General features: G+C 33.6%; 3 protein-coding genes and 1 non-coding gene across 4 annotated transcripts; 2 read left to right on the forward strand and 2 right to left on the reverse strand.

Moving 5' to 3' along the window:
• The first annotated feature begins 20,323 nt into the window (after window positions 1-20,323).
• Window positions 20,324-25,616, forward strand: LOC142619340 (uncharacterized). The gene is made up of 6 exons (XM_075792407.1): window positions 20,324-20,664; window positions 20,753-20,845; window positions 23,226-23,475; window positions 23,571-23,667; window positions 25,025-25,090; window positions 25,204-25,616. Exons 1-6 carry the CDS (start codon window positions 20,505-20,507, stop codon window positions 25,399-25,401), a joined length of 864 nt encoding a protein of 287 aa, XP_075648522.1. The 5' UTR covers window positions 20,324-20,504; the 3' UTR covers window positions 25,402-25,616.
• A 687-nt stretch (window positions 25,617-26,303) lies between these two features.
• Window positions 26,304-34,296, reverse strand: LOC142619339 (protein ORANGE-GREEN, chloroplastic). Its single transcript, XM_075792406.1, has 8 exons — window positions 33,884-34,296; window positions 33,673-33,787; window positions 32,807-32,923; window positions 32,579-32,665; window positions 30,263-30,339; window positions 28,900-29,027; window positions 27,113-27,249; window positions 26,304-26,662 (listed from the first exon to the last, which is right to left on the reverse strand). Exons 1-8 carry the CDS (start codon window positions 34,105-34,107, stop codon window positions 26,585-26,587), a joined length of 963 nt encoding a protein of 320 aa, XP_075648521.1. The 5' UTR covers window positions 34,108-34,296; the 3' UTR covers window positions 26,304-26,584.
• Window positions 34,297-44,175: 9,879 nt separating this feature from the next.
• On the reverse strand, window positions 44,176-46,000 carry LOC142620402 (uncharacterized). Its single transcript, XM_075793775.1, has 4 exons — window positions 45,934-46,000; window positions 45,292-45,825; window positions 44,830-45,198; window positions 44,176-44,705 (listed from the first exon to the last, which is right to left on the reverse strand). Exons 1-4 carry the CDS (start codon window positions 45,998-46,000, stop codon window positions 44,176-44,178), a joined length of 1,500 nt encoding a protein of 499 aa, XP_075649890.1.
• Window positions 46,001-64,846: 18,846 nt separating this feature from the next.
• On the forward strand, window positions 64,847-64,936 carry LOC142621402 (small nucleolar RNA SNORD34). The gene has a single exon (XR_012841782.1). It is a non-coding gene; the product is annotated as a small nucleolar RNA SNORD34 (small nucleolar RNA).
• The last annotated feature ends 7,153 nt before the right edge of the window (window positions 64,937-72,089 follow it).

A 72,089-nucleotide genomic window follows, 5' to 3' on the forward strand; every position in this document is an offset into this window, starting at 1 on the left:
TATATCCCAAGACTTTATTATACACGTAACCCCTTCATAAAATATTCGTAGTAACACAAAGTCATAAATGTAGACTGCCACTTTGTAAATTACTACATCTTATCCTTGAGTACCTGGTTTAATTCTTTAAAGTTATTCATTATATATTTATGAAATCCAATTTCATAAATATATACTTTAGTAATTTCTTACTAAAGTGGTTAGGCCTAACTCTCTGAATAACTGAACCCATTAAACTTATCTCAAGGGAATATTTTATATCTCCATCAAGAGACTATGAATTCCATCTTGAGAATATATGTTCCATCAACACTAAATGTGGCTGCCCAACATACTGAGATTTTGACCGTCATTTCAGATCTCACTCCTGATATATCAAAGCAACCTACACTTCATGATCATGTCCATTATTCTCTCAGGATTAAGAGTTCATGCAAATAGAAGTCGTGAGATTTATTATTCATTTGACAGTCATTAGGAGAACAATAAATCTCACAGTGGTCCTGTTTAATATGTTTTAACTCTTAAAACATATCAACATATCAACTAGAAGTCTTCACTTCCATGATCAAGACAAATCATCTTAGTTGACACGTTATAGTCTTCGCAGATGAAATGCCCAATTTCATCACCGACTACGAACTATAAATTCTGAGTTTACAATGAACTTGTAATTTACATCTTCTGTGACTTTTCACATAAATCACATACAATGCATCTCATGGACTATATGATAATGTCTCATATTCATGTTACCATTATTTTAGATAATAATAAAATAACTTTATCAAACACAATATTAAGTCATACATCATGTCGTACATAATGTCATACATAATATCATACATAGCATCATACAATAGGATTTAAGGGCACAAATCCTAACAAAATATTCATGGAGGCTCAAAATAATTTATGGGTGATGTTTTGGTATTTTTTGGTGAATAAATAATTGTGATTATATAGGATTGGGGCATGTGGCATAAGTGAAATTTTTTTACCTCTCAACACTCCCTTTTGGTTGAGTTTCAGAGTAATAACCAGGCTCGTGGTCCTTATCCAATTCGAAGAAATATAAAGGAAACCTCCAACAACTGATGATTTGAAGACCAACTTTGATGGGGCAATGTTTGCATACTCTAATGAAGTCGGAATTGGAGTTATAATCTGAAACAGCTCAAGAGAAGTCATGGCTACGTTGTTGGAAAAAGTTACAAAACCTCCTTTAGTAGAAATTTTGGAGATGTTGGCAGCGCGTAAGGTAATCCAATTTATTGTGGAGCTCGGTTTTGTGCACTTTGTGTTTGAAGTCGATTTCGAGGTCATTATAAAATCTCTAGTAGATGGTAATTCATCTCTTGCTAGCATAGGACACCTTGTAAAAGACTTTATGTCTATATCTAGTTTTTTACAAACCTACTCCTTCTCTCATGTTAGAAGGCAGGGCAATGTTGTAGCCCATGCCTTAACACAGAGAGCTAGGCTTTTTTTTTGGGGGTTTTTTTTTTTCCTTTGGTTGTCTATAAAGCATGTTCCAACAGACATTTCTCATTTTGTGATTGCAGATTTTCCAGTTAATTAATAAATTGCCACTAAGTTAATTTGGCTTCTCAAAAAAAAAAAGTCTATTATTGTACGTACATAATACTAATTTACTAATTGTAATGTCCCAATTATCCCTCATCAATCTATGCATAAAATAAAGGATAAAATACTATTTTTGTCCATAAATTTTACAAAAGTTTGTTTTTCATTCCTAAAATTTAATTTTTTTTTTTCATTCTTAAACTTTGTAAAGAGTTTTTTCCCCAATAGTTTAGAGATAAAAGTAGGGATGAAAAAATAATTTTTTTCAATAGTTTGAAAGTGAAACATTTTCAATAGTTTATGATCGAAAAAATAATTTTTTATAGTTTAGAGACCAAAAAAAAATTATTTGGTAAAATGTTAAGACCAAAATTATATTTTATACTAAAATGAATAAAGAGAGTTCAGTAAATGAACATTATAAGCAAATACGTGTATAAATTCCCACTAAATTGGATAGAAATAAATTTACACTTGAGATTTTATAGTTCATGATTAATGAATATATAGAGTTTAAATTCCGTTATTTGTAAATTCATTTGTTATTCAGGGAGGGAAAAAAATCAGTAGTTGATTCAAATTGCAATACCAGAGCATTTCTAATATGTCTCATTACTTTCATGAACTAGCCATTCAAGATTGCAACTTTTACATGATGAATTTTTATAAGTTTAAACGGAATGTGAAGTAATTTCTATATTTTTGCTTGCTTTTGTCATTACAATCACATTCATTATCTCCTTGGATGGCTATAAAATTACCTAAGAATATTTTCCTATAGAAAAGAAAAAACATGGGATAACTACACTTTACCCACCTGTGGTTTGCTTCTAATTTGATGTGTCTACCCATGGTTTAAATTTTGACACTTTGCCCACCTGTAATTACCACCGTTAGTCTCCTGTTATCCACCTTTGTTAAAAAGAAGGGTAAATATGTATTTTTGCACTATTTTTATGTCTCTCTCCTCCCAAAACATAAAAAACATAAAAATTCAAGAGAAAACAAGATCAAAACGTGCTATTGGTAAAAAAAATTATGCAATTTCTTAGAACTTCAACTTGTATTTGAACCTATCATCTCAACCACAAGCAAACAACTAATTATAAATCTGAAAGCATGATAAAGCCGTATGAGAAAAGAAAAATAACAACTTAATATAAATTCAATTTTAGATCCAATTTTAACAGAGCAATGAACTATTCAGATACAATTGCTCTAGCGAAAATATGAAAAAAAAAAAGAAAAAAAAAAGGAGTCAGTGATAGTTATGAACTCCCCAAGAGTGTATCAATTCCAGGAGAGACCCACGAAAAAAGATTCAATGATAGACTCTTTTTTGTTCCTTTCTAGTACACTCTTGGAGTTTTAATTTTTATCCAATTGATACACTCCTAGATAAAAATTAAAATTCCTAATCTAACTCAACAACATTCAAATAAATCAAATCAAATCTCCTACTCCTCGTGTCCCTGCCAACAAAAATTAAAAACCCAGAAAAGTTCAAAAAATCCCAAAAAAATTAACAAACCCCAGTTTTGCCGTAAAAATAAAATATAAAATAAAAACCTAATATTGTTTTGGAGTCCATTGCAATCAAAAAACCCAAATAAAACCAACACAATTTTCAAACCCACTCTTCACTCTCTTCCACCTCAAACCAAAACCCAAAAAAGAAAAAATCAACGACAATCACAATGCCCATTCTTCTTCATATTCCTTTGTCACACCATCGCCCATACCCACCACCATCTAACCGCAACTTAGCCAACCCAACAATGGAATTGACCACAATCAACATTTACCAAACCAAATCATATCAAAATCCAATCAAAACTACCAAATCTGAAATAAATCTCAAAACGCCAAAGAAAAAATATCCAAAAATTGCTTGCCTTTGATCCGAGTCATTTTTGTGTTAGGATTAGTGCCCTTAAATCCTATTGTATAATGCTATGTATGACATTGTTTATGACTTAATGTTGTGTTTAATAAAGTTGTTTTATTATTATCTAAAAATAATGGTAACATGAATATTGAGACCTTATCATATAGTCCATGAGATACATTGTATGTGATTTATGTGATTTAGTCACAGAAGATGTAAATCACAAATTCCTTGTAAACTCAAAATGTAGTTCGTAGTCGGTGATGAAAATTGGGCATTTCATCTGCGAAGACTATAACATATTAACTAAGATAATTTGTCTTGATCATGGAAATAGAGATTTCTAGTTGGTATGTTGATATGTTTTAAGGGTTAAGACATATTGAACTGGACCGCTGTGAGTTTTATTATTCTCATAACGGCTGTCAATTGAATAATAAACTCACGACTTGTATTTGCATGAACTCTTAATCCTGAGAGAATAATGGACTTGATCATGAGGTATAAGTTGTTTTAATATATCAGGAGTGAGATCTAGAGTAATAATCAAAACCTCAGTATGTTGGGCAACCACATTTAGTGTTGATGGAACATATATTCTCAAGATGGAATTCATAATCTCTAAACAAAGATATAAAATATTCCCTTGAGATAAATTTAATAGGTTTGTTATTCAGAGAGTTAGGCCTAACCACTTTAGTAAGGAGTTACTAAAGTATATGTTTATGGAATTGGATTTCATAAATATATAATGAATAACTTAAAAGATTAAATCGGGTACTCAAGGAATTAAAATGTAGTAATCTACAAAGTGACAGTCTTCTTTCATGACTTTGTATTATTACGAATATTTTATGAAGGGGTGACATGTACAATAAAGTCTTGGGATATAATTTATAAATAAGGCCTAGAGTGCAACTATATTTATATAGTAGTATTAAATATAGTTAATGGTAACTTTGAACTTATCAAGAGTTGACAGAAAAGCCCAAGGCCCATTGGAGCTAGTGTCTTATTGGTCCCTTTTGGTCCCACTCCAAGCCACACACTTAAGCTCAATTGGAAAGGCCCAAAAGGTCAGCCCAATTAGATAATTAGTTAGATACAAAGGGAGAAACATACAGATTTTTCTGTAGAGAATTTTGTAAGAACTATTACGAAGTGGTGCAAAAGTGTTAGACATTTTTTGACATTCTCCATTTGGAACTGATTGAGAGACCACACATCTTGGGCGTTAGTAAAATTGGAGTGAAGATTGAAAGTGTTCCCAAGTGCTTCTGATCTTCGGTTTTGAAATTCACTGCTTCAAGGTATACTTTCTTGTTCTCAAATTCTGAAATTTACATAGTACATGTTAACATTTATGAATGAAGTAGATCCATTATTTTTCTGCTGCGTACATGCATTTTTCCTTCATGTTGCGCCTAAAGAAGAGCCTCACCATCAAGACATCTTAGTTGTTCTCGTGGGTCTCTGTCTTGCGCCAACATGCATGTTCGATCTAATGGCTTTTCAATCCAAGAAAGGGTGGCTTGTTGCTTAAGTGTTGCAACAAGCAGAGAGAGAGAGAGAGAGAGAGAGAGAGAGAGAGAGAGAGAGAGAGAGAGAGAGAGAGAGAGAGAGAGAGAGAGAGAGAGAGAGAGAGAGAGAGAGAGAGAGAAATTTATTTGAGTAGAGTTGTAAATATAACCATTTTTAATCTTGTGTTAGTGTTCTCATTGAAGCTCTTAAAGCCTTCAAATATTTTTACAAAAATCACTTTTTGATCTTGTTTTTTCTAATTTTGTTATATTTTTGTGTTTATAAAGTTTTAAGTGATAGGGTAGGTAACAACAGACTAACGATGGTAATCACAGGTGGACAAAGTGTCAAAATTTAAACCACGGGTAGGCACATCAAATTAGAGGCAAACCACAGGTAGGTAAAATGTAATTATCCCAAAAAACATTATTTGCAGAAGAACTCTATAGGTTTTTATCTCTATTTTAACATACCATCAAAATATTGGAGGAAATTAAATTTTAATTTTAAAAAAAATCAAAATTACAATGGAAATTAAACATAGCTGAAATTGGGTGAAAAAAAAAGAGATTTAGTTGAACTGAAAAAAAGAAAATGATAAAAGAAGAAAATAGCTTGTTTGAGTTAGAAATTGGTGAAAGAAAAAAAGAGATTGAGTTCAATTTAGTGTAGATAAAATGAGGACACAATCCATCTGTTAAAGGAAGTAACTCAGATTGCACAGGATTCAAACCTGATGAAGACGATGCGTAACGGCTAGTTTATCAACGGTCATTTGTCAAAGGCCAAAACGATGTTGTTCTACTTAAGTGAAGTATGTTTAATGAAGTAGTGAAACGGTGGCGTTTTACATTAATCAGAACTATGTCGTTTTGGACTCTGGGTTTCTTCTTTCTTCAGACTCTTCTCAGCAGTGCTCTATTTCTTGCTCAGTTATGGTATGACTTCAGAGCTGTTCCTCAAGCTCTCAACTGTCAGTCTGGGAATTATGGATAGTTGGTTATAGGAGTAGTTATAAGTTTATTAGATCAGAACCTTCTAAAAGGTTCTAGATTAATCTATTTTGGTGTATATATATAGAGTGTGTTGTAATGTATTACCCTGAGCTTGCTTAATCAATTCATTTTTCAATACATAATTTTTCTCTCTCTCACACTTTTCTTTCATTTTTTGTTCTTTAAGTTTCCGCCATTGTTAACCACCTTAAGCTCAAAATCTCACACCATCTACATTTGATCCTATCGTTGCTTTGTAGTATTGCCTGAATATTAATTTTCATTATTAAAGTTATTGGCTACTAAAAAAAGATTTGAAAGAGAATTGTTATTTCAGTTAAGAGTAATCCAGTTAATAGTCAGTGTCTGTTTGGATATCGCTTATTGCTGAAAATTGAAAACTGAAAATACTGTAGAAAAATAATTTTTACATGTGTGAATAGTGTCGTGGGTAGGGGTGTCCAACCAGACCCGGTACCCGACCCACCCACCCAACCCGGCCGATTTGGCCCGAGAACCAGCCGACCCGACAGTCGGCGACGGTCGGCGGTGGATCTCCACTCCCAAAACTCGATACCGGCAAGTCGGTTAACGGGTTAGAGCATGAAAATTGATTTTCAACCGACCCGACCGGAAAAACACCAGAAATAGGTTTCTTCGCTGATTGAAGTTGTTCGCCGGCGATGATTTTGTTCGATCTCTCTAGATCTGGCCTGATCTCTTTGAGATCCACCGAGATCTCATCGAGATCTACTGAGATCTCACCAGATCTCTTCGAGATCGAGCCTGATCTTGTTGAGATTTGCCAAGATCTCTTCGAAATCCAGACAATCTAGCAAAAATAAGTAGATTTAGGCAAAATTTGGCGATGATTCACATAGTCCGAGCCCGACCGGAAACCGACGACGTTCAACCACCCGAACCGTTGCCTTCAGCGGGTCGGCGGTGAGTTCAGTTATAGGAGACCTGAATTGTTCTGGTCGATTCTGAGTTGGGCACAAACCTGACCTGGATCGACCCGTGGACAGGCCTAGTCCTGGGACCCAATTTTAAATAAAAATTTACTGAAATTCGTACTTGCAGGTCTTGTGAACAGTGCACGGGACCCGCACGAAAAACGCCAGGCGCAATTTTTTTTCTTTTTCAGTGCAATCCAAAGAAGGCTTAATGGCTAGTGTATTATTTTGTCACAAATTTGACAAATTAGTTTACAATAATCATTTTGGGTATATTTTAGGCGTAAATGCATTTTTAGTCCCTACATTTTGGCTTGTTTTCATTTTAGTCCCTACATTTTCATTTTACTACTTTTAGTCCCTAAACCAATTAACGCGTGTCATTTAAGTCCTTACCGTCATCCAACTAACAGAAAATGCTGACGTAGCTAATGGCATAGTAAAATAATAATTAAAAAATCTATTTTGGCATTAAAAAATTGCAACGTCAGCATCTAAATTAAAAAAAAAATTAATTTATTAATTTTAACTAAATGAAAAAATTAAAAACAAAAAATCACATTAATTGAGATCTAAGAGTGCCTTGAACAAGAACATCATCCCAGATCTAAGAACACAAACTCAGAAATCAAAAAAAAAAAAAAAAACAACAAACAACCATTCAAGACCGAATTCTCTAGAAAATCACTAATCCACATGATCAAGAATGTAATGACATTCACATTCTCATTCTCATTATCTGACTCTAAGATCCCAATCAAATACGAGTAAAAAAAAATGTCAGCTTCCCAAACCCTAGGCGATCCATCCCAGAACGGGCGTGTGATAGGGCCGTCGTTAGACAAGATCATCAAAAACGCGACGTGGCGCAAGCACTCCTATCTCGTCTCTATTTGCAAATCTGTCTTGGATTTTTCTTTCTGATTTGGGTAGTCTCGGATCCGAGCGATTACTTCAACAAAACCAGCAACAACCCAATTCACTTACCTCCATCTACATAAACTCCTAGTACAAACAAGTTCAAAGATTCAAGATATTTATCGATTACCCAACAGCCACTTATTGCGTTTGCCTCTAGATCTGCTCCGCATCAACTAGAAGAAGCTCTGGCTCCTACAAGTTTTTGTATCAAAAATTTCTCACACAACAAAACAAAAGCAGAGAGAGAGAGAATACCAAAACCTTTTGGAGACGATTGAGATTGAAGGAGAGGAGCTTGGAGAAGTAAGGTTGTTGAGTGGAGGAGGAGGCGGAAGCGAAGGCAAGAGAGATGAGGCTCGATAGTGACGACGGCGTCGTTTCCTCTACTATATTTTCCGAGTCCATTTCCAAAGAAGATCTGCTCCGATAGATGAGCTTTGAGGATTGGATCTGCCTTTTATTCTTGTGTTACAGAATTGTTTTAGTTTGACTAAGAATGTCCTGGACCTCCTGGTTTTTCCATTTGATAATTCTAGGGATTGTGTCGTGGACCTCTTTGGATTTGTGTTTGTGTTTTTTGGGTTGTTGCTGGTTTTGCTAAAGATGGATTGATGGGTTTGTGTTTGTATTCTTGCTGGATTTGTGTTTATGTTCTTGCTGGATTTGTCAGCATTTGTGTTTGTGTTTGTGTTTGAGTTCGTGTTCTTACTGGATTTGTATTTGTGTTTGTGTTCTTGCTTAATCTTGTGTTTGTTTTCTAAGAAAAAAAAAAGAAGAGAAAATGTCAAATAAAGGAAAATGTTATTGTTCTTAAATCTGGATTTGTGTTCTTACTGTTCTTGTTCAAGGCACTCTTAGATTTCAATTAATGTGATTTTTTATTTTTAATTTTTTTTCATTTAGTTAAAATTAATAAATTAATTTTTTTTTAATTTAGATGCTGACGTGGCAATTTTTTAATGCCAAAATAGATTTTGAATTATTATTTTACTGTGCTGTCAGCCACGTCAGCATTTTTTGTTAGTTGGGTGACGGTAAGAACTTAAATGTCACGCGTTAATTGGTTTAGGGACTAAAAGTGGCAAAATGAAAATGTAGGGATTAAAATGAAAAAAAGCCAAAATATATGGACTAAAAGTGCATTTACGCCTATCTTTTAAAATAACTATTTGAAAGAAATCTTCCACTATTTCAAATAGAATATTGAGTTGGTCAAAATTCCAAGTTTCATTCTTGTTCCAATTGATGGGCAAAAACGTTCATATTTAGAACAATATGCAGCATATATTCATCATCAATTTCATTGACAATAATTTTTAATCATTTGTATATAAATATTAACGCAAATATTTTTTTATGAAAAATGCGAATATTAAGGTATACTTGTTCTCAAGAATTAATAAATATCATGATTGAACTTTAAAAAAAATTATGGTGAAAAACTCATTTTCGTTCCTACACTTTCACGCGATTTCCACTTTGGTTCCTAACTTTTTTTTTTTTCACCGCTTTTACTCCCTATCTTGGAAAACGCGTCTCCTTTTAGTCCTTTCCGTCAGTGCCCTAACAGCAAAGTCCTACATGGTAGACGAAACTATTAAAATAATAATAAAAATTTATTTTGGCATTAAAAAATGCCACGTCAACATCTATATTTTAAAAAAAAAAATTATTAATTTTAACTAAATGAAAAAAAATTAAAAACAGAATTAAAAACCAAAAATTACATGAATTGAGATCTAAGTGTGTCTTGAACAAGAACAACAAGAACACAAACCCATATCTAAGAATACAAACCCAGAAATTAAAAATCTCAAAATCACCATTTTCTCAAACCCAGAAAATAAAACCCAAAAATCACAAACCCAGAAAATAAGAACAGAAAATTAAACTATAGATCCACATCACATTACGCATGAACAAGAAGTTAAACATGAAAACAAAGCTATCCCAGCCATGGCCGACTTTTATTCACTCTCATTTTATACTTCTTTTTCTTCGTTCTTTCCAAATCTATTACTTGCTCTATTTGTGTTTGTATCTTTGTTTTTCTTCTTTCTTTTCAGATCCATGACTCTCTCTTTCTCTCTCTCGGTGCTTGTTTCAAATTTTGAAATTTTGAAATTTTGATCTTGTGTTTATGTTCAAATATCAACAACTGATGGGTGTGGCCATGGGTCTCGGCCATGGGGTGGTGTGATTGCCGATCTGCTTCTGGGGCTGGTTGAGAGCCTTCCGGGCGCCACTTCAGTGCTTGAAGAGAATAAAGGCGTAGCCTTTGGACTTACCGGAGACGCGGTCGGTGACCACCTTGCAATCCTCGATCTTGCCGTACTTGCCAAAGATGGAGGTGAGGGTTTCAGCGGTGGTGTCCTAGCCGAGGCCATGGATGAAGATCTTATGGTGGGCGGGGTCTGCATTGGCGAGCTCACGCACGATTTCAATCAAGTCCGGGTGCTTGCTCACTCCTTTCTTGATTAGAGCCACATGATGGTCCTTCGTGAACAGCTCTAGAAGCTTCTCCACGTCTTTGTTCTCATTGTCGTCAATTGCTGGGTTTGTGTTTGTTGGTTTTGTGTTTGGTTGACAAGGAAGATCTAATGCTGGGTTTGTGTTTATGTTTTTCTTCTTGCTGGAAATCAGTTTGTGTTTGTGTTTGGTTGACAAGAAAGGGCAAGAAAATGCTAGAAAATCTGGGCATGTGCTTTCATGTTTAAATCTGAATTTGTGTTCTTTAGAGTTCTTGTTGAAGATGAATTGGATTTTAATATTGTTTTTTTTTGTTGTTTTAATTTTGATTTCATGTTTAATTTATTGTTCATGTTTAATTTGATGTAAATCTATAGTTTAATTTTCTGTTCTTATTTTTTGGATTTGTGATTTTTGGATTTTATTTTCTGGGTTTGAGAAAATGGTGATTTTGAGATTTTTAATTTTTGGAATTTAATTTCTGGGTTTGTGTTCTTGGATTTGGATTTTTGTTTTTGTTCAAGACACACTTAGGTTTCAATTCATGTGATTTTTGGTTTTTAATTTTTTTATTTAGTTAAAATTAATAAATTAATTTTTTTTAATTTAGATGCTGACGTGGCATTTTAATGCCAAAATAAATTTATTATTATTATTTTAATAGTTCTGTCTGCCATGTAGGACTTTTCCATTAGGGCACTAATGGAAAGGACTAAAACGAGACGCGTTTTTCCAGGATAGGAAGAAAAAGCGGCGAGAAAAAAAGTTAGGGATTAAAGTGGGAATTGTGTGAAAATGTAGGGACGAAAATAAGTTTTTCGCCAAAAATCATTTATTGTAAAGATTTACTTTATTTTGGAAATAAGGCGATTATAATTATTTAATTTTTTTGAATAATTCGAAAGTTACAATAATTAAGGAAAGTGAATTTGTAACCATGGTTCCATGACTAAAGAAGATCATGCTATGCCACTCAATTGCAAGGCTCCTGGTAAAGCAATGCATGGTTAAGTAAAGTTGTAACTTGTAATCAAATTTTCAATTTTAACTTTAGTTGTTAAGGGAGAAATAGAGATTGTTTGGTGTACATGTTGGAACTTATGAGTTTGTAATCTTGATTACAAGAATTAAAGACTCAAGCTAATATCAGTGATCATATTTAAAATTTTTTTTGTCAAACGGATTTAAAATTCCAATTGAGATTTTTGCTCATTTAGTAATACTTTAGAACCTTGTTAGATGTAAGAAAATCATGGTAACTTTTAAGGGAGGATTGGGTTGGTTTGGATTTTATGAAAAGGATGCGCACCTTTTTTTATATTTTTTTATTTATACAAAACCCAATTATTTGGGATGATTTTAAACGTAAAATAAAATCATGAGGTGCACCAGAGCACTCGCATCAGTGATTATATAATAGAAAATGTACTACATTTTAGTCAATAAAATCCAAAATTCGCTCACATCGGACCATGCAAACTTGTGTAAAAAAAAAAAAACTACTAGAAAGTAAAAATACATGGATTCTACGGCCAAAATGGCCCAATACCACAATTTTCAGAAATTTTTAGCAAAAACACACTGTTTCGGAACTAAATAGGGAAATACCACTTTTATGGTACTCGAGTTTAGCAAACTCGAGTACCATTTGGAACTCGAGTTTAAGACACTCGAGTTCCTAGAAGTTTTGCCACCGTGGCACTGCTGAAGTGGAAATTTGGCGAATAAAAAAAATAATGTGATACTCGAGCTTGGTATACTCGAGTACCACGCAACACAATACTCGAGTATAAAATGCTCGAGTACCTTTTATAAATAAAATGTTGTTTATTTTATTTCTACAATACTCGAGCTCACCAAGCTCGAGTACCTTGTAACTTTTTTTTTTTTTTTGGATTATCGACAAATAAACATAAACATAAAATGTTGTTTATTTTATTTCTACAGTACTCGAGCTCACCAAGCTCGAGTACCTTGTAACTTTTTTTTTTGGATTATCGACAAATAAACATAAACATAAAATGTTATTTATTTTATTTCTACAGTACTCGAGCTCACCAAGCTCGAGTACCTTGTAACTTTATTTTATTTTGTTTTGGGATTATCGACAAATAAACATAAACATAAAATGCTGTTTATTTTATTTCTACAGTACTCCAGCTCACTAAGCTCGAGTACCTTGTAACTTTTCTTTTCTTTTCTTTCTTTTGGGACTATCGACAAATAAACATAAACATAAAAATAAGTAGCTTTTTTATGTATTTATTTATTTAAATAGAAGCATTGTAAAATACAGAGATTTTAATTTCAAAATATGAATTTAATTTCTACATTAAGTAAAACGGTTCATTGTTTTCTCATAAAAATTGTTCACTCTCTTTTTTGCGTAAATTATTTTTTGTTCACTATTTAAAAAATTGTTCGCTGTTTTCTCATAAAACACCTAGTGAAATCGTGTTTTCTAAATTTAAACGCCAAATCTGAATGCTTTTTCATGTTTGAATTTCACAATAATCGAATCTATTTTTCTGCATTGATAAAATCTACTTCTACATTAATAAAATTTTTGTCCCTGCACATCATGTTTACTGCATATTCGAATCTGCTTACTGCATTCATAAAATTTGATTTTTGCATTAAGTAAAACTGTTCACTGTTTTCTCATAAAAATTGTTCATTTTTTTCTGCATAAACTATTTCTAGCATTCTACGTAAAATTATTTTCTGTTCAGCATTATTTAAAAAATTGTTCACTCACTTTTATGTGTAAATTATTTTTTGTTCACTATTTAAAAAATTGTTCGCTGTTTTCTCATAAAACACCTAGTGAAATCGTGTTATCTAAATTTAAACGCCAAATCTGAATGCTTTTTCATGTTTGAATTTCACAATAATCGAATCTATTTTTCTACATTGATAAAATCTACTTTTACATTAATAAAATTTTCTCTCTGCACATCATGTTTACTGTATATTCGAATCTGCTTATTGCATTCATCAAATTTGATTTTTGCATTAAGTAAAACTGTTCACTGTTTTCTCATAAAAATTGTTCACTGTTTTCTGCATAAACTATTTCTAGCATTCTGCGTAAAATTATTTTCTGTTCAGCATTATTTAAAAAATTGTTCACACACTTTTCTGCGTAAATTATTTTTTGTTCACTTTTTAAAAAATTGTTCGCTGTTTTCTCATAAAACACCTAGTGAAATCGTGTTTTCTAAATTTAAACGCCAAATCTGAATACTTTTTCATGTTTGAATTTCACAATAATCGAATCTATTTTTCTAATTTGGGTGATAGGTGTTATGTGTGTAACATTTCAAATTACACAAACAGAATATTGGAAACATCAACATATCTAACTGGAGGCATTTCACTTCCTAAGGTGTTTCCTACATTACAAAGCAGAGGACATTGTCCAACCAAAGCACAAGAATCATATGTAGCAACAAAGAACAGCAGGGAAAAAATGAGCAAGTGATTCCATATAAACTTAGCCAAAACTAATGAACAGTTAATCTTTAGATTTGCAAAAGTTGAATGTACATAATCATCAGTTGTCAGACATTAACAACAACATTTTGTATTGCACATAACGTGTAGACATTAACAACAACATTTTGTATTGCACATTACGTGTAGACATTAACAACAACGTTTAATGTTCATAGGTAGAAATTTTTGGAAATCATCATTACTTAAATCTGAGAAGTCTGAAATATCTCTTTCATCGTCTAACGCAGTAACTTCATTAATAGACTTGATGGCTCGCTCTTGCGCCTTCCCCTTTAGACGCTTCCTAGCTTTTTGGATTGCATGAAAATGGTCTAATCGCCTTTGCATTTGATTGTTCTCTTGTTCAAGACAAGCAAGTATGTTGGCAGGTTCATCTCTAGGTAACTCAGCTGAGCGTGCCTTAGGAACTCGTAACCCATGCCATCGACAATACACCTCCAACTCACACCTCTTCTCGTATATGATTGACCATGGTGGTTCTGCTACGGTGAACTCTATTGCGGTGGTATCTGTACTTAGTTTTGTAGGTTTGCCGACCATGATGTGCCCGACACTTCCAAGACTCTCGTACGTGTATATTGGCATATTAAGGAAATCTCTCTTCTTTCCAACCCATTTCCCTCCATAGTGGTCTGTGTATGTCTGTAGTTGTTGATTCGCTAGAACTTGTAATAATCCATTTGTTGAAGTAGATCTAAACTTGTTTCGCATTGTACGATTTGATGTTGAGGTGTTGCGACTCATAGCTTAGTCAATCTATGAAATTATTGGGGGTAGAAATAAGATCATTATTATGGTGCATTTATAACCTCATTTCATATTCCAAGCATTATAATTTCAGTAATTAGGGCTTGTCATGTCAATACAGGCTGGAAAAACACTACATGAACAGGATTTAAAATGTTCCAGTGTCACAATGAGATTTGAAAATATGGGCGATAGTTGCAGTGTTCTTGAACAGAGAATCATATTTAATTGACACAGTGCTATGTCCCTGGCACCAGGGTACGATTATTCATATATTTAAGTATTCTCATGAATGTGGATGATATGGCTGAATAGTGTGTGAAATCGTGCCGAGCTGTTGAGCAGCATGTGTGAAACAGTGGCGTCTGTTGGCACATGTGGTTCGTATGACTACAATTGGTGCTATAGCAGCGGGCTAGTGACGTGTTTTCAAAAAACTACTCATGTCACAGTTGGTGCTACATCATGTTTTCTGCATAAATTATTCACTGTTCATTAGGTGTTTTATGATCCACATGCTCTAATACCAATGACTACCCAAGAGAGAGCATAACAGTAATTTGGAAGCAGAAACAATGATAAAATAGATAATAAACAAGTAAATAGCAAAATAGATATATTCAAAATAAGGTTAAAATGAAGTATGGAATATGAAAACAAAAACTAGTAAAATCTTACTTGAATAAAAACTTCAATCTTTGATAGACTTGAAAACAAACTATTGTCTTTGATACAAGCTTGAAAATAAAATTGTCTGAAGAGAAAGGTTACAAGATTACAAGATAGGGAGAGAGTTCAAAAGTCTTTCTGAGGGAGAGGAAAGGCTATCACAAAAGGCTTTCTAAAACTTGGAACTTAAAAGCTTAGAATCTTAGAAACTTGTCTTCTGTCTTCGTAGTGCGTCTCTTTTATAGGTGAAATGAACCATGGTAAAGTAATCTGAGTAAGTAAATTTAACTCAAGTTAATCTGTCGGTGGTATGGAAATTAGTACTAATGAGTAATAGTCTGTTTGCGTATGTCTGGGAATCTGTCAGATCTCGGGAATCTATCAAATCTCTTTTTACCCATGCTAGTAAATAGTAGTAACTTTTGAACATCTGTCTGTATCTGTTTGGACTGTCTTGATTTCTCCAAAAGCTATTCACTCGTGCTGGTGAATAGTGATCAGTCACCGGTGAATAGTGATCTATCTGTCTGTCTTTCAATCTGTATCATTCTAGGATCCTTAACAATCTTTCTTTTCCCAAATAGCCTCCTTGCTGAAGGTATTGGACCATATACGGTTATCCTATTTGTGTAACTATATAAGTAGAAGCCTCTGTCTAATTCTTTCTATATCTCATAAATCTTATTACTCATGAAATTAGACCATCTTGAGCCAAAGCATCTGGATCATCAAGTGGTAAATAAGTATCTCATGTATACCAGTTATATTCAAGGATACAACCCCAATCATGAATAACAGCCAAAATGTGTACTGGCCAAGCTTCCATATAATAACTACTATCCCAAGTAGGAAGAGTACTCCAAATAGTGATCTTCATATAATTAAGTCCTCCAATCTGTGCGGCTACTTCTTGGATGACTTTGGGAAATAAACTAATCTGAATGCCAGCTTGTCATGCAGACTTTATTGTGAAATTTTTGAAAAAATATTTTGTCCATAACTTGCATTAAGAGAGGTAATTAAAACATATATATATATATATATATATATATATATATATATATATATATATATATCTTGTCTTTTTTGGTAATTTACAACTCAAACCGCCACTTTTATAAGTATTAGCCAAACGCTCAACTTTGTCAAAGCATTTTTTGATAGTTTTTACCAAACATACTGCTTAAAGAACTGTTTGAAAAAGCTGAACCAAACTCACCTTAGTAAAACTAATAGATTGTGGTTTTTTAGTCCTTTGAACCCACTCTTTTTTTTCTTTTTCTTTTTTTGGGAATTACACTTTACCCACCTATGATTTGTCTCAAATTTAACTTACCCACCCATGGTTTCATTTTTGACACTTAACCCATTTTTGACATTTAGCTAGAAAATAATTCTAAAATTATGTAATAATAACTCATTTAGTTATAATTTCTCAAAAATATATATAAAGAAAATTCAGGATTAAAGCCATGCAACGCATGGAATTTTCACTAGTATCTTTTATAAATTTAAGCATTATAAAACATTTCATCCACACTTTAAGGGTATCATTTGATTCATTTCTTTCAATTTAAATTTTGAACGAATCCTTCTATAGATATATATATATATATATATATATATATATATATATATATATATATACGAATCCTTCTATATATATATATATATATAATCATTCTATTACACTCCTTCCAAAATGGCAAAATGATAGATAGTTTGATAGCCATCCAAACGCATCACAAAACAAATATCTTTTTTTTTTTTAATGAAAAACAAAAATCTTTTTAAAAAAAATCTTTTAAATATCGTAGGACATTTCACTTTTGTTATGTTTTTAGTTGATACCACTTCTATTTCTTGCAAAGTGACATTGTCTAGAAGTTCTTGTTCCACGTGTAATAGATAGTTTATTTAATTCAGTGTTAATTGTAGCTATGTATCTTATTAGACTTTGTTTCATAAAATTGCTAAAGAAACATGACTTTTTCTATACCTCTTCTTTCAAATTTATTTGACTTTCCTCTACTAATGGTTACGTTCTAATGTCAACTCGTACTTTTGATTGGAAGATTATTGCATATATTAAGCCTATGTGAGCGGACTCTGATTGGACCAGATATTGTGTATTGTTCCCCATTCAGCAATCAGCTAAAAAATCTTTTGGTTTCTAAAGCATGGAAGCAATAGGCAGTAGAAATCTAAAAGAGACATTTAGCACTTGTATTGCATTAAATTTTGTAGAAATACAATGTAGCTTAGTATGAAAATAATACACATGAAAAATACTTTAAAAAAATTATGAGAATGGCATTATAATGTAATTAAAAATGTGCAATTCCTAGTGTTTGTACAATGCAGTTGTTCAATACTAATGATTAGGTACCCAGGCCATGAGTATGAAAGAAGTTGCAGTACAATCTGCAAGCTAGCCAGCTTTAAAAGACTACAATGGGAGGTGTATGCATCCCTGTAAAAGTAGATTTGTACTTTCTCAACAAGTCTAGACTATTTGTACATCTTATGTACACCTTCACGATTTGGTACGTTCATTGATTTTCCATCGATTTTTCCCGAATTTCTACATTCAACTAATTCGAACTTTTTTACAAATTCGAATTATTTGAGGCACTTACCATTAGGTGATTTATATGAATCACTCATTTTTCATTCATGGAGTTTGTCCATTATTCATATGGTTACATATTTAAAAAAACACAAAAAACATTTAAGAGCAATAACCGCGCCAAATTAAAAACAGTTTATGCAGAAACAGTGAACAATTTTTATGAGAAAATAGTGAACAGTTTTACTTAATGCAAAAAAAAAAAAAAAGATTTTATGAATGCAATAAGCAGATTTGAATATACAGTAAACTTGATGTGCAGAGAGAAAATTATATTAATGTAGAAACATATTTATAAATGCAGAAAAATAGATTCGATTATTGTGAAATTCAAACATGAAAAAGCATTCAGATTTGGTGTTTAAATTTAGAAAACACGATTTTACTAGGTGTTTTATGAGAAAACAGTGAACAATATTTTAAATAGTGAACAAAAAATAATTTACGCAGAAAAGATAGTGAATAATTTTTTAAATAATGCTGAACAGAAAATAATTTTAAGCAAAATGTTAGAAATAGTTTATGCAGAAAACAGTGAAATTTTTTTATGAGAAAACAGTGAACAATTTTACTTAAGGCAAAAAACAGATTTTATGAATGCAGTAAGCAGATTCGAATATACAGTAAACATGATGTGCAGAGTGCAAATTTTATTAATGTAGAAACAGATTTTATCAATGCAGAAAAATAGATTCGATTATTGTGAAATTCAAACATGAAAAAGCATTCAGATTTGACGTTTAAATTTAGAAAACACGATTTCACTAGGTGTTTTATGAGAAAACAGCGAACAATTTTTTAAATAGTGAACAAAAAATAATTTACGGAGAAAAGTGAGTGAACAATTTTTTAAATAATGCTGAATAGAAAATAATTTTATGCAGAATGCTAGAAATAGTTTATGCAAAAAACAGTAAACAATTTTTATGAGAAAATAGTGAACAGTTTTACTTAATGCAAAAAAAAAAATTTATGAATGCAGTAAGCAGATTCGAATATACAATCAACATGATGTGCAGAGAGAAAATTTTATTAATGTAGAAGTAGATTTTATCAATGCAGAAAAATAGATTCAATTATTGTGAAATTCAAACATGAAAAAGCATTCAGATTTGGCGTTTAAATTTAGAAAACACGATTTTACTAGGTGTTTTATGAGAAAACAGCGAACAATTTTTTAAATAGTGAATAGAAAATAATTTACGCAAAAAAGAGAGCGAACAATTTTTATGAGAAAATAATGAACAGTTTTACTTAATGTTGAAATTAAATTCATATTTTGAAATTAAAATCTCTGTATTTTACAATGCTTCTATTTAAATAAATAAATACATAAAAAAGCTACTTATTTTTATGTTTATGTTTATTTGTCGATAATCCCAAAAAAAAAAGAAAAAAAAAAAGTTACAAGGTACTCGAGCTTGGTGAGCTCGAGTACTATAGAAATAAAATAAACAACATTTTATGTTTATGTTTATTTGTCGATAATCCAAAAAAAAAAAAAAAAGGTTACAAGGTACTCGGGCTGGGTGAGCTCGAGTACTGTAGAAATAAAATAATTGACTTTTTATTTATAAAAGATACTCGATCATGTTATACTCGAGTATTGTGTTGCATGGTACTCGAGTATACCAAGCTCGAGTATCACATTATTTTTTTATTCGCCAAATTTCCACCTCAGCAATGCCACAGTGGCAAAACTTCTAGAAACTCGAGTGTCTTAAACTCGAGTTCTAAATGGTACTCGAGTTTGCCAAACTCGAGTACCATAAAAGTAGTATTTCCCTATTTAGTTTTGAAACAGTGTTTTTTTGCTAAAAATTTCTGAAAATTGTGGTATTGGGCCATTTTGGCCTGGATTCTACACTTGCACTATTTACTTGGCATTTAATTTTTTATTATTTCTTTATATATTCTGATTTATGAGAATGAAGGAAATGAGTAGATGATGGTTGATGTGGGTGAAGAAAGATAAATAATTAAAAAAAATTGATAATTTAATAAAACATTGTATAAAATAGATAATAAGAGTATTTTGAAAAAAGAGTATGTAAAATAGAAAATATAGGGGCTGTTGCTAGCGCTGTTTTAGTAACATTGTTTATATTTTTTGAAAATACATATAAATAAAAAATGTATATAAAAAAATGTATAATATTATTTAAAAATTGAAAATATACGTTTAAAATCCCATACAAAAGGCACATATATTTTTATGCCAAAATATCCGAAACATACGAAAGGCACATATATTTTTATGCCAAAATATCCGAAAATTTTGAATGAAATGTCCGAACAGGTATGAACTCACAATTGTAAAAGTAAAAAGGTGCACGCTTGATTTGATTTGAATTGAAAACGAGAGGGAGAGAGAGAGGGCTCTTTAGCGAATTGAAGAAGATCAGTTGAGAGTGATAGACATACCGTCGTATTCTCCAGTCGGTAAAAGAGAGAGCAAAGAGGGGTCTCAAGGACAAAAGATTCCATCTTTTCTCTTTTAGTGCTCAACAACGTGGCATTACTTTGTTGGAAAAAGCAGCTCAGAAATAGCTAAAAAAAGCCAAAAGGGTCTTTGTTGTGAGTGTGAAAGAAAGAAAGAAAGAATGGATGCCCTGATAGCCTCGTACGGAGACGCATCCTCTGATGACTCAGACACTGACACCCCAAATCCACCACCGCCTCAAACATCAAACTCTCAAGCCTCCTCAACGACCCTTTTGCCCCCACCTCCTCTCTTCCTTCTCGAACCCCCAAATTCCCTAGGTACCATTCTTCTCTCTCTCGTAATTACCCACTTCCATTTTTGTATAAATTGTGCTCACCAAGTGTTTGACGTTTTGTTTGTGAGAAGGGAATATGGAGTACCTGCAAATTGGTCAGGCTGCTAGAGTTAGGACCTTTCCCCATGTTGAAGGAAACTATGCTTTGCATGTCTACATCCCTGGTAATTCATTATTTCACTCATCTTACTTAACAAGCTCATTTCTTTACGTTAATTAAAAAAATATAAAGAAGATAAAAGTTGAACTTGATGTTTGGTTTGGTCCTTAGTGTATATGATAGCTAAATTTGGCTGTTAATCATAACAGCACCACGTGCCAGTACTTAATTTACAATAGAATTTTAATTTCTGGCATCTACTCCATAATGATTGCTCTTATCATTAGGCTAAGACACTAATCGGTATTTGGTAAAGTCTCATTCAACAATAAGAGATTTTACCAGCTAAGTTAACTGAAACCCATGTCAGTACTTAATTTATATCCATGAACTTGGCTATCCAAAATCTGGATGCTTAAAAAAATGATGGGATAGTGAAACTAGAATGAGTTGGATGCTAAAAGAGGGCTTTTGAGAGTATTTCCTCTGGGTTCCAAGTTGAGTTTTAGTAGAGTTCACTCATTATCTTTGGTCATTTGGTGATATGACCAACAAAGAAGCTCAGCTAGTAATTATCATTGTCTCTTAAAGATTTGGAACTCGGGAAAAGGAAATGAAAACAACTCTTATGCTTACACACACACACAAACCCGCATGCCAGCCCTCTTAATGGTCCAGAGAATTCTCGCAACTAGTAATGAGTCTAATGACAATAATGATGCTAGTGCATTTTTCCTCTCTGTTTTCTTTTTCAAAATGGTGATTTTGAAATGGCTGCGTACTTGTGTTCAACAATATAGGATATTGGTGAAACTCATGAACCAGATAAGGCTGTTACTGGCTGTAAGAGCCTATGGTTTTTTTGCTTGTTTTGTGTGTGATTTGTATGAGTTTTGGGAGGCTGTATGAAATTGAAAGGGAAAGACAAGTTTACTACTTATGTTTGGATATGCGATACAAGAGCTTCCAATTAATTCATTCATGTTTTGCTCATTAATCAACATTCAAAAATCCTATATAATAAATTCAAACATTTCAATTTCCCTAAAGTTCCTTTACGAGTGGGTGTCAACTACCACTTATGTTTCTGTCCAAAATCTCATTAATTTTCTATCTTACATGAATTTCAAATAATATTTTGTATTTTTCCCTTGTTCTTTTGGTTTTTCCTTTGTATTCTCCCGGGTACTAAGGTTGTGCCCTATGAAGCACGGGTACGGGTGCGGGTACGGGTACGGGTGCGGGACTCGGCAATTTTTGAAAAAGGTGGGTGCGGGTGCGGTGAGACTCGGCAATTAAAAAATTATTAAAAATATTTTTATTTATATTTTCTATATATTTTTACTATTAAAATATTCTTAAAAAACATATTACTAATTTACTATGCCTTGATTCACAAAACAAAGAAAGAAAAAAAGCAAGAAACACAAAACACAACACAAAACCAAAAAGAAAACACAAAAGAAGCAACAAATATTCAAAATAAAAGGAAGGATAGATTTAGGGTTTTTGGGTCTCATTTAGAGCCGATTTCGGCTGTTGCAGCATGATTCGAGGCCTGTTTCGGCCGTTTCGGGCCTGTTTCTGCCGTTTCGGTCGCCGGCCGATACGGCCGAAACAGCCCGATTCTGGCCGAATCGGCCCGAATCTGCTCGAATCGGCGCCGCGTCGGCGCGAGTCGGCTGGAAAAAAAACGAAAACACGTGGCCGACGCGGCACCGACGCGCGAGCAGCGGCGTCCCTCGCGCGTCGCGCTGCGTCGGACGTGGGTGCAGCACCTCCGGTGCCGCGTCCGTGCTTCCTAGGTTGTGCCCCTCTTTGTGCCCTTTAAAGAAAGGAAAAAAAAAACTTATAAAATAAAGTTTCAAAACATTTGAATAAAAACTATATTCAATAGCTTAGAAAGTTTCAAAACATTTGTGGGCTTGTATTTGGGGTCTTACCCAATGTATTTCAATTCCTGCTTTCTAGAATTTGTTAGCTGTAAGCTTTAGCTCTTGAGCTTTTTGTATTTTCTTCATGTCCAGAGTGTTCATCACCATGAACATGATGTTCATTTTTTCAATAAAAATTCTATTACCTATATAAAAAAAGAAGCTTAAAAAATGAATGAATAGAGTTAGTTTCTTTTCCAAATTCTATTCTATAAAATTTATCCTGATTGAAGGCTCAATGGAATGATCAATGCCTCTTGAAATGCTTCTAGTCTATGACTCGTTTTTGAGTGCCTGCATTAGTGAGAATGATTTGTGAGGACAAAGAGTCAACATTCTGCTCTAATTGTGTGCGTGAGGAACATATTATAATGAAGTTCTGACTTCTCTTTCTTGCCTGTGTGTTTCAATTTCTGGTGGGCTTGAATGCAATGATTAGACTAAGTTTAAAATTTCTTTATCAAGTGATGTGTTCGGATTGAGACCATTGTTTAAACAATGTCCTTTCAGTTTACATACCATCTACACCAAAGAAGGATCTGGCCTTGTTTCTGAAGAAGGTCGCATCTCTTGTACCCAGTCTTCATGTTGTTGATGTTGATGTTCCACTTAATAGTCTTTGCAAAGATGATCAAAAACTTGCTCAAGTTGCTTTAGGAAGGGAATTCCACATAAGTTTGGGAAGAACTGTCCCAATCCGGGTACACCAAATCGATTCAGTGGTGGCAATGCTTCGGCAGAAGCTTCAATTTCAGAGGCGGTCAGATTATCTATTCTCATATACGAATTTTACTGTAATTGTTGAGTTTGATATTACGAGTTTCCACATTAACACATAATTTTCTTGGGAGGCAGGTATTTGATTGATTTTAGTAAGTGGGAAGTTTTTGTTAATGATGATCATACACGGACATTTTTATCCATGGAAGTCAATACGGGAGGATTGGCTGAGGTGTGCTAGACATCCTTCTCTTTTCTCTTCGCCCCCCTCCCCCTTTCTCTCTCCTATTTTACTTCCTTTTTTCCCCTGTTTTTTTGTCCTTGTCAACGCAGAACTTCCAAGTTTTGGATTTGTCATTGGTGCCTCAGTTTTTTTTTTGGCTAAAATGCCTTTTGGTCTCTTTTGGGTCGTTGCCATTTTGGTTCCTTGAGTATTAAAAGCTGCAATCTAAATGTTCAAACTTTAGAATTGTTGTCAATTTGGCTGATGTTAAAATCTTTTAACATCTCAAAGTTGGTGGATCTTGACGAAGGGCCACATTGATTACGATTCTAAATTTGAAGGTTTAAATTACAACTTGTGATACTTGAGAGACTCAAATGACAGCAATCAAAATGTTAGTGGGACCAAAAGGTATTTTAGCCTCTTTATTTTTTGGGTCATTTTGAATGGAATTAGTACAGTTATATGCAATATTGATGACTAGTTGGGAACGGGGTTTTTTTTTTTTTTGCCGTGGTGTGGAACATCTCTTGTTGCAATCCAATTTGATAGAGTTATCATTATTGCAGAAGAACAGAGTGCTGGTCCTGGTAGATATACATGTAAAAGTGTAAATCCGAGACATCAAATATGCAGTTTAACTTTGTATCTATCTTTATGCCAAATTATTTATTAATATTTTGAAATTCCCCAAATTTAATGGGAATCAAGTTAAGTTTGATATTATACAAAACATACAAATACAACCATTCATGTCATATGCAAGAGGAGTGTTACACATTTTGAAATGAGGTGAACTCATAAAGAACCTAGCAAACTCATCTAGAAGTTATAGAATTTAAATAAGACGTTTACAGTTAGGTTTGCGGTTGCATGTCCATGGAAATTGAATCAGTCTGTTTGTTTCATAGAGGAATAGACATGATTGGCTAATGGTCAATACATGAAGTCTCTTCATTTACTCCCTTAAGTTTTTCTTCTTTTTGATATTTAGCTGCATGTAAGGTCATGCCCTAATTGGCTCTGGATCTGTTTTAGCATATTTTAGAAATATAGATTCTTAAGAAGCATGCATATTTCATATATTTCTACATGGGTAAACTTAGGTACAATAAATTAGGTTCCCCTATTGAATTCAAACACTTGGTTGCATAAATTTATTTGTCTTTGTAAAAGATAACATTATTTATTTTTTATTGGTTAATGCAACAAGGTATTTGAATTTAATTGGGGTACCTAATGTACTACACCTTGGTACCAAACCTAAGTTTTACCATTCTACATTACAACAAATCTTTTCTCTAGAATCTCCTCCGCTATTATGTTCATATAATTGTGAGACTGATTTGGCTTCAATTTATTTCAGATAACCAAGCAAATTCAAGTTGTTAACGAGGTTTATAGGCTTCACAATCTTCCTGAATTCTATAAGGTTTGGTTTATTACCACTCTTTCATTTATCTAAGATTATTATGCAGCAAAATATTATGCATATATATTATTATATTTCAGAAGAGTAGTTTACCATACCAATTTTGACTACAGGATCCACGCCCCCATATATCCTTAACTTGGGCATTGGGTGACATCAGTGATTCCCTAAAGAGAATAGTTGAAGAAGAAATGAAAAGAGTAAATGTCAGGGGCTCATTGCAGAAATGCATTTTCACCAGTAAATTCAGCGGTATTGAGTGTAAGATTGGTCAGAAAACATATAAGATAGGCAAAGTTCAAGATGATTAATTGAACCCCATAATTAATTGCGTCTTCAGTGAAGAATTTCACTTGTGGTGTACCGTGTATATGATGACTTATATTTGTTACTCCCGTGTTGTATTGTATGAAGGAAATCATGTAAGATGGACATTTAAAGGATCAGACTGAAATGTAAATTATTCAGTATGTAATTCTACTGGCCTTTCTAGTTGAAAGTAAAAACTAAATATGGCTTTCTAGTAGACTAGAGGTAAGTTTATAGTCATTAGTCTTTAGTTTCCATTTTGTAAGTCAGGGAAAAGACTGATGAAGTAAAACTGACTAAAAGGATTTGGTGAGGTTAGACTATAATTATTGGTGGAAAGTAGACTGGGAAATGGTTTTTGATTTAAATAGTTTATTTTTCGAACATTCGTGAGCCTCAAAGTGGTGGTGAGAAAGTGGATTGAAAATTTATGTGAAGGTGATTCCAGTTTGCTAGTGAATCATTGTATGGACCCCCAAAATTATAAGGATCCAATCAATTGTTGTTAAGCTACTCCCTTACATGCTAATTAGCACCCCACTTGATGAAAACTGGAATGACTAATCTCTTTTCCAGACTGACTTACATATTGATCTGTACTGACTGTATAGGAATAGAACTTGTACTAATCCGAAACAGTCTGGCTTGTACTTTCCCATACTGTTTTAAAACCATCCTGAATTACAAAATAAAAAATAATAGGTGTTTTTTTAAATTTGGCCATAATGAGGCAGAGAGAATTAACTGAAAAAATAAACGTGTGGAAATATGAAATTATATATTGGAGGAAATTAAACAAAATATTCAGAAATCTTAAAATTTAATATTATGGAATTTTCAAAACCAGACAAGTGCTGTAGTTAAATTTTGAATTTTCTAATGAAAACATAATTTAGAATGAAAATTGAAGCGGAGTGGCAAGGATGCCAATGTTAGATAATTTATTTATTTGGTTACTTTAATTTTTTTATAAAGAAAGAGGAAGAGAAGAACTATGCCAAGTCCTCAATAGTTACAGTTATTGGCATTTAGATATCCACAATTTCTTGAACTTTTTGTACATACAAATATTACTGTGTTGTCACAAAGACAACTTTGGAACAAAATTGTACATTCAAATAGTAATAGAGAGACCCTCAAAAAAAAAAAAAAAAGTAAAAGAGAGGCAGCAATGATGGCGCAACTCTAGTCGAAGGGATCAATCCGAGGGTCGTGTTCACTTGCCATTGCCATTCCAGTACAAAGACATGTGGGGCACATAACCTGCCAAATTAAAAATGGGACATTAAATCTGAGGTTGGTTATTGTATTAATATATAACTTCAAAGAGAAAATAGTGGGAAGTAGTAAAGTATACCTGGATTGCAATTTCATAAGAATTAGACTAATGGCTGATGAAGGTTTTCTTTTGATTCTCTTCATTAGTGGGGCAACAAATAATCCGCCCCCGTTTAGACTATCATTTAAGTTTTACATGATCCTACTTCTGCCAATTAATGGAGGTAATGATGATTTTCCCCAAAAAAGCATCACTACTTTCTATTTTCCAATCTAATGAAAATCTACATCATGTGTTCATGAATCAACTGTTTCCCTATATGCATATGAGCCTTGTACATTGAAGTGTCTGGGAGAACCAGCAATTCAAGCATGCACCAAACTCATTAATATAAGCAAAAAGAAATATAAAAACCAAAATTTTAGATGTCCAACCTTTCCAGATCCTGAACAATTTGAACATCTTTCTGTTTTAGGTGGTGACAGAGGTTGATCTCCGCCACTTATCGTTGATATTGGTTCAATAAGAACCAATGCCCCTGTGCTTGAACAGCGAGCACAAGCAAGATATCCTGCACCATTCAATTAGAAGAGTGGATATAAGTAGACTGAGTACGTATTCTCTACTCGGGTATGAAATTCTCAAGTACTGAACAAGTAATTACATGCTTTCACTTATTCATTTAAACGAAAACTCAAATTGGATTGGATATATACATCTAACGCAATTGTTAACAACATAAATCAGAGGTTTATTTATAATATGAATTTTGAAGAAAGAGTCATTTCATGGGATAATACCATGCACCAGAGAAAATTACAGAAGCATAAACCACAAAGTATGGGAGGAGTGAACATGTTTTAGCATGTAGGAGATTAAAAAAAAAACTAAGAGTCATTACATTTTCCAAGAAATGAGAGAAGTAAAGGAGAGGCTGGGGTGAAGAAGCTTCTAATTACTCAAAACCATTACAATCTTATATGTTCTAAGGTTTCAAAGTTTCTTTGACTTTCTTTTATGGGGTATCTATGCTTCTTCCCCGCTGTTTTTTGTCCTAAGATTCAATGTTTCCTCTTCACCCAGTTTCAATGTCACCCTTTCACTTTTAATTGCATCAATGTCAGGTCTGTACTTCAACAAAATGTAAAATTGTTCTCTCCATTAAACTCATCATCAAATCCAAAAGAAATTCATCGGATGTATTTTGGATTTGAAATTTTTATTTTGGCAGAAATTAATATTCAAGTAACAACAATATTATGATTTTCTCCACCTAATCCCTTCTACTTTGCCTCTATGCTACCCCAACCTGAGCTATCCCAGTTCATTTCTGGTCTCATCTCTCCACTGTCAAAAACAACATCACTAACAACCAAATTCAATCCACCAACAGAAAATAAAAATTCAACCCAGCACCATTACACCAGAGAGCCCAACATTTTCACAAGAGCATTTTGTTTACATGGCCATTGGCCATGGCAGAACATTTTTGAAAATCGTAAAATTTTCAGTGACACAAGAATGAAAAATAAGAATTAGATGTCACAACTCCAAAAAGCACTCCCATAGAAATAGTTGGGGGATCTTGATACTTTCAAGAGTGGATAAGAACGGATAAGGTGAACTAGAGATGGGTTTGTGCCATGGTTGTGATTGGCGTGTTCTGGTAGGGAATGATCCTCACGAAGCTGATCTTTGGAGCAAGCGTTAAAGAATTCGCTAGCAGCAGATCCTTTATTTAACAGGTGAAAAAGTATAAATTTCTATTTCTCCACTCAGCAATAAAAAGGAACATAAAGGCGCCCCTAAAAGAAAAAAAGAACCACAAAGGTGAATTAGAGAGGGGTAAGAAGGGTAGGATGGGTGAAAGAGTTTCTTTTGCATTGTCAATGGATCTTTCCAAGGACCCTTTCCATAAATCGTAGCAAGGGAAAACATAAAAATGCCAACACCATACAAAACAACAAATATATGAACAAAATATGGTCAATTAAGTGTGAGAGACATGATGGCCTCTAAAAGCTGAGAATGCATCCTAAATTTAGTTGAATGAATCCATGTAGGCTCAAAAGGGCTCTCTTCAAAGCTGAAAGCTCCATTTTGGTCCACCCGAAGTGAGCGAGTATAATTTAGTATAACCATCTCAATCATAGACATTAAAAACAACAGTGAGAAAGTACAAACTAATAATAAAATATGGTAGAAATTCCAACATCCATACCAGTTCCAAGACAATATTTGCATCTTTTATGCTCCTGTTGTTTTACATTGTTTATTTCAACCACCATCAATGCTGAGATCACTCCAACTGCTCCTCCAGAGAATGATGCCACAATGGGATCAACCTGACTGCAGTTTATGACAGGAAAGGTGGTAAATAGATAAAACTACAAACAGCAATGCATTGGCATCATTTAAAATATTAATATCAAGGTAGATAACAGATAACATGCATCTCATTTGACCTAAAGTCCGAAACTACTTACTAGATCCTTGAAAATTATAATTGTCTCAGTTTCAAATCTCAATCCATCCTTGCAAGATGACTGAAATGCCCTTTTCTAAAGTTTGAAGCTTTTCACTTGGACAACAAAATTAACAGCAATAATATGTGCAATTAAATCAACAGGCAATACATTTTTATTTCCAAGCCTGGTCTACAATCTTACTCATTTATAAAAAAAAAGTTTTGATCTACTATCTTAAGAATGAATTATAAATTTATAAGTATCGTACTTCCAACCCTCTTCTTATTTTCTTCCGTAAAAATTTACAACATGTTAAAAAAAAATTTAATTTAAAAAAGTTTTCATTCTTGGGTAGTTGTTTGGAAAATCTAAAATTTAATACCTGGACAATATTTGGAGGATGGGGCAGTCAAAAAACAGGTTGAACTTAATGTTTCTTGAGTTCCCTTTTTTAGCAAGAATTTTGTGCCAATGCAAGTTTAGTGACAGCCAACAGAAAACTCTCTATTGTCAACAATTTTAGTTTTAAGTGATACCGTTATCCAAACAAAGCACAAAGGATAATGAAAAGCCAGTTAATATGCTTATCGACAGATTAATCACCACCAATCATTTTTCTCAGATTGAAAATATATTCCAAATTACATTTTTTATATATAACATAATTATCTCAAAATAATATACCAGAATTATTTTTCATCCGAATAGCCCTTAAGCAGTGACATAATTTCAGTCATTTTACAATTGAAGTGTATCACTTGAAATACTTCAAGGAGCTGGTCAGAAATTTCTATCTTTAGAACAAGGAAATTGCTTACATTTACATTAATTGTGATATTACTAAAATTGGTCGGAGGCCAACAAATACCAAAGGACAAGAAATTGATTCATGGATGATGAGTCTAGGTTCTGAACCACATATAAGTTATAGATAATGTAGTTTTTTGGTCATGAAAATTTTCATGATTTTTTAAACATATTTCAACAAGCAGTTTCACAAAGGGCAACTGAGAAATAGTTCAAATGTACCATAGTGACGAAGATGAAAATCAAACTCAAGACTAACAAAACTAGAGAAACTAAGTGATAAGAGACCAAGGTATAAGCTGTCTGTACCTCAACTGCATTGGTAGATGCACGCTTCGGATAAAATCTTCATATGATGTGCCTCCTATTCCCAGCTTAAGCTCCAACTGAGTTACGAAAAGGGAAGCATTAGGGGTAAAGAAGATTCAGAAACCTAAAGTGATCCATGTTTGATTGTTTCCCAAAGAACCAAGAATTATTTGATAATTGATATGCATCCCCATTTTCTCATAATTAAATTCTGTAGATTTGTTGACCATCCGAAAATTGCAATATTATGGGGCAACTTTTGGAAAGCTTTCTCTTACATTAAGTGTGACCTTCAGCCCCATACATTCTTTAGTTAGGTATGTCAAGATTATTGGTCTTCACAAAGAAATGGAAAAGCTTCTTTTTTTTTGTTGGGGGGGGGGGGGCGAGACAAGCAAGATTTTTGCAACCGAATTATTTTTCTGTTTATGTACACTGCTTTAGAGGGTGGGAATAATCACAGATTTCTCTTATCTAACACGAGTCATCCCAAGTAATAAGCAGATTTCCAAACACAAGAAACATTATAATTCCAAAAATACAAATATTTATCCACATTCAAATAAATTTGGAAGAAAAATAAAGCCTAGTAGCACATGCACAACCGAATTGTTTCAGCAGAAGATTGTAGCCCCATAACTATATGCATCAAATGGAGCTTTTGTCATCCTTCCACGAGAGAAAGGAACAGTTTTTCCTACTAGTAGCACTCAAAATTTCCTCAAGAGCTCAAAATAGAAGGTGGAATAGACTTAATTTAGAGACCTTAAGGATAGCAATATGTACAGTTTTTATTCTAAACTAGACCATATACATAGGACCATCCACATGAATTGTAATTCAGCATTCAGATTTGTCAACATCCATATCCACTGTTTTCTTAGCAATCATGTCTTTTTACGAAGTTTATTGTCACTTTAAATTCCTAGTTTTACTAAAACTTTAGGACTGTTCACCTGCTACTCAAGTTTTGTTTGTGCTCTTGACAGATGCTCTATCAAATGGGTCTCTATCTCCTATTTCCTTCCCATCAGGGACTAAACTTGAATATTATTAGGACCATCTTTTCCTTATTTTGATGCCATTGTGATCTGGCAAATCATATCACAGATGTTTTGCCCTGCTGGTCTAATATTGAAAGTAAAGCCCCAGCATGGTTCCATTGAACATATTCTATTTGTATTTTGGAAATAAAAAAAACTAAAGCTATGGAATCCATTACATCAAAAAATCTTTTTGGTCCAATAATAAGTGCCCATGGTAGTCCACTAGGTTATAGTGTCTTGCTTCGTCTTATATTTAACTTTTCTCTAAGTTACTAGAGTTAGGGGTGTTTTTGGTCTTTTTGGTCTTTTTGTAATTGTGAGATGCCGACCATAGTTCATAGTTGTGAGCTTTGGTTATTATTTCATTAGTATGTGAATCTTGTTTACTTAATACACCATTATGTATGGCTTTAAATTTAGTTTAATTTTAAAACTAACCACCATAAAGTGAATGCCATAGGTTCAAATTCTGCATGTTAAAAAAAAGAAAGAAAGAAAGAAAACATTTCAAAATCACCCTTACTACACATTAACTTCTATTTTGAAATTACATCAAGAAAATGATGCAGCCATGGAAGATTGGTTTGTCACTACTTCGCAAATTCATGTATTCAATATTTATTTTATGGGGCTCACAACTGAAGTCCAATTGAAGTGAAAGTCATGTGGTTTTAAAAGGTCTTGTGTTCCTCCAATGAGAGGCATCATAATTCATGGTACAATTTTGACTTTAAAAATACAAAATACATTCTACAAGACTAATTCAGTGGTAGTTGGTCTAGTTCTAGCCGTATAGCTTATGATAATCCCTTCGTTTCTTCTATACAAATAAAATCAGGACAGCTAACATACAACATCTAATTTTCATACTCCATGTAGAGTTGATAATATTTTCTTTGATGGCCTTCCATTGCAGCAGAATAATAATTCCTCTCCTCCAAATATGATAAATACATATACAATGGCCTAAGTAAGGATGTAAACATTATTAATATATTATACTTACCGGAAAATTCCAGTAAACATTTAACTAAGAACCACCCTTTAAACAATAAGAAGGAAAATGGAGGAGGATAGATGTTAAAAAAGGTAAAATACAATGAAAGGTATAAGATTTCATGGCCTGGAACACAATTCCTTCAAGATAATATTACATGTAAAAACACAAATACACACACACATACAGACTAAAAATCCAACTGCATCAAATGTAGTGTGTATGAATCATTGAAAGAATTAATCATAATGATTTGGTGCAGAAGTAACTTACAGTGGGTGCTAGAAGGCCCCCAAAAATGATAATCCCGGCAATAAGAGAAAAACACGAGACATAATACTGCTTAAGGTTTTCTGAAGTCTGCAGGCAACACATTGATTATCTCCCACATGATCATCATCAAGAACAGAGCAAAATTTATGGTTTTTTTTTTTCCAGAATTAATTTACTGAAATATGTAGTCAGCATTAGAATACGACGACTCTATGAGAGAAAGCTCACCAAAGGAGGCAAGAAGGGAATGAATGATGGAAAATTAGGAAGTTCATTCTCTTGCACTTCCTTTGAAATTCCAAGCTCTGCATTTCTAAGCCTCTGTTGTATTCTCAGCCTACGCACCTAAACATATTGAAGGATTTTGATAAAAGGAAAATGTAATCAGATAGGAAAAAGAGTAGAAAACCAGGAAATCTATACTTATTTATTATTTGAACTATATTAGGCATAATGAATAAAACGCTGCACCATATCTTAACGATAGTTAAAAAACTGCGGCTACAAATAGTTTACTAAACTTCCTTTCTTTGTACAAGGAAGAAGGAGAACTATCAAAGAAATGTAAATTTAAAATAAAAGCATAAACATGGATCATACCCAAGAACCATCACATGTCACTGAATATATATTGTATATATGTTTCTAGTAAAATAAGCCTAAAAATTTATAATTTTCATTAAGTTATGAGCCCATGTACACCCAACCTAGCTCCTAGTCTCTACATATACATTGTAAACATGATTTGAGAATAATTCATCCTAGTGATGAAGGCCGTTAGACTAAACCACATAATTCATGTTCCCTCTATCTCTCATCCCTTCCACATCACTACAATATATACTATTTTCCTATAATTTCAACAGTGTATTGGTTGCTATTATTGAGGATAAAAGATATATAATCAATAACAGTGTGATCATCATGGAGTGTGAATGTCATAAGTTGAATTTCTATCCTATGATTTATTAAAAAAAGAAAAGAAAAAAAAAGAGACAATTAATGACATATATTAATAAAAGAGACTAGAGAGTGTTCCTTTAATAATCCTCAGTCCCACAGTAACTGCAACGTGAACAGTAACAGAGACAGACCTCCTCCATGTGCAAGAAGATTTTGTTGCGACGACTCCGAATGTTGTCTTGAATTTCTAGCAGTTCCATTTTGGCGAAATCTTGGACCGTTTCAGGTCCTTCGATTATACAGAATCTGATGAAAAACACAACAAGCACACACATGAATCAACTATTAATTTCAACCAAAATTCTCTCTCTTTCACACACACACACACGTATATAATATTACCCGGAGGCATTTTTGTCAGTAGGATCGGAGTCGATGGAAGGAGCAAAAGGAGAAGAAGAAGAGGAAGAGGAAGAAGAAGAGTCAGCATCCGAGGAGGCTCTGGCTCGCCATGATCTGGAGTTGAGCTTAGGCTTTACATGAGGAAATCTACTGCAAGTCCAGTTATGGACACCGTACGGACACGGCGGGTTTATAGGATACGACACCGCCAATACTCGGATCATACTCTCTCTCTCTCTCTCTCTCTCTCTGTTCAGTTCAATTTTGGTAGTGGAGTTCAGCAGGAGTGGAGTGGAATTTTTGTAACTGCGGCTGCCATTTGTACTTCAACTTCAAAGTGTTCAACTACTTCTCACTTCTCACTTCTCACTGACTTAACATTATTATTATTTTTTATTTTTTGATTACGACTTAACATTATTATTATTATATTTGTCTATATATGGTGGATAGGAATTAGGGAAGGAGGTGGTTTGCTACGTGGAACGATGGCTCTGGTGCATTTTCCTTTATTTTATTTTATTTTAATTTTTGAATTTTAGTGGAGCTAGTTCGGTTGGATTCCAACACAAATTCCAATCTGGTCGCATAAAATCATGTCATTTTCTATCTTTCTTGCAAGTTACAACAAAAATTTGTTTGGGGTAGTACAATGACAGAAGAAAATCAACATTATCCTTTCGGATTTAAGGATATAAATTAGTAATTCCTGGTGGTTTTGCCTATCAAAAATAAAAAACAAAATTATATTAAAAGGTAAAGAGAATTAAATTAGTATTGGCCTAGACATTTCGCTAATCCAGCTAAAATTGCATAAAATAAACTCAAAAAATTCGCCCACATAAGACTAGTGTGCCACTAATAATATACCATTACACAAAGGGAAATGCATGCTAGTTATCATGGATTCTCAAAGTTTTGTATTACTAGTCGCTAATCCGTGCTATATACGAGAATCTATTTATTTGTGAGGTAGATTAAAATAATTTTATAAAATCTTAAATTTGATTATAAGGAACTATACCATTGTATGATTTGTCAGATAATTTTAGATATTGCAAAAAAAATAACTCAAAAATTTAGATATTAAAACTTTTAAAATACCAAAAAATATTAAAGAGTTATATGATTCACTACTTAGAAATTATTGAAACAAAACAAAATATATATAACTAAACAATAGAAAAATATAAGAAAAAATTGGTTATATTCAAAAAAATAATTCATGGCTATTACTATTAAAAGGAATTAAACGATTCAAAACCTACAAATTATAGATAATATATATATATATATGTAATTACATAAATTTAGATGTTAAAACTTCTAAAATGCTAAAAAAGATATATAATTAAAGAATAAGTTATTGAAAAAATTCAAAAAACATATGACTATTCAAAAGAGAAATATAAGAAAAAGGAAAAAGTACAGGAACTCATAAAGTAATAAGTTTTAAATTTTAATGGGTCTAAACTTTAAAAGAACCTTATCAGCATATGGCCTACGCTAAAAGATGTTGAGTAGGAGCTCACATTAAAATAATAAAAGTCATACCTCCTCTTACTATCGTATATAAGCTTTCTGTCCAAGAAACTAACATACTTTCATATCGTAAGGTGAAGCAAAGATATATGCAATAGCAACAACCTTAGATTTCAATTATTACAAGCTTTTTTATCTTGTACAAAACGACTAAAGAAAGTTTGGTAGTTCATGTACAAAAAATACATGAAAAGCCATAAAATATTTTTTTTTCTTAACAAAGTAGAGGAGAAAAAAAATAACAGAAGAAGAGCTTATACCTCTACTCGGGTTAAAAAAAAATTGGGGTTTGCACTGCTTTTATGATGTTTATGATTAACCTCACAAATTTGGAGATAAATTATCAATATTTGAGTTTGAGTTTAAGTTGGACTTGTAAGAGAGATAAAGTTTCACTCATTGTTAAGTTTAGACTAAACAAAAATAATTTTGTTTTAAAAAAAAATGATAATGATGAGTTTGAGTTTAAGTTGGATTTGTTAGAAAGATAGAGTTTTACTCCTTGTTAATTTTGGACTAAACAAAAAAAATTATTTAAAAATAATAATAATGATGTGGCAAGCTCCAGAGAGGTCAACAAAAAATCAAAAAATTTGGTTATATATATATATATATATATAGAATAATGTATCATCATCTCTATTATGTGTGTGTTTGTTTCTAATAGTAATAATAATAGAGATGATGATACATTATTCTAACGAAAAAAACATACCACAAACTTCCCTAAAAACCCACTACGTGTGGCTTGTTTCTCAAAAAACAAAAAGTGGTTAGCACTTAGCACCGTAATTTTAACAAAAGGATTTTTTATTCCAATTTTTTAAAGACTCTTTGGGCCGTTTGGTTGGAGATTTCTTGTACCGTCGTTTAAAATGATGTGAAAGCAGTTTAAAAAGTGTTGTCAAAACACATATTTACAGTATTCATAAAGCAAAAAATGTGTTTGATACCATGTTTCAAATAACATTTTTTAATGTGTGAAAAAACATAATTGTGTGTTTAGCATGTATATGTGTGTGTGTGTGTTTTTTTTTTAAAAAAAAGCTAACAAGTGTGCCCCTTGGTTGGAATTGAAAAAGGAAACTTTATGCGTTGTCTAATCAAGTGGGCCCCATGTTTTTCAAAATATTTACAAAAGTATCATTGAACAACGTTGTTTGAAATCTAAAAACTAGTAAGAGGAGTTTTCCAAATAAAATGTTTAAACACCCTAAAATAAGCAACGTAACTCAAACACTCCTAAGAAAATACCCTTACCAAATGCATTATTTTTTTAGAACCACAATTTTCAGTGTTTAAACACTGAAAACTGTTGTTTAGAACCCTTAGTTTTCAAGTAACGTTGCTGAGTGATCTTTTTGTAAATAAGTTAAAAATCATTGGACCCATTGACAAGACTAAACATTTTTTTTTCTCCTACGGGCCCACCACGTTGTCCTTCTTTTCTTTTTTTTCTTTCTTTTTCTCTCTCCTTCAATAAAATATCATTTCTTTTCATTACTTAAAAAAAAAAAACACATACACATACCAAACATAGTTTTTTTATATTTTAAATATGTTATTTAAAACATGGCACCAAACATATTTTTTGCATTATAAGTACCTTAAACACGTATTTTTGCAGCACTTTTTTAAATTATAGTTTTCATATCATTTGAACAATAATACTTAGCATAGGGACGGAGCTATCATTGGACTAAGGGCAATGTCCCCCCTACCCCCAATTTTTTTTTATAAAAATATTATTATTATTATTATTATTATTATTAATTTTGGCAATTTTGTTCTATAAAATTACATTTTGTTTCCCTTGAATAATATCATTGATTCTTTTAAATGTAATGTTATACTCACAAACATTTTTACAAATTGTTTTGGTAGCAAATTCTTATTGGTTCGCATATGGGTCCATCACTCACAGCTTTTCTTTACTTACCAGTAACTACTTATTATAACATACATACATACATACATACATATATATATATATATATAACTTGTAGCTCTAACATTTTCCTCATTTTAGTGACCATAAAAAAATTTATAGATCTAAAATCTAAAACAAAATATACAAGTCCAACAACAAAAATCAACAATAGTAAACTAAAAAAATTAAGTTTAATTAACCAATTTTATCCAAAATAAACAACCCTGCCCTTTAAAAAATTCTAAACAAAATTAATTTTGTTTTGATACACAAAAAATATCTCAACAGCTTAGTAGAAGCAAAGTCAGAGGTTGAAACTGCTGCACACAGCCAACAGTAAACTGCCCCCCCTAACCTAAAGTTTTGGCTTTGTCCTTGCTTGAGCACCACTACCAAATGACCATTCAATCTCTTTGCAACACACCTAGCTTTTTCTTTGTCTCTTTGCAACTCACCCATATCTTTTTCTCTCCTTCAGAGAATCAGATTGCAACTCACCCATTCAGCCAAAAACTAAAAAACTATTAAATCATTCCTCTTTGTGCTTCGCCCATAAATAGTCACTTTTATATCTCAAATTCTATATGTCACTATCTTTGAATTATATTTTTCTTCATTCAAGCCTTTTTCTTTTATTTTATAAACATTAATAAAGGAAGGAGATTCAAATCCATGTTCTCCTTAGAAAGGAAAACATGTAATATTACTGAATTACAAGACTCTCAACTTCATTCCAAGCTAATGAGGTCAAATAATGCATGTATTTCACAACTCAAAAATGGCAAAACTAAGGTTCAAAAAAAAAAAAAAAATTATGACTGCACTAAAACCATATAGGTTAGAGCAATGTAGATCAACACAAAGTGAATTGGTGATGTCTTGGAAATTGGAACACTCTAGAAGCTTGACACTCGACATGATATAAGGCTGCCATGTGCAGTGGCAGAACTACTAGCCAATGGTCACGTGGTGAAATCTTAGATTACCATGTGCAACATGAGGTTTAAAATATTTTTGTACCTTTTCAATGACGATCAAAATATGATTGTGGCATATTATTTTTCTAAAAAATAAACTAAACCCTTAAACAAATAAAATTGGACATGTTTCCTAATAAAAATGATTAAGAGAAATTTACGATTTTTTTTGGAGAAATTACGTGTATATTCATACAAAAATTGACGCAGTCACTTTGATAAAATTAAGGAGAATTATTTCAAGAAACTTTTTATTGATAATTTTTTTTTTGATGGTATTACTATTGATTTCAATAAAAATCAAATATTTATTGAGAGTAACAAGCAAATTTAAGGGGATTTTGGCTCTAGTTAAGATAAATAAGGCATTTTTATTTTTAGAAAATTACGATACATTTTTATATGAAATTTATATGAATTCCAATAATTTTTAGCATACTTGATAAGGAAATATTTTCATAATTTGCAATAATTTTTTTTTTTCACAACATCTTACATAATTCAAGCTTTTTTATTTGAATAGTCAAATCAAAAGGAATTTAATGCTCTTGATGTAGAACCATTTCTACTATGTTCTAACAATTAGGTCTTCAATTTTTATTTTTATTTCTGAGAAACCAGTCTAGTAGTCTAGGACTTAATTTTAAGGAAAAATTAATGAACATCAAAAAGCAATAGGGGAACAATGTCATTAGGTGGATCTTCCATCCACACCTGGACCCCTAAAACGTTTTTAGCTTTTTTAGCTAAAACACCAGCAACACAATTACATACAAGACTAACATGATTGAACTTGACAAATTGGAAATCTATAGCAATGCAATGAATTTCATCAATAATGTTTCCATAGGAAGAAAATTCAGCACCTTCTTGAGTAATAGCATTGATCACCAAAGCCGAATCCTCTTCAAAAACAACTCTGTGAAGCTTAATTTCAACAGCAAACTGGATAGCTCTTCGACATGCCTGGGCCTCCATATATGCAACCAAGTGAGAAGCCGAAATATACTGAGACAGAGCGCCAATAACTTCCCCACGCCAATCATGAGCTATAACCCCAATTCCAGTTGTATTAGAAGCTTTGAAGACAGCTGCATTAAAGTTAAGCTTGTAAGAATCTTGATCTGGAGGACAACAATGTTGCACATCAGATGGCATAGTGACCTCTGGTTCCACATCTTGTGCAGCAAGAAACTCTCGGAGCAAATTTCTTGCCAAAGCACTAATGTTAGCAATAGGTTGCATGAGTCTGCCAAAATGAAGAGTATTCCTCCTGCTTCCCAAAAGCCAAGCCGAGATAGCAAAACTTTCCTTCCTGTAATTATCTTTAACCTGCAAAAATCGATTAGTTAGCGCGCAAAAATCTGTTGGAGGAGGAAAGTTCGCTTGGTGGAAGCTAATGAACAAACTCCATGCACTTTCCACTTCCTTGCAAAGCCAAAGAGCGTGCAATGAATCTTCAGGACAAGCTTTACAGATTTCGCAGGTAGCCAAGGAGGTAATTTGCCAGTGAAACAAATTACTCATTGTTGGCAACACATTGTTACTAGCCCTCCAAATAAAATGCTTGATCTTGTTAGGAATATGCAGTTGCCAAATACCCTTCCAAAACTGTTTTGTGCACTCGGATTTAAGCTAGACATAAGGAGCTTATAGTCACTGCTAGTGGAAAACAATCCAGATGGGGTGTGTGCCCAAACAATACAATCAAGAGGGTTTCTTTTGCTAAGGGGAATTCCAAAAAACCACCGAGGCTTCATGTGGTAGAAACAAATGATGAACCATGTCTTATTTCCATACTCCCAAATGCGGGTTGATAAGGGGATGAAATTTTGTCTTAGCTGGCATCGATGGGAGAGGAGAAATAATGGAACTACTAGACTTCATAGGCAACCATTTATCCCCCTTTAGGGGGTGAAATCCAAACTTTAGGGGTGTGATTTGTAATTTACCTAATTTAATATTAATCATATATGTGCAACATTTTCATCTTATATTTAAGAAATGTTAGACATAGAGCTATTCTACCTTCATCATTTGTGGGAAGACCGCGCGTTATGATCCAACGATTTTTAGATGCAATGTCATTGGTTCAAAAGTTTGGGAAGCCAGATTTATTCATCACAATAATGTGCAATCTAGGATGGGAAGAAATCCAAAATGAGCTTTTACCCGCACAAACCACACAAGATCGTCCAGACTTGCTTGCAAGAGTATTCAAATCGAAATTTGAAGAATTGAAAGATGATATCATGGTCAAGGGGGTTCTTGAAAGAGTTATTGTATATGTGCAGGTCTTTGAGTTCCAAAAAAGGGGATTACTACATGCACAAATGCTTATAATTCTCCATGAAGATGATAAATTGCATAATCTAGAGGATTATGATCGAGTTGTTAAAGCAGAAATACCGTGTATGATACATGGTTCTTGCGGATACCCAAAGCCTTTCTTTCCAAAAACCTACCTAGGCAATGACTTATACACTACTTACAAATGATATGATACTAATAATCCCGTGCCATTGAATGATCATTGCAGAATTATGGTAGACAACACTTGGGTTGTTCCATATAATTATTGGTTACTGCTAAAATATAATTGCCAATTTGCCATATTAATGTTGAAATATGTTGCAATATCAAGAGTGTAAAGTACTTATATAAATATGTGTATAAAAGCCCATATTGTGTCTTTATGGAAGTTAGAACAGGCCCAAATTATGATGAGGTCCAACAGTACATAACTGCAAGATAGGTTTGTGCTCTAGAGGTATGTTTGAAGATATTTTCTTTTCCTATGTATCGAATGTATCCTGCCTTTTTTGTTTGCAAATTCATCTTCTAGATAGACAACAGGTACATTTTAGACCACATGAACCTATTGCTAATGTTTTGGAGCGAAGTAAAAAGACAATGCTCACTAATTTTTTTTATATGAATATGATTGATCAAGATGCACGAAATTATCTATATAGAGAGTTTCCTGAGCATTATTGTTGGAATTATACAAACAAAACATGGACAAGAAGAAGATCTCATAAAAAAGTAATGCTTAGGATATATACTGTTTCATCATTTGATGGAGAGAAGTTCAATCTGTGTGTCCTTCTTAATCATGTCAAGGGATTAATAGGATTTGACGATTTATTGACTGTCAATGGGATCAACTATCCAATTTTTATGCAAGCAGCTAAATAAAGGGGTTTACTAGAGAATGATAATAGTAAATGACAGTGTCTGCTTGAGACAAGAGACATTCGAATGCTGTCAGCTTTAAGAAGATTGTTTGCAACAATATTGGTATTTTGTCTATCAACTGGAGTAAGAGAATTGTGGAATGAGTTCTACCCACATATGTTAGAAGATTATCCATCAACATCTGTTACAAAAGAGATGTAAAAATAAACTTCACAATGATTTAGAGGCGTTAGTCTTGCAACATGGAAAACACATCACAGAGTATGATTTACCAATTTCAACTGGAGAATGTGACAATGATTCAGCTGTACCAAGACTCATACAGGATGAGCTAATTGTTCCTAATGTAGGTGAAGAACTCACTTTAATTGAAAACTTGAATAATGACCAGAGAGTTGCATATGAGAAAATCATGACAGTTATTGATCGTAAGGAAAGCATGATATTTTTTGTTAATGAGCCAAAAAAGATTGTATGTGAAACAATGAATTTTGGCTCAACAATGTTGACTAAACCAATTAAAAATTTCTAGAAACACAACCAAATGGTACAACATTTTCATAATACCTTTATAATTTTGTAATATTTTGTTTTGACTTGTAAAGAATTGATAGCTCAGTAATTTTGAAAATATTGTGTCGACAACAAGATGTCTGAAATTTTTTACAAAAGAAATGCTATGTTCACGACATTTTCATAACAAATTATAAGTAATAGGTTGTTATTGGTGGGCAAAACAGTACTTTTTTTTATAAGTAAAAGTTTATTGATCTCAAAAAAGGTGGAACACTCTAGTACACAGGGAGTGTACAAGGAGTCAAACAATCAAGAACAAAAATTACAAGAATCTAAGAAATCAAGAAAGGATGAAAATGATTGGTTTCGCAAGGCAACCAACCAATCCATTAAATTTCTAAAGAAAAATAGCTTGAGGTTTGATATGGATCTCTCCTTATCTTCAAAGCATCGACTTTGTTTCTCTCTCCAAAGACACTACAATAAGCAATGGGGAACCATAAGCCATATATACCCATTTCGATGGTGGCCAAAACTACCTTGCCAACATGCTACAAGCCCCACTACAGATTGCGGCATAACCCAGCTCACTCCAAACAACCTGAACACCATAGCCCACATATCCATTACAACCGGACAATGAAGAAAAAGATGATCAACCGATTCACCATTACACTTGCACATATAGCACCAGTTCAATATCCAAACCTTCCTTCTTCGTAAATTGTCAATCATTAAGCATTTCCCTAAAGCAGCAGTCCAAACAAAGAAAGCTACTCGAGGAGGATTCTTCTGCTTCCAAATGCTTTTCCAAGGAAAGCAATAGTCATTAGAGTCCACTAAGAGATTGTAATAATCCCTAACCGTGAAACCTTCTCTCTATCAGATTTCTAGCACATCTTATCATCACCAAACCCCCTCACCGATACACCATATATGGTATCCATGAAACCGGCCAATGCCTCTAGTTCCCGAGCATGCATACCCCTAAAGAAACTTACATCCCAAAATAGGATTCCATTGTCAAACTTCATAACCTCAGCCACACTAACTTCTTGATCTCGGCAAAATCTAAACAATTTAGGATAGTTGACAGCAAGAGATGTTTCACCGCACCAACGGTCTTGCCAAAATTTCACTCTAGACCCATCCCCAATATCATATAGAATGTGGCAAGAGAAAGAAAGCCATCCCCGACTAATATTTTTCCACAAGCCAACACCATATGAACCATTAGTAGGCCTAGTACACCAATTACCCCATCCACAACCATATTTCACGACTATCACTTGCTTCCAAAGGGTAGCCCTCTCCATCCCAAATCTCCATAGCCACTTTCCAAGCAGAGCTTCATTAAAAAGTCATACCTTTCGTATCCCCAAACCACCCGAAGCAATGGGAGTGCAAGCAGTAGCCCATTTAACCAAATGAAATTTTGGTTCATTACCAATGCCACCCCATAAGAAGTCCCTCTAAAGTTTCTCTATTCGGTTAGCCACAGAAGCAGGAATAGGAAAGAAAGATAGAAAGTAAATGGGTAAATTAGATAGAGTGCTTTTAATTAAAGTGACTCTACCTCCCTTGGATAAGTACAAACGTTTCCATCCTACTAATCTCTGTTCTATCTTCTCCAGAATTGGGTTCCAAATTTTCTTATCCTTGCATTTAGCTCCTAAAGGTAGGCCTAAATATTTCATTGGAAGGGTACCTTGTTTACAACCAAGTACATTCAACAATAAGTCAAGATTATGCACCATACCAATAGGAACCAGCTCTGACTTGCCTAAATTTATCTTTAGACCAAAAATCGCCTCAAACCAAATGAGAATCATATGGAGAAACAAAACTTGATCCAAATATGCATCACAAAAAATTAAAGTGTCATCCACAAAGAGCATATGTGACACGTCCAAAGATGTTCCCTCCAAACGACCTACACCAAAGCCTGACATGTGACCATCATGAACAACCTTAACCAACATTCTCCCAAGGGCTTCCATCACCAAGACAAACAACAAAGGGGACAATGGGTCACCTTGTCTCAACCCCCTAGAGCTCTTAAAAATTCCACAATGAGTGCCATTTATCAAAATAGAGAAGCGAACTGTAGATATACAAAAGAAAATCCACTACCTCCATTTAGCAGAGAACCCACTCCGTTCTAGTAATTGCATAAGAAAACCCCAGTTGACATGATCAAAAGCCTTCTTAACATCTAATTTGCAAAGTAACCTTGGCAAACTAGTTTTCACTCTATTGTCGAGGCATTCATTAGCAATAAGCACAGGGTCAAGAATCTGTCTGTTCCTCACAAAAGCATTTTGAAAAGAAGAAATTATATCTTCCATGACCGTGTGAAGTCTGGTGGCTAAGACCTTAGCAATGATTTTATAAACCCCCTTAACAAGACTAATGGGGCGAAAATCCTTGACTTCAATTGCTGGATTTTTTTTAGGGATGAGAGTGATGAACGTTGCATTCAAGCTTTTCTCAAACTGACCTTTAGCAAAAAAATGGTGAAAAACAGCTATAAGATCAGTTTTAAGAATACCCCAACATGCTTGGAAGAAGGCCATTGGAAACCCATCTGGTCCAGGCGCTTTGTCACCATTAAAATCTTGTATGACATCAAAAATTTCAGCCTCCTCAAAGGGTCTATCTAGTCAATCAGCACTATCACCGGATATCCTAGGAAATACCAAGACTTCTGGAAAAGGTCGAACAACTTGCTGCTCCGAGTATAAATTCATAAAAAAATTGAGTAATACAATCAACAATCATACCTTGATCAGAAGACAAGATTCCATCAACCATAAGGCTTTCAATACCATTATTTCTTCTATTGGAATTAGTCATCCTATGAAAAGCTTTTGTACTTGCGTCCCCCTCCCTCAAGTGTAGCACCCTAGACTTCTGCCTCCAACTAATCTCTTCTAAAAGAGTAAGCTTTTCAATCTCGGTATGGAGATTAGCTTGTTCTAACTTCTCCTCATCTGTTAAAGGTTGAGTCTCCTCTCTAACATCCAAGTCATTCAATTTGTTCCATAACTGCTGTTTCTTTAAAGTGACATTGCCAAATTCCGCTTCGTTCCATTTTTTTAGGTCCAACTTCAAAGCTGCCAACTTCTTAGCTAGTATAAAACCCGGGTTGCCTTGGAACAAATAAGATGCCCACCAGGCTTTCACTTTATCAACAAAATTCTCTGCCTTCAACCACATATTTTCAAAATGAAAAGGTGTTCTACCTCTCCGATGACTCCCCCTCTCCAACAAAATTGGGTAGTGGTCTGAGAGTACCTTAGACAACCTTCTTTGTGCAAATAGAGGGAAGTGATCTGCCAATAGCGGAGAGCAAAGAAACCGGTCTATTCTAGAGGCAGAGAAATTGTTGGACCAAGTATAAAGGCCTCCTTCTATCGGTATATCCATCAGCCCATGTAAAGAAATAAAATTAGAAAATTCATGCATAGCCGGAGTAAAAGTTGTAGCCCCTAATCTTTCCAATGGGAAGCTGATTATATTAAAGTCACCTCTTAGGCACCATGGCACATCCCACCAACTAATCAGCCCTGTCAGTTCCTCCCACATCTTCCTACGCCTCTTGTTCGAATTTGGCCCATATAAACCTGTAAAAGTCCACTCAAATTGATTGCCTACATTTTTAAATTTGCATGAAATAGAAAAACGCCCTACTGCTTCTTCCACCTTTTCCACTGCCCTCCGATCCCACATCATTACAATACCTCCAGAAGCACCTTTTGAACCCAAGTACAACCAATCTACATATGGACAACTCCATATACTTTTGATAATTCCTCTAGTAATTCATTCAAGTTTAGTCTCCTGCAAATAAGCAATATCAGGTTTCCATGCATGCAACAAATTACGAATCTGAAGTCTCTTCCCAACCTCATTCAATCCTCTGACATTCCAGGAAATCATCTTCAGGTTCATTTAGGAATAGAAAGAGCCCTCTCCCTATTAATACCACTGCACCTAGTTGAAGTAGAACCATAATTAATCGAGCTGAATAGACCCTTTAGCTCTCTTATTCCTTTCACTCCAGAACTCTTCAAATCACGTGCTTTTTTTTCCAAAGCAGCCCTACGGTGTAATTCAACCTCAACAGCCAATAAAAAGGTGGTTGCTTGATTTTCCAAACCTTTTAGGGACGTGTCCAGGAAGTTATCAAACCCTTTAAATCTACTTTGGAACCACTCAGAGTAAGCTTCTCCCCACACTGGATTTTCCACACCCAACACTTCCTGCCCTTCCATTGCCAAGGGTAGAGAAAAGGCCAGTGGTTCCACACTTAGAGGCGACAAGCTCCCTACATTAGGTAGCTCAGCAGACTCTGAACAAGTGTCTGAGATCCAATCCTCTACAAGTACTTCATTCTCATCAACTTGGTCTGATGACACCTCCACTACGTCTGAATACTTCAAAGGGACCAAGGCCAATTGGGTTTGCTCATCCAAAGCCTCTGTGACTTCACCTGGAGGCAGCGAAATTTGAATCAGAACTGCCACCCTTCTTCCATCTCGAAGTTCCAGCACCCATTGTTCTGAATTCCCCCACTTCTTGCTAACATTGCCAGAATTCTCCTGGAGTATCAAACGGATGTCTCGCTGCAATTTCTCTTCACCATCGGAGGTGTTTGCTGACTCATTGGACTCAACAGACTCATCGGAGCTAAGAAACGCTGTGTCGGACTCATCGAAGCCGAGAATCTTACTATCGGGCTCATCAGCGCCGATAAGGTCAATATCGGCACCATCGAGGGCCATCATCGACTGGGCTAGCCTCAACAAACTTTGGGAGTCAGCTTGAGGTAAATACTGAGTTAGAGACAACATCGCCTATGCGAGGATCATGAACTGAGCTCGTCGAAGCAGAAGGCAAGTTACCTGGGTGGGTCTCGCCATTTTGAGATGGTTGCTTTGGTTTGGGCCACCAAATTGTGATGGGCTTGGGATGAAATTTAGGCTTTGCATTGAAGGGAGCTGTGGGTTTAAAATGGCTTTTATCTTCGAGCTTAAAGGTTTTGGCTTTGGGTTTTTCTATTCGGCCCACTTTCTTGACTTTGGACCATTGTACCTTCCACTCACCATCTGGCCCATGCACTAATCTCAAACCAACATCCAACGTTAAGAGTGAATCATTGACACCGCTGATGCACTCTATAATCTCAACCGACAATTTAGCCTTAGACAGTGCTTGCTTCTTCCCAGCATTCAAATCGCACATATCGTGGCCTTTATTGCTCAAATTTGATTCAGTTGAAATTTGAAACTCTGGCATTAATTCCTTTCCTTTTTTGCTACCACTACCCTCTCTCCGATCACCCTCTGCCGCTGCCCGTAGAAAAGTTTTGGGATTCGCCACTAATGGTTTCAGGACAGAGTTAAAAGGCTGTTTGGTGGTAAGTGTCTCAGGTGCAATTGCTTTCCTTAGATGAAGTCCAAAACCTCGCCACCCATTACCAGATTTCACTTCTGGCACCATGAGAAATCCTTTCCGATGGCCATGGATAAGTTTCGAGATCATTAAAAAACTGTCATGTGAATTGGAACCCAATTGCAAAATAAAAACTTTCTCATCATCCCTAAAGGTTCGTGCAAAGTTACTAGAAGTTTTATTAGACATTAGATCCTCCACAATAGCTAGCAAACACTTAGCGCTTTCTCTGCCCATGAAAACCGATCGGAGAGAATCCCGGCTTCGCTCAAAAATGCGTAACATGAAATACGTACCTCCCTCCTCGATTGAGAATTTGAAAGTCTTTAGATTCAACGAAAAAGAAAATTGAACGTCCCATATCAACAGAGAATAACCACAAATTTTGTGACTAATTCGAGGTAGCCAGGCCTCTCATGTTAATCAAAATGATGTCTGGAAGTTGATACTCCCCTACCATATTTGTTTTGTCAAGACTAATATCTGATGTGGTTTAACTGCAAAATCATGGAAGTCAACAAGTTTAACATGTTCAAGTTTCAACTTCAATCCACAAGAATTTAGAACAAGGATTGGTTCAGTGAACTTGGGGCAAAACAGTACTTTCAGTAGCAAGTTTAAATTAGAACCAATAACAATATACCACCTATGGTTTGTTATGGAAGTGTTGTGAAAAATGTTGTGGATGTAGCACTTTTTTTGCACAATAATTTTTTTTTTTTAGTTGTGGTTGATTCCAATATGATATTTTATTATTTTATTTTGACCTATAAAAAATTAACACCTTAACAATTGTGAAAATATTGTACCAATTTGTTGTGTTAATATTTTATTATTTTGTGAAACATTATATGAATTAAACAAACCAAAAATAATGTAGCAAAATTACTGTACCTTTACGCATTCAAAAAAAAAAAAAAAAGGCCAGTGGAAAAGTGCAAGTTGAACAAACAAAAAATACTATAGCTTCAAGGCATTTGCTCTTTTTATATAAAGATAATATTATATAAAACAAAAACAAAAACAAAAACAAATTTAAGTACTTCAGAAGAAAAAAAAATTCATCTCACCAGATTGGCCAAATAGTAGCATTAGAATGAGTCCAAAACTTAACTAAACCAAAACACCATTCCTAAGCCTATTGGCTCTTTTTATATTTTATTTTGACTTGTAAAGAATTAATAGCTCCGTAGTTTTGAAAATATTGTGACGACAACAAGATATCTTAAAATTTTCATAAAAGAAATGTTATGTCCACGACATTTTCATAACAAATTGTAAGTAGTAGGTTGTTATTGGTCGGTAAAAAAGTAATTTCACTATCAAATTTAAATTAGAACCAATAACAATTTATCACCTATGGTTTGTTATGAAAAATGTTGTGGATGTGGTACTTTTTTGCACAATAACTTTATTTTTAGTTGTGGTTGGTTCTAATATGATATTTTATTATTTTATTTTGACTTATAAGAAATTAACACCTCAACAATTGTGAAAATATTGTGCCAATTTGTTGTGTTAATATTTTATTATTTTGTGAAACATTCGAATTGAATAAACCAAAAATAATGTAGTAAAACTTTTGTAACTTTACGCATTCAAAAAAAAAAAAAAAGTGGCTGGTGAAATAGTGCAAGTTGAACAAGCCAAAAATATTGCACCTTCAAGGCATTCACTCTTTTTATATATAGATAATATAATATAAAACAAAACAAAAACAAATTGGTATACTTGAGAAGAAAAAAAATCCATCTCACCTGATTGGCCAAATGCCTTGAATAAGTATGAAAAGTTTGGGAAAATGACACTTTGCCCACCTATGGTTTGTCTGAAAAACACTTTGCCCACTTGTAGTTTAAAAATTGACACTTTACCCACCTGGGGTTATCTCTGTTTGTCTCCTATTACCCATCTCTGTTAAAAACATGGGTAAATTTGTATTTTTGTTACCATTTTATGTCTCTCTCCTTTTAAAACATAAAAAAAACTAAAAATTCAAAGGAAAAAAAGATCTAAAAGCTAGGTTCTGTAAAAATTAAAACTTAACTTTTATATCTTCTTTTCATGTATCAACTTTTAGATGTGCAGCTAAGAAATTACAAGTTCTTAGCAACAAGGAGCGACCTATCCATACAAAATAGAAGGCACGGTTTTCTCTCTTCACTTCTTTTCCATTTATTTTGTTCTTTTTATAGTGTGTGAATTGGATTCTCATGTGAGGTTTGTATTTGTTTCCAACCAGACAAGAACGTGAATGCAAAAAAAAATAGACAAGGAAAACATGGAAACACAAAACAGAGAAGCAACAAACATATCGAGTAAAGAACAAACATCAATTAAAAAGTGAAATTAACAAAGAAGAAAATAAGAAACTTTCCCTCCAACTTTTTTTTTTCCAGAACTTTGGATCCTTAATTCTGATTTTAGCTTCGTTCCAATCGATGTGCTGGGTCTCCATATTACTGATTATCTGCATCCAGGCGTTCCATTTCACCTTTACCTTTTGCCATATATGGAGAACCTCAATATCATTTGGGGTAGTGCCATGATTTTTATTAACCTTTTTAGCAATCCAAGCAAGCTTTACATTGTTGATATTTTTATTGTCGTTTAGATACTGTGGGCATGTTCAAGTTAGGTTTTCATTTTTACAAAACCTAGCTTTTAGATCTTCTTTTCCCTTAATTTTTTAGTTTTTTTTAAAAAGATTTTGAGAGGAGAGAGACATAAAAGGGTAACAAAAATACAAATTTAACCTTGTTTTTAACAGAGATGGGTAACGGAAGACAAACGGAGCTAATCTCAGGTGGATAAAGTGCCAATTTTTAAATCACAAATAGATAAAGTGTTTTTCGAGAAAACCACAGATGGGCAAAGTGTAATTTTTTTTTTTTTTTCATAAAAAAAGTATGAAAGGTTTTTTAGTAGCATTAGAATGAATAAAAAAGCTTGACTAAACCAAAATACTATTCCTAAGCCTTTTGACTCTTTTTATATTTTACTAGTGGAGAGGCATGTGTTGCTCTTGCATTTAGAGGTTTATTTTTATTTTTAATAAAAAGTTAAACATAATGCAAATGGTTATTTAGCATCTTAAGCATATTCAAAGACTTTTCTTTTATATTAATTTAAAACTAGAAAATAGAATAAATGATAAAAAGTTATCCAACAAAAATTAAAAAGCTGGTTTATTTAAATATAAAAGTGGCCAAGAAGAAATATATTATTTTTGGGCATGTTCCTAAAATCCATCTTAAAAGATTTGCTCTTTGCTCCCAATCCTAGTTATCTACTCACTCTCAAGAATATTTGCATCCTCTAAATATCACAACAATTACAAAGCTTTAGTCTCCAAATTTAGGGTCAGGCATGAATCATCAACATATTAAATTGGGCCAGCCATGTGATGTAAATAAAAAAATCATAAAAAATAACTAATCTTTCTTTCAAATTGAAAAAATGTTACTTTTTAGGATATATAATTATATGAGTAAGATATTTCCTAAAATATATCTTAAATTTGATTTAAAATACTTTCATTCTATTATCTTCAAGGTTTTATTATTATGTTATCACCAAACAAATGAATAGTAATAAGCATTATATTACAACATTTTCTATTCCTTGTAATATTTATTCCTATTCCTATGTAATTACCATTACAGTTTACCAAACGTGCCCTAAGTTTAGGGTCCAACGAATGACACATACTTCTAAAAGCTAGGTTTTGATACATGAAAAGAAGATGTAAAAGTTAGGTTTCAATTTTTACAAAACTTAACTTTTAGATCTTTTTTCCCCTTGATTCTCTAGTTTTTTTATGTTTTGAGAGGAGAAAGACATAAAGAGGTAATAAAAATACAAATTTACCCCATGTTTTTAACAAGGGTGAGTAACGGGAGAAAAACGAAGCTAACCTCAAGTGGGTAAAATGCCAATTTTTAAATCATAAGTAGGTAAAATGTTTTTCGAGCAAATCACAGGTGGGCAAAGTGTAATTTCCCCTACATAATAACTTATTAGATGAACAAAGAGAAATTTAAAATATTCTATTTCTTTTTCTTTTTTATCTGCAATTTACTTCAAGGTTCCAATTAAATTATCTCCATAGAGGTTCTTCTATCTTACATTTCAAATTGTACTTTTTAATCAATTAGAGTATTCACATCGGTAGATGTAAAATTTGTTTATTTTGCAAAAAAAAAAAAAAAATACTTTTTCTATTTTACAAGTTTACTTTTACAAAATATTCATATCAATTTATCTATTCTACACCCTCTTTTATTTAAATAATATTTTTCACACATTTTATTTTTATTATTATTATTTCACACCTACCCATAGCCCATGAGAAATTATTGGGACCTTCTGGAGGACCACAGGACCAGGTCCCAACACCCAATTAAAAAACGCCACCTAGCCATCTTTTCTTACTCAGCTCCACATCACCAATGATGCCATTAACTTAACTATGGTTAGAAAATCAAACCAAGGTTAAAAACTCAGCTCCACTTACCCACAGCCGGATTGAACCAAAATTAAAAAAAAAAATTTCTCAAACACAACTCTATCTGCCTCTGTCTCCTCTCTCTCTCTTTCTCTCTCTCTCTAGCCCTATTTCCCCAATATCTCTCCAGAGAAGATATTGGGCAAACCCAGCCGAAAACACTCTGTGATTATGTGGGAGATGTGAAGCCCAGATGGGTGGCCCGTCGGATTCGTGTAGCGGACCCGGGAAATGTCCTCAGAAACCATCACCGGAGGCAACAACAACAGCAATCCAGAGCTTCACGAATTCCTTGCGACGGGTCCAGAGTTGTGTTTCAGTGACCAGAGTTGTTATGGTCTGTTTGGTTTGCTCAGAAAATGAGATGGGAATTCTTTTGGATCTTAGATTTGTGTGTGTGTTTTTGGACTTAGTTTGAGGATTTTGGACTGGTGATCTTGTCTTATGCTCTGTTTGGTTGCTGAGTATTTGGATCTTTTTTTTAATTCATATTTTTAGGAGGAAAAAATGGAAAAGAAAATTGGATCTCATGTAGTAATACTTCATAGTCGTTTTTTTTTTTAGAAATATTTTGGAACCAAACAGAGATTTAAGAGATTAGAAAGATGATCTGTTGCTTTACCACATTTTTCGGATTTTTGGTCTTACGATTTTGACGTAGTATAAACTGTGTCAAAGGTTTTGTACCACTATAATGGTCTGTTTGGTTGCGGGAATAAAAATGTAGAACAACAAAAAAAAAATTTCACTTGAATTTTTGTTTCAATTAAGGCATTTTTAAGATCTGGTCATGGGTTTTGTTGTGGTGAATTGAAATTATGCTGATGAATTTGCTGTGTTTCTGAAACAACAAGAACTTGGGATAGTTGCAGTTAGTGTTTGACTACGGCGTCCAAGTCCTTTCACATGAGTAGATCAAATCTATCGACGTCTTCTGATGCGGTTTCTGAATCTCTACAACAAAGCAAACATGCAAAGAATAGTCTACCAAATGAGAAATTTTATTGTCAAAATGAATAAAATTTACAATGAGATCCAAACACCAAAACAAAAAGATGAACCTCATATATAAACACAAAAATTATTTGCAAATACAATAACTAAAAGCTACAATTTAGTTGTGTTTGAGAAATTTTTTTGAGAGAGAGAGAGGAGAAAGAGGCAGATAGAGTTGTGTTTGAGAATTTTTTTTTATTTTTTTTATTTTGGTTCAATATGTGGGCAAGAGCAACCACATCAGCTCCTTCATTTTACACATCTATTTTTATACTAAAAACTTACTTTTTCTATTTTACATATTCAATTTTACAAACCACCCACATTAGTTCATCTATTCTACACCTTTTAATTAAATAATCAATTTCCTCACATTTTTTTTTTATTTCTCTAACTACCGTTATATATATACACACCTCTCTCTCTCTCTCTCTCTCTCTCTCTCTCTACCCATTTTTGTGTTGCTCTCTCCCTGAAAAACTCTCCCTCTCGATCAACTCCATAGCTCCGAGCTCCGATCCGCTCCATTCCACAAGCTCCGAGCTCCGATCCAAACTCCGAGCTCTGATCCAAGCTCCCATCCGCTCCGTTCCACAAGCTCTAAGCTCCGATCCAAGCTCCAAGCTCCGATCTAAGCTTCGATCCGCTCCGCTCCGTTTCACAAGCTCCGAGCTCCGATCCGCTCCGTTCCACAAGCTCCAAGCTCCGATCTTGTTTGTGTATCTTTGTTTTTTTTTTTTGAGCAAGTGTATCTCTGTGTTGTGTTGATTTGTCTGTGTGGATGGGTTTGTGTGTGGGTGTGTTTGTGTGCATCTGAGGAAAAAGAAGAAGATGAGCAGTTAACTGTTTGTTGAGCACGGAGAAGAAAGAGAAAAAAACGAGCGAACGAAAATTAATAAAATAATCTATAAACGAGCTACAGTAACCGTGGAAATATACACGGTTACTGTAACTCGGGAATGAATTTGCACAATTTTACATATTTTTACACCTACTGATGTGTGTATTTTTTGGATCAAAATATGTAAAATTGGTAATTTTTTGTGTTTTAGAAGATTTTAACTGGACTAACGTGATTGCTCTAAGTGAGCTGAATTTTTAACATTAGTTTGATTTTCTAACCATAATTAAGTTAATGGCATCAGTTGTGATGGGGAGCTGAGTAAGAAAAGATGGCTAGGTGGCGTTTTTTAATTGGGTGTTGGGACCTGGGAGGACCACATCAGTGGTCCTCCAGGAGGTCCCAATAATTTCTCATAGACCACCAACTTTAACCCACACGCCAACTCCATTTTCTAACACTTTCCCTTTCTTTTTCTCATTGTTCTTTCTTTTTCGTCTTTTTCTTTCTTCTCCTCCTTCTTTTTCTTCTTTATCATTCTCTCAATTCATATATCTCTCTCTCTATCTTCCCAGTTCCCTCAATCAATCTTCCTCAATTTACTGCCCCCATCAACCAAACCCAGTCAAAGGTAGAGGCTCAAATCAATACCAAAACAAAACCCACGTATTCTATTATCAATTCCAACAAACCCACAAAATTTCCCAAGCTTGAACATCAATTCAGCAAACCCACAAAAGTCCACCAAGCTTGAAGCCAAATAAGAGAAAAACCCAGATTGTGTGGGTCATGAATATGGGTTTGTGTAGGTGAAGTGTTTGATGTTGAGATTCTGTGGGAATTTTGTGTTTGGAGGGACAGATTTCTATAGCTAAAGTATTTGATGATGGGTATGTGCGGAGATTTTGTGTTTAGAAGAGAGCATGTCTGACGAGGTAGATAGAAAAGAGAGTAAGGGGAAGAAAGTGAAGGGAAAGTGACGAGAGAGAGAGAGAGAGAGAGAGACAGAGAGAGATCAGATCTGTTGAGAGAGAAAAAAAAATAAAATATAAAATGCAAATGAACAGTAATTATGTAAATATACATGCATCTGTAGCAACACTCTTGGGGCAAATGTGTAAAATTTGTTGCTTTTTGTATTTTGCAAAGTTTTACAAACGCTGGTGTGACTTACTCTTATTAGTTGTAGAACAAAAGCACCCACTTTGCAATTCTTGTTCAAACATATTAGTTAGTCTTGATGAGTTCTTAGCCAAACACTTTCCAGACCAAAAAGCCCCATAAGAGTTATACCCAACACTCTATTGTGTGTCATGTTCTCACATTTCTTAGCAACCAAACTTTGGGTAAAATTCCTTAACCTGAATAAATACTTACTGCATCACTTTCGTCCCATTAGATCAGACTTTCTCATCTTCATTCATTTGAGTTCCTCCTTAGTAAGGTAGTACTACTATGGAGGTTGCAGAGTTGTTGAAATTTAGGTTGGATGGAGCGAGTGGGAATTGGAGAAGGTGAAACATCTAGGATTTAGGCCTCTCAAGACCATGAGATGATATCTTAAAAATCATAAATAATACAAGTTATAACAGTTGAATTTTATATTTTTGCCAAGCTTTATTTGACTTGGAGTTTTTCAGTTGAGTCAACAAATGACATTGCAGAAAATGTAAACTTAATAGCATGTGACATGATCACTGCTCATATATGATGAAAGCCTAAGGTGTCGAGTATGTTTGGTTGTGCCAATATGGTTTGTGGCTCATGCATGACCAGAATCAAACACTATGGTTGAATTGTTCTTCGTTTTGGGGTGATCTTACTTAATCTGGCAATTTTTATCTTCCAAGAAATCTTATTTTTAAATCAGTGGTGATTTATGTGCAGATCTTGGGGTTAAGCTTCATCTTCTGATTAATCTTTTCAAATTCATGTGGATCATACATGGACGCATGAGTATGGATGGTTTCATGCATTTGTCCTTGCAAATTGATCCAAGAGTGGTGTGGACTGCAATCTTTTATTAAGTTTTCTTTTCTTCTTCTGATCTACATAGTAGATACTGAAATCATCAATTCCAGAATTTTGATATAGAGTTGTTTTAGTTGTTAGTACCTGTCATGCTATCTTCCACAGAAGTGGTTTGAGTCTGTCATGGCCGAAAATAAAAGAATTGGTTTAATGAAGTGCTGTTAGCATTATCTCTTTTTGTTTTTGAGAGATCGCTGTTAGCATTATCCAAGGCAAAAGAACAAAGCTTCAAAGCCTTAATTTGTGATGGTGATGCTTTTAATAATTTAATGCTATATCTCCACATAAGAGTCCCATCCACACCAGTCTACAGAAATAATCACAGTTGAGGCAATAGTATTAGTATCTTCTTTTGAGAAATGGGATGTTGCTGAAATGTGTGGAAATCAATTTTGTGGCCCATAATTTAGACTTTGCTGTGTAACTTTGTGGGGAATGTCCCCATATGCTCTGTTCTTCTTCATGCTTTTGTTCACCGGAAGTAGATGAAGAGAGTTCCTACTGCTATATATCTGTGTGTTTGAAATACAAATGTTTATTCAGATAAAATAAAGAAAGTAGAAGCTTATGTTGTACTATCAATTGTGTGGTGTTAATGTACCTAAAACAATTTTTATTTTTGTTTGTCTTTTTATCCTTTTGCTGAACTGTGTAAGTTTTGACCTCAAGAAAAGAAATGGAATTTAAATAAGTGATATTTGTAACTTGTAAGCTTGTGTTGTACTATCAATAGGTAAGCATGAAGCTATAAGCACGAACATCACACAAGGGAATGTGCAAATATGAAAAAATAAGATGGCATCTTTATAATTAAATGAAACATGTGGTGGCCCATTTTATGTAAAAGTTAATGTACATGTGGGCTTAAATCCAAAGGGGATGGCTCGGGCCGTGGTAATCTGAAGGGCTGATGGGCTCGGCTGGATTGTGAGATGGCCCTAAGGCAAGCTGATACTCTCTACCCTCAAACCACTCTCCGATCTACAAGAAGTTGATGCGGAGGTGACGGGTCTCACGGATCTGCCAAGAACCGAGACCACGGTGGCGCGTGAACAAGTGTGTGCAAAACAGAGGGTAGGGTAAGAGCTTGATATATGTGTTTGTGTGCTCGGTGTTTGAGGCTTTATTTATGAAAATGAAGCTGTTATAGGACATAGGGAAATAGAGTGTGTGTGTGTGTGGTGACTCTGTGAGGATGTGTGTTGTGTACAGAGTGGAAGTGTAAAATATAGAGATAGGAAATAGGGAAATGAGGGATGGGTTTAAGGTTTACCTAGTCGGTGTTTAATGATGGTGGTTCTTGTTGTTGTTGGGTCTGGCTTGTGGTTGCTTCGGTTGGAGCTGAGCTCCTTTGGGATTCTTGCAGTGAGCTTTTGAGGTGTGATTTTGTTGGGTTTTTGGGAGGCTTTGCTTGGGTTGGAGATAGAGGAAAAGGGTAAAAAAGGAAAAGAAAAAAGAGAGAGTTCTAGCTGTCCAAGCATAAATTCGTGCTGACCAAGCATGAGCCGGCAGCAGATACAGCCTCTCATAGAATAGTGTGCTGTCCAAGCATAAATTTGTGCTTGGCGTCGGCAGATGTGTCCAAAATTGACTACATGCTGAATACTCTTCAACCAAAATATTAGGCTACTTGAGCAACACTCACCAATAATCGATTGACCTTAAGCACGCTCCATAAAATGTTAGAATAGTTAGGTAAATTCATCAAGAGTTAAACGTTATGGAACCAAATTAAAATAAATGTGAAATTGTTGGACCCAAATAAAACCAGTGACAAGCATTTTTTGATAAATATTACTAACTTCCTATATCAAATGGTAATTATGAGCATGGGTCAAGATTAGTTACTATTCCAATTGCAGCTCACCAGAGCAATCCTGCAAACTCCAGTAATACGTTAGAAATGATCTTGGCAAAAATGTAAAACTGACCCTCTAACTTTTAGTTTTTGTCATTTCAGTCCTTTAACTTTCAGTTTTGTCATTTCAATCCTTTAAGTTTCAATTTTTGTCAATATAGTATCTGTTAGGTTTCACTTACTACTACCGTTAAGTTTGACATTTTTTTGTTGAAAATTTTTGTAATTAAAAGAAAATAAAAAAAGGCTTGGAAAAAAAGAAAAAAGAAAAAGAAAACAAAATACTAACAGAACATTTTGGTCTCTCAAGAGACACCAAAATCTTCCTCTCGAATATCGAATTGGAACACGTTAGGTCGTCTTTGAAGAGCCTGACTTGCTTCAATAACTCAGAATAGTTATCGAATTCAATCCCTAGAGCTTGCGCTAAGTCTATGATTATGGCGCTTTGTACTGCATTGCTTGTTCGTCTTCCTTGCCCCTCTTTCTGTAGCGTACAATGCACTCTCTCCCCGTTCTCTGTTACCTGCCAAAATTAAAATCAAAATCAACAGCCATGGTAGAAAAATTTAGAGTGAACGAGAGAAAGAGAGAGAAAATTACAGTGAATTGAGTTTGCTTCATATCTCGGAGAGATCGGCGATCTTTTTGCAGAGATCGAGGAGGTCGGAGTCGAGCAAAGCAAGCCAATTGTCTATGGCTGAAGTGCGCTCTTGGAGGGAATCGCAGAGCGATCGGCAATTGATGAGGATGAAGATCTTGCTGCGTTTGGAGTAAAGCGAAGCCACATCTACGACTACAGAGAGATCGGCAGCGATTCCTTTGAGTGCAGTGAGTGCGGCGGCGGCGAGAGACTCAGGCGAAGGGGATGAGCGGAGGAGCTGTTGGAGAATGAACTGGAGATGGCTTGCGAAGGAGCAAAAACGCCGAGGGTTGTCGAAGTAAAACCAAGGTTGGTGGTCCTCGCTGGGGCAGAGCTCAGAGAGCGATTGCTGGATAGAGTTAATCACGGCTGAAACTGACACCGATGAGGGCGTTGGAGTTGCTGGCGTCATTTTACAGTGCCAATGGTATGGTGGTCAAAGAGTACTACTGATAGTGAAAGGCACGGCAAGAGTTGGTTGAACTTGATCGCTGATATAGAAGAGAAGAGGATAATGTGATTTAGGATAACGTTGGGTTTAATTTTCTCTTTTTGTTTTGCGTTTGTATTTCTTCTGTTCTGTTCCATGATTGAACTCATTTTAAGTTCCATTTTTTTTTCAAGCTTTTTTATTTTTTTTTAAATTTTCTTTCAATTAAATTTTTTTTTTTTTTTTTTTTAAAAAAGGGTCAAACTTAACGGTAGCAATAACTGAAACCTAACAGAATACTACATTGACAAAAATTGAAACTTAGAGGACTGAAATGACAAAACTGAAAGTTAGAAGACTAAAATGACAAAAACTAAAAGTTAGAGGGTTAGTTTTGTATTTTTGCCCATAATCCTTAATGCATCTCGAGAGAAAACAATTGCCAATTTAAGAAATAAAGCACATTTTAATGGCAAATCCTTAATCGATAAATTTCTCATTTCCACAACAGTTCCATTAACTCAAACCTTATTTTGTCTTTGGATATTAAAATGAAGAGAATTCTAAAATGTTTAATGTCGCATCAAAATAAATTGACAAGACTCTTAATTTAAATTTTGGGTTTCCAACCAAATTTGAGGTTGGACAATATATGATATCTACATGGATTATATTATCTTATCAACTTTCTCTAGTGCACCTATAGTGTGCAAAATATAAATAAAGTAGGATTACATACAAAGATAACTAAATATATAAAGTTTTAAAAACAAAACCTAAGATGTTAGGTAAAGAAATAAAAGTAAATAATCAATAGTAGATCTAATTATAGAAATATTTATACTTGAGAATTGCACTTCAAATTAGTGAGTAATTTCTCAATGTTTTCAATCATCTACAATATTTTAATATAACTTTAATATACAATAGAACTAAGTGATCAATAAAATAACTAAAATTTTATAACTATGACTATTTTATTGAATAAAATTATAGAGAAGTGTAGACGTAGAGATCAAGATACTCTGAAAAGTAAAGGAAAAAAAACTTTCAAAATGAACGTGTTCATGTGTTTTGACTTGTGGGTCACCCGGACTTTCACAAGCCAAAAAACCCAGAACCATAATATTGACCCTCTTGCCATTGTGCAAGCAAAACCCCTTAAAACCCTTGAAATGACTTCCTATAAATTCACACCTTTGGTTTAACCCTTACTCAACAGCAAAAGTCTCTAAGGCTTCAGGCCATAGCTTCTCTTTACCTCTCTCTGTCTCTCTCAGATATTTGAGTGTTTGGTTTAGAATTATAATGGTGACGAGAATAAGATCGCAGTGCTGAATGGTTTTGATAAATCATTAGAGCATTAGTATTGGTGGTGCTAAAAAGTTAAATTGCTATTTTTAGCACCACCAACTACAAAAATGGGAGCACATTAGTTGAGATAAATGTATATATTTTAGCTTTTCAACTATTGTGCACAGCCCTCTCCAAGGTAAAAAAACAAATTATATTTTATTTATGCGTTCATACTGATGAAAAATATATAAATAATTTCTTTTCCTTTTTCTCTTTTATTACCGTTGCAGCTCTCAGTCTCTCCTTTCTCAACTTTCTCTCTTCTCTTCCTTAGATTCTTCTTTCTTTTCCTTTCCTCCAAATTTAACCAACCAAACATACCACAAAATTCTAAATCAAATGTGCAATTTTCAATTCCAACATAAACCCATAAACCCACTGCTGCTGCGGGCTTCTTCTTTTTCTACCGTGAGCTTCTTCCTCTTTTGCAGTGGCTTCTTCTTCTCTCATTTTGTGTGTAATATGTCTCTTTCTTCTTGTCTTTTGTGTGAAAAAGAAGAACTATCTTTTAGTCTTAGGTGAAGAAGAAGAGACAAGATAGTGAGGGGAGGAAAAGAAAAGATATTTGATGGAAATACATGGGTGGCTGAGGAAAAAGTGAAGTAAAAAAAATAAATAAATGGAAGTTAGTGGGGCACGTGTTTATCTGTAATGAAATTTACTAAATAAAAATTACAATTACGTTAAAACACAACAAATTATTACAAAATTTTGGGTTAAAAAAAATTATTGTTACACATTATTTGCTAGAGAAATTGTTTTAATAAAAAACAATTGTATATATATATATATATATAATTTGGGGTTAAAAAAAAAAATTATTACACTATACGATTATTTGCTATTGTATGGCGGTAGTGGTGACAGTAGTTGTGATTGTTGTTTATTGTAGTAAATATATTATTATATAGTATTGTTTATATTATTTTATTGTGTTAAAAGCTAAAATAAAACCATTGATGTAGGGTAGTTTGTAAAGTGAGAAGGTAAAATAAATAAAATAGTTTTTGGTGGAGCCAAATAGCTAAAATTATGGCTCCACCAACGTGGATGCTCTTATATAAAATTTCATTGTAGCTTAATCTTTCAAAATTTCATCTTTAATATCATCTTTATGCTTTGTTGGTGCATATTATCTTAGAGGGTGGTATAGAATTTTCTGGTAATAATGCTCTGATTTAAAGAATTTGAGAATACTCCCACAATTACTGGTTTGGTTCTTACACTATCCTAGAATTATCACTTGAATGACCATACATTTGAAATAGTATTTTGCTTAATTATATATGGTAAGTTGAGGCCAGTGATGATCTTAAACGATTTTGCCTACATCGGATGATTATCTGTTATAAGATAATGATATCTTTGGAATATCTGAGGCATTTCTATGATGTTGTATTTCTTCAAGTCAATTGAAGAAAAGTAAAAAAAAAAAAAAAATTGTGTTCTAGACTTTTAGGGGTTGTTGTTTATTAATTGTTGAAAATGCTAATATGAAAGTAATAAAGTGACTACCACAATTTCATTACAAATCTTATGCAAAAAGTTGTTAGTCTGTTATTGGTGGGTAAAAGATGTCAATATTAAACCTGAATTAGAATTAGAAACAGCTTACTACATAAGATTTATTGAGAAAATATTGTAAATGTAGCATTACTCTTATATTTATTGAACTCAAATTCTTTTTAGTCTCAAGTAAAAGTATTTAATATTTTTATTAGGTGGTCAAAATAGGTTAATTTAGTAAATAATATGTTTTTTTTTTAAAGTGTATATATATATATATATATATATATATATATATATATATATATATATATGTTTGACACTGGCGGCTCTACTTGTCAAAAAAAAAAAAATTATATATGCAAAAAAATTATATAAATAATTATTTTAAAATTAATATATTCTGAACAAATGTGGTATCTGGGTCCAGGTGAGAAGGTGATTTACCTTTCTAGAAAGCCTCCAGTCCTTCATACCACAATAATTAATTTTAAAATAATTATTTATATAATTTTTTTTGCATATATAATTTTTTTTTTGACAAGTAGAGCCGCCAGTGTCTTGTTTGATCATAAGGTGTCAACAAATATCTTATGTCATACTAGTGATGCAGCTGTGGCTAGTGGCTACCTTCTGGTGTTGTGTGCAGACAGTGGCGGAGCCAGAATTTCAACTTAGGGGGGGCAAGATTAAATGACACTTCGATTCTCATTATTATGATCATGTTTCTTCATAAGCTCAATTAACTACATGTGTGTGTATGTATTTCATATCATTAAAATAAAGAAAACAAAAATAATCAAATTATAGTAAATAAAAAAAAAAATCTAAATCCATAATGTTGAAATTAAAATAAATTGAGAAAATAAATTAATGTAGGAGTGTTAGGAATATAATAATATACCTATAAAGTTGTATTAATGTTTCAGTGCCTTGCCTTCTTTTAAAAAAATTTGTAGAATTAAGCATATGTTTCTTTATTTGTTTAAGTAGTTAAAATTAAAATTTATAGAAAGAGTATGAAACTGTGAAAAAATTAGAAGAAAATATAAGTCATATCAAGGATACAATAAAAATTCACAGCAATTTCACAACATTCTTCAACTTAGCACATCATCTCATACATGTGGGTCATTAGAAAAAAAATTAAATCATATATTGTGATTTACATCCTGAATGGAAAGAACACAAAGTAGATTTTCAATCATTTTTTTAATGCTCTATACACAAAAGAAGGTGATTTCAATTTTTTCATCATTGACCTTTGTTATGTCTAAAAAATACTAGTTTGTAATTTGTAGTTTGTATTATATACTGTGACTCTGTGAGAAGCAAAGAAATTCTATAATAGTAAATTTAACTATTTAAATGGCCCACTAGGAAAAGACGAAAACTAGTTTGGTGATTGTTTTTTCTCTTATAGTAACATGCTTTTTGATATGTGTAAGGACAATTTAAGCTTTCTAACATCAAACTCTATTATTATTCTATTATATAAGCTTCTCAAAAAAAAAAAAAAAAAATACTACTATATACAAATTCTGGGGCAGGCCAGGGGGGGCAGCTGCCCCCTCTCGCCCCCCCTTGGCTCCGCCCCTGTGTGCAGATGACTGAAAATTTAAGTGCAGTGGGCGGGTGTAGTTGTAAAAGTTCTTTCATGGTGAAACTGTAGTTCTCTTTCAAGTTCCTTCCCCATATTCTATTCTGCACAGCTCAGAGGTCATTAGCACTATGGAGTTCATGGAGGTCAATACAATCAAGATTAGGTTGTGTTCTTTGGAAGATGTTGGCTGGATCTTGAAGATATTAAGTTGATCTACTGTGAATAATGTTTTAGTGTTTTTTTATTTTTTTATTATTATTATTTTTATTTTTAATTTTAAAAAGATGTAATTGTGTTGTTTTAGTTGGCTGTGCATTACAGCAAAAAAAGCTAAAGCAAAAAATTGTATGTGATTACACTTTCACGCCCTCTTTTATCTTCACGCTCACATCTTTTTTTTTTTTTTTACTTGCACGCTGTTTTTTTTTTATTCCTCTTTGTTATTTATTTTATTTTCCCTCTTTCTCCTTGCACGCTATATTTCAATTAATGACTCAGCTCTCTCCATTTTTCAGATTTGGTATCTTGGGTTGTTTATGGGTTTTGAAAATTGGAATTTTATGAATTTTTTTATTTTTGATTTTTGCAAATTTGTGTGTTAGTGTGTTCATATCGGAAGAAAAATAGGTCAAACCTACTGCATTAGTGATTGTGATGGTTGTTTATTTTAGTGGATATATTATTTTATTGTATTTTTGATATTATTTTATTGTATTAAAAGCTAAAATAAAATCACTTATATTAGGTGATTTGTAAACTGAGAAGGTATAAATAAATAAATTAACTTTTTGTAGTGCCAAATAGCTAAATTTATGGCTCCATCAATGTGGATGCATTATAGAGAATTTCATTGTAGCTTAGAGGCTGTTTGGTTTAAGTGTTTTCATCATCCAATACTCAGTTTTCATCCCTCAATATCCAAATTTTGTGAGCTCCACAGCAAGTTGCTTTGTTTGGATGAGTTTTGAATCGCGGTTTTCATCACTCAATTCTCTGAATTTTGAGTGATGAGTTATGGAAACTGAAAACACATTTTAAGTGTTTTCAGTTTCCAAAACTCTGTTTCTAATGACATTTTCGTAATTAAACTTACAACTTTTAACCTTTTAGCCGCAATGTTGGACTGTTTTGGTTTTCTTATTATTATTATTTTTTTAAAACAACGCTGTTGGCCGCAAAGTTTGACTTTTTTGTTTTTTTTTTTTTTTTTTGTGAAAGATAGTCACTGAGTGATGAGTGTCAATGGTGTGTGTTTGGAGAAATTGAGGTATTTTAAGTGAAAAGTGATGAATGATGAGTGACAAAAATTGAGTGACGAAAACTGAGTGATGAAAATTCTCTAACCAAACAAGGCCTTAATCTTTCACAATTTCATCTTTTATATCATCTTTATGCTTTGTTGGTGCGTATTATCTTAGAGGGTGGTATAGAATTTTCTCGTAATAGTACTTTGATTTAAAGGATTTGAGAATACTCCCACAATTACTGATTTTGTTCTTACACTGTGCTAGAATTATCACTTGAATGGCCATACATTTGAAATAGTATTTTGCTTAATTCTATATGGTAAGTTGAGGCCAGTGATGATCTAAAACGATTTTGCCTACATCGGATGATTATCTGTTATAAGATAATGATATCTCTAAAACATCTGAGGCCTTTCTATGATGTTGTATTTCTTTAAGTCAATTGAAAAAAGGAAAAAAGAAAAATTTTGTTCTAGACTTTTGGTGTTTGGTACATGTGTTTGAAAAAATTTGTTTTGTTGTTTGAAAACATGTGTGAAAATACGTGTGGGTGAAAAAGTGTATAAAAATGCGTATAATGTTGTTTAAAAACTGAAAATGTGTGTTTGAGTGGGTGTACCAACTTCCCGTTAGAGGTTGTTGTTTACTAATTGAAAGCTCGGATCTGTGTTAAAAACGCAAGAGCTGTTTAGACCCCAAATTAAAAAATTACGGCTTGGTTGATTTTACTCTAACTTAAACTAAGTGCGGAATAGAGTAAATGTGAGCGAAAAAACAATACAACTACTCTAAGTCATATTCAATAAACCACAGTAGTAAAATGAAAGCCAAAAAAGTAGGGAAGAAAGATGCAAACACAAGATAACACGCCGATGTGTTATCGAAGAGAAAACCGAAGAACTTGGCGAATAACCTTTCCGCCGCCCTCTAAGCGGTAAATCGATCCACTATACAATAAGTTGGGATACACGAATAGCAAGAGACCCTCCAAGCCTAATCTACCCAGTGCACCTAAGCCTTTCAAGCTCCTACTCTAACAAGGCTTCTCGGAACCGTGTTTTGTCTAACTTTCCGGATCCCGTAATGCGCCCGATTGCATCTGCCAAAGCTTGGCTTCTTCCAATACTTCCCAGCAGCACCAAAACCTCACTAGACACTCAGTATGGGTGTGATAAGTGTTTGAGCTATCAACCTCTCAAGGATTTGGAAATGGAGAGGTAGGAGTAGAGGAAAACCACAATAGTAGTGTAGAGAATTGTGGGTATGACAATCTCACACTTTCAAGGGTTTGTGGCTAGGGTTTTCTTCTCTGAAAAGCTCTCTACTCAATATGTGGGTAATGATGGTATATATAGTGTGTATGAGGATGTAGTGGAGCAGATACGACAAAATAGTAAAACAGACTGTTTTGCGGGTATCTCACGGGAAGGCCTTACCCACGAGACACTCGCGAAAACCAGCCGCCTCCATCCTGTCCTGACTTTTCGCATTCCAATCATGTACTGGGCACATGCATCACTTTGCGGGATGGCTCGTAGCGAGCTACCCGCGAAAACTCCTTTTGTCTTCAATAGATGGCTTGAGTCTTCACACTCTCTCTCACACACAACCCTTACAAATAAATCCCACATAAAGTGTTTGGTACAAAAGATTGAACAAAATTACAATCAAATTTGGCACGGAATTAAAGCCAACACATAAAACACCCTACAACAGACTCTAGACTTAAACGTGAGTTTGAGAACAGTGGCAAAACTCATTCACACCTAATCTAGAAGTTGTGAAGCACTTGCTTGCATACACCTATATCCTGAAACACTTGCACACAAACAAAACTTTCATTAAACTCATGACAAGTTGAATACAAGGAACGTATATAAGCAAGTATAATGCGATCAAGGTAAACGACAAGATATAAACTATGAAGCATAACTTGATCATACAAGAACAATCATTAATGAATGACAACAATGATCATTTACGTAGTAAATGATCATCCAGACACGCAATGCAATTAAGTGCAAAGCAAAAATCAATTGCATGTCCAAAACACACAACCAATGCAAAATACCAAAGTATTTGCATTAAGGATGCAAGATCCAACAAGGGCACAAGTCAGTTTTGCTTGATGCAACTTTAGAACTTGTTCTCGATTCTTCCTTGCCTACTTCCACTTTATCTCCCATTGTTGATTCTACACCTATTTCTTCTCCTTTACCTCCTTTAAGAAGATCAACAAGGCCCCACCAACCACCTGCCTACTTGTCAGATTACTCTTGTAAAGCAGTTAGTACCAAACTTGTTTCTGGTTTTCCTTATGACATTTCAAATGTGCTTAGCTACTCCCATCTTGGACCTAAGTTCTCTTCCTTTGTCCTGGTTGTTAGTTCTGTTCCATCAGAACCTGTTTCATTCTTTCAAGCAATTAAGTATCCAGAATGGAGGGCTGCCATGGACAAAGAAATTGATGCTTTGGAACTTAATGATACTTGGACATTAACTCCTTTACTTGCTGGTAAGTCTCCCATTGGTTGTAAATGGGTTTATAGGGTCAAATATCACTCAGATGGCACCATTGAGAGGTACAAGACTCGATTGGTTGCCAAGGGTTTTACCCAATAGCTTGGTTTGGATTATTCAGAGACCTTCTCTCCTGTTGCTAAATCTGTTTCAGTCAGAATTATCTTATCTTTGGCTCCTGTGAATGGGTGGTTCCTTCACCAAATGGATGTTGACAATGCTTTCCTACATGAGGATTTGGTTGAGGATGTCTATATGTCTTTGCCACCTGGTTTTCACAGCAAGGGGGAGCATTTGGTATGTAAACTGAATAAGAGTCTTTATGGACTAAAACAGGCTTCCAGAAAATGGTTTGAAAAGTTTTCATCAACTATTTTGCAAATGGGGTTCATTCAGTCTAAGTCTGATTACTCATTCTTTACACATACTCAAGGAGCTTCTTTTACAGTTCTTTTGGTGGATGTAGATGACATATTGTTGACTGGCAATAATCCAATTTGTGAGCAAAGTTTGAAGAAAGTTCTTGATGACAGATTTGGTTTAAAAGACCTGGGGTCTTTAAGGTATTTCTTAGGTCTTGAAGTGGCTAGAATTGATGCAAGTATAAGTTTAAACCAACGAAAGTATGCTTTGGAAATCTTGAAGGATACAAGTTTTCTAGGTTTCAAACCAGTCAAATTCTCCATGGAGCAGAATTTGAGGTTGTCCAAATATGAAGGCAAGCCAATTGCAGACCTTGCCCAGTATAGGAGGCTCATTGGAAGACTATTGTACCTCACCTTGATTAGACCAGACATCACCTATGATGTGCATAGGCTGAGCCAGTTTGTGTCACAGCCAAGAGAGCCACATTTTCTTGCAGCAAACAAGGTGCTTCAATATATAAAAGGCTCTCCAGGAAGAGGTTTCTTCTTGCCAAGCAGTTCTGATTTGCATATCAAGTCATTTTGTGATGCGGATTGGGCTGGATGCCTTGACACTAGGAGGTCTCTTACTGGCTATGCTGTTTTCTTGGGAAATTCATTGATTTCTTGGAGGTCTAAAAAGCAGGGAGTTATCTCAAGGTCCTCAGCTGAGGCTGAGTACAGAGCCATGGCAAGTGTGGCTTGTGAGATAACTTGGGTGCTGCAAATTCTTAAGGATTTAAAGGTTAATCATGCAAGGCCGGCTATGTTGTTTTGTGACAATCAAGCAGCCCTGCACATAGCTGCAAATCCGGTCTTTCATGAAAGAACAAAGCACGTAGAGGTAGATTGTCACTTGGTCGAGATAAGATCATGGAGGGTATGATTAAAACATTTCATGTGAATACTAGTTTTCAGGTAGTAGACATATTCACTAAAGCTTTGGGTTTTCAAGCTTTTGTAAGACTTTCTGGAAAATTGGGTCTAAAGGACATATTCACTCCACGAGATTCACAGACAACAATCTTAGATCAAGTTTCAGGTCAAGTCTTAGAACTTGAAGTTCAGGACTTGAGGGGGAGTGTTAAGACTGAGATGGTTGAAACAGAATTGAAGGGAAACGACAGAGCAAAACTACAAAGTGAAAGAAAAACGACAAGAACAAGATTAAAGGAACAGAGTAAAGAGAAGAAGGGAAACGGCACAGTTTTGATTAATGAAGGCACGTGCCAGTCACGTGAATAGAGCAGGACAGAGTTAGTTGTAATATAAGCCAGCTGTCATACATCCAATGGTCCACTTGTACTTCCGTTAGATTAGGAAATTAGTTATTTTTCGTTTTGCTCTTTCCCTCCTTTGTTGGTGTATATATAGAAACAGGGGCTTAATTAATTATGTACTTTTTACAATTTTTTGAAATTGATCGATGAGAATTTTCCTTTTCTCTCCAAAACCTCTCTCCTTTTAATTCTAGAAGTTTCATTCTTTACAGTCTATATCTGGTGGATAGGAATTAGGAAATTAAAGGAGGTGGTTTGCTGCGTGGAACGATGGCTCTGGTGGATTTTCCTATTTTATTTATTTTATTTTTTAGTTTTTGATATTGATTGGAGCGAGTTCGGTTGGATTCCAATGCAAATTCCAATCTGGTCGCTTTTATGTCATTTTCTTTCTTTCTTACAAGTTACAACAAAAATTTGTTTGGGTAGTATAATGACAGGGAAAAATCAACATTATCCTTTCGGATTTAAGGATATAAATTAGTAATTCCTGGTGATTTTCTTAACAAAATAAACTCAAAAAATTCGCCCACATAAGACTAGTGTGCCACTAATAATATACCATTACACAAAGGGAAATGGATGCTAGATATCGTGGATACTCAAAGTTTTGTATTACTAGACATTAGCCAGTACTATGCATGCGAACTTATCTATTTGTGAGGTAGACTAAAATAATTTTATAAAATCTTAAATTGATTAAGAAACAACACCATTACATGATTTGCTTTTGTATGACTTCAATTTGTATTACAATTTGATGAAGAAGTCATTGCTTGAACGTGCAATGGCTTATAAAAAATTTGTCAGACAGTTTTACATACTGCAAAAAAATAACTCAAAAATTTGGATATTAAAACTTCTAAAAGAGCAAAAAATATTAAAGAATCAGATGATTCACTGCTTACAAATTATTGAAACATAACAAAATATATATGACTAAACCATAGAGAAATATAAGAGAAAGATGGTTTACATTCCAAAGAATAATCCATGACTATAACTATTGAAATGATTCAAAAGATTCAAAAGCTTTAAAGCCTGCTAACTTTTGATTCCTTTAAATAGTTATAGTCATGGATTATTCTTTTGAATATAACCCATCTTTCTCTTATTTATATGTGTGTGTGTGTGACTACACAAATTCAGATGTTAAAACTTCCGAAATGCCAAAAAAGATATATAATTAAAGAATGAGTTATTGAAACAATTCAAAAAAAAAAAAAATATGACTATTCAAAAGAGAAGTATAAGAAAAAGAAAAAAGTACACGAACCCATAAAACAATAAGTTTTAAATTTTAACGAGTCTAAACTTTAAACGAACCTTATCAGCATGTAGTCCACGCTAAAAATTTTTGAGTAGAAGCCCACGTTAAAATAATGAAAGCCATTCCTCTTCTTAATATCGTATATAAGCTTTCTGCCCAAGAAATTAACATACTTTCATATCGTGAGGTGAAGCAAAGACATATGCAATAGAAGCAACCTTAAATTCCAATTATTGCAAGTTTTTTTTATCTTGTAAAAAACGGCTAAAGAGAGTTTGGTGGTTCATGTACAAAAAAAAAACTTGAAAAATCATAAAATAAAAATTTTCTTAACAAAGTAGAGGACAAGAAAATAACAAAAGAAGAACTCATACCTCTACTCGACTTAAAAAAAAAATTAGGGTTTGCACTGCCTTTATAGTGTTCATGATTAACCTTGCAAATTTAGAGATAAATTATCAACGTTTGAGTTTGAGTTTAAGTTGCACTTGTTAAAGAGATAGAGTTTCACTCATTGTTAAGTTTAGACTAAACAAAAATAATTTTGTTTTAAAAAAATGATAATGATGAGTTTGAGTTTAAGTTGGATTTATTAGAGAGATAGAGTTTCACTCCTTCTTAAGTTTGGACTGAACAAAAATAATTTTATTTTTTAAAAAATGATAATGATATGGCAAACTCTAGAGAGGTCAATAAAAAGTCAAAAGTTTCGGCTTTTTATATATAGATTAATACAAAAGCTCACTACAAACTTCACTAAAAACATAATATGAGAAATTATCTTTTATTTTAATTTTTACTATTATTAGAAACAAACACACACATAATAGAGATGATGATACATTATTCTAACGAAAAAACATACCACAAGCTTCCCTAAAAACCCACTATGTGTGTTCTTGTTTCTCAAAAAACAAAAAGTGGTTGGCACTTAGCACTGTAATTTTAACAAAAAGATTTTTTATTCCAATTTTTTTAAAGACTCTTAGGGCTGTTTGGTTGGAGATTTCTAGTATTGTTGTTTAAAATGACGTGAAAACTGTAGTTTAAAAAGTGTTGGGAAAACACGTATTTACAGTATTCATAAAGCAAAAATTGTGTTTGATACCATGCTTCAAATAACATGTTTCAATGTGTGAAAAAACATAATTGTGTATTTGGTATGTGTGTGTGTGTTTTTTTTAAGTTGACAAGTGGGCCCCTTGGTTGGAATTGAAAAGGAAGCTTTATGTGTTGTCTAATTAAGTGGGCACCATGTTTTTTAAAATATTTACATAAGTGTCATTGAGCAATGTTGTTTGAAATTTGAAAACTAGTAAGAGAAGTTTTTCAAATAAAATGTTTAAACACCCTAAAATAATTATCATAACTCAAACACTCCTAAACACGCTTACCAAATGCGTTGTTTTCTTTAGAACCACAGTTTTCAGTGTTTAAATACTGAAAACTATTGTTTAGAATCACATACCAAACAGACCCTTAATTTTCAAGTAATGTTGCTGAGTGATCTTTTTGTAAATAATTTAAAAATTGTGGAACCCATTGACAAGACTAAACTTTTTTTTTTCTCCTATGGGCCCACCATTTTATCCTTCTCTCTTCTTCTTCTTCTTTTTTTTTTTTTTTTTTTTTTTTTTTTTTTTTTCTCTCTTCTTCAATAAAATAACATTTTTTATTACTTAAAAAAAAGCACATACACATACACATACCAAACATATATATATATATATATATATATATATATATATATATATATATATATATATATATATATATATTTTAAAATATGTTATTTAAAACATGGTACCAAACATATTTTTTGCATTATAAATACTTTAAACAAGTATTTTCACAACACTTTTTAAACCACAGTTTTCACCTCATTTTGAACAATAATACTTAGCACAGGGACAAAGCTATCATTAGACTAGGGGGCAATGCCCCCCCCCCTCACTGTCCAAATTTATTTTTAAAAAATATTATTATTATTATATATATGTGTATTAATTTTAACAATCTTTTTTTTCTATAAAATTACATTTTATTTCCCTTAAATAATATCATTGATGTAACGACTTAAATTGGCCCTCAGCC

This window comes from Castanea sativa, chromosome 12, assembly GCF_040712315.1.
Source record: "Castanea sativa cultivar Marrone di Chiusa Pesio chromosome 12, ASM4071231v1".
Classification (NCBI taxonomy): domain Eukaryota; kingdom Viridiplantae; phylum Streptophyta; class Magnoliopsida; order Fagales; family Fagaceae; genus Castanea; species Castanea sativa.

What these genes read in the sequence shown, in the direction of transcription:
- LOC142620402 (XM_075793775.1), bottom strand. Translation starts at nt 46,000, where the DNA reads ATGAACCTGAAGATGATTTCCTGGAATGTCAGAGGATTGAATGAGGTT. An exon ending in TGGGAAGAGACTTCAGATTC is followed by an intron (nt 45,826 to 45,933) that starts GTAATTTGTTGC and finishes GTCCATATGTAG; the next exon opens with ATTGGTTGTACTTGGGTTCA. An exon ending in AATCTTGTCTTCTGATCAAG is followed by an intron (nt 44,706 to 44,829) that starts GTATGATTGTTG and finishes CTGATTGACTAG; the next exon opens with ATAGACCCTTTGAGGAGGCT.
- LOC142619339 (XM_075792406.1), bottom strand. Translation starts at nt 34,107, where the DNA reads ATGATCCGAGTATTGGCGGTGTCGTATCCTATAAACCCGCCGTGTCCG. An exon ending in ACTGACAAAAATGCCTCCGG is followed by an intron (nt 33,788 to 33,883) that starts GTAATATTATAT and finishes GTTTTTCATCAG; the next exon opens with ATTCTGTATAATCGAAGGAC. An exon ending in CATCTACCAATGCAGTTGAG is followed by an intron (nt 29,028 to 30,262) that starts GTACAGACAGCT and finishes CATAAACTGCAG; the next exon opens with TCAGGTTGATCCCATTGTGG.
- LOC142619340 (XM_075792407.1), top strand. Translation starts at nt 20,505, where the DNA reads ATGGATGCCCTGATAGCCTCGTACGGAGACGCATCCTCTGATGACTCA. An exon ending in CGAACCCCCAAATTCCCTAG is followed by an intron (nt 20,665 to 20,752) that starts GTACCATTCTTC and finishes GTTTGTGAGAAG; the next exon opens with GGAATATGGAGTACCTGCAA. An exon ending in ATACGGGAGGATTGGCTGAG is followed by an intron (nt 23,668 to 25,024) that starts GTGTGCTAGACA and finishes AATTTATTTCAG; the next exon opens with ATAACCAAGCAAATTCAAGT.